The sequence below is a fragment of the Oryctolagus cuniculus genome, chromosome 1, assembly GCF_964237555.1.
Source record: "Oryctolagus cuniculus chromosome 1, mOryCun1.1, whole genome shotgun sequence".
Lineage (NCBI taxonomy): Eukaryota > Metazoa > Chordata > Mammalia > Lagomorpha > Leporidae > Oryctolagus > Oryctolagus cuniculus.
In genome coordinates, this window is record NC_091432.1 from 59,540,862 (window position 1) to 59,612,950 (window position 72,089).

The 72,089-nt window shown below is 38.4% G+C and overlaps 5 protein-coding genes across 5 annotated transcripts; 1 reads left to right on the forward strand and 4 right to left on the reverse strand.

Annotated features, from left to right (window-relative positions):
* Window positions 1–2,455: 2,455 nt before the first annotated feature.
* Window positions 2,456–3,397, reverse strand: LOC100342423 (olfactory receptor 2D2). Its single transcript, XM_070060209.1, has one exon. The coding sequence runs from the start codon at window positions 3,395–3,397 to the stop codon at window positions 2,456–2,458; it is 942 nt and encodes a 313-aa protein (XP_069916310.1).
* Window positions 3,398–12,997: 9,600 nt separating this feature from the next.
* Window positions 12,998–14,817, reverse strand: OR2D3 (olfactory receptor family 2 subfamily D member 3). Its single transcript, XM_070060222.1, is given in 6 exon segments — window positions 12,998–13,677; window positions 13,680–13,782; window positions 13,784–13,854; window positions 13,857–13,898; window positions 13,901–13,956; window positions 14,762–14,817. Coding segments are annotated over 6 exon segments (1,008 nt in total).
* Window positions 14,818–22,234: 7,417 nt separating this feature from the next.
* On the forward strand, window positions 22,235–23,171 carry LOC100341916 (olfactory receptor 2D2). The gene is given in 3 exon segments (XM_008268208.2): window positions 22,235–22,640; window positions 22,643–22,816; window positions 22,819–23,171. Coding segments are annotated over 3 exon segments (933 nt in total).
* Window positions 23,172–35,180: 12,009 nt separating this feature from the next.
* OR10A4 (olfactory receptor family 10 subfamily A member 4) lies at window positions 35,181–36,128 on the reverse strand. Its single transcript, XM_002708778.2, has one exon. The coding sequence runs from the start codon at window positions 36,126–36,128 to the stop codon at window positions 35,181–35,183; it is 948 nt and encodes a 315-aa protein (XP_002708824.2).
* A 7,008-nt stretch (window positions 36,129–43,136) lies between these two features.
* On the reverse strand, window positions 43,137–49,810 carry LOC100341663 (olfactory receptor 10A5-like). Its single transcript, XM_070062510.1, has 2 exons — window positions 48,914–49,810; window positions 43,137–43,630 (listed from the first exon to the last, which is right to left on the reverse strand). Exons 1-2 carry the CDS (start codon window positions 49,808–49,810, stop codon window positions 43,586–43,588), a joined length of 942 nt encoding a protein of 313 aa, XP_069918611.1. The 3' UTR covers window positions 43,137–43,585.
* Window positions 49,811–72,089: the final 22,279 nt, after the last annotated feature.

Genomic DNA, 72,089 nt, shown 5'->3' on the forward strand with positions numbered 1-72,089 from the left:
GTTCCCTTTGCTGAGCAGAAGCTTCTTAGCTTGTCCCAATCCCATTTGTCTATTTTTTGCTTTTATGGCCTGTACATCTGGGGTCTTATCCAAGAGGCCGTTGCATATGCAAATGTCATGCAGAGTTTCCCCTATATCTTCTTCTAGTAATTTGATGGTATCAGGTTGTAGATTTAGTTCCTTGATCCACTGTGAGTTGATTTTTCTATAGGATATAAAGTAGGAATCTTGTATCCCATTTTCTGAACACCGTTTGTTGAAGAGATTGTCCTTTCTCCAGGTAGTGATTTTAGCTTGTTTGTCAAAGATTAGTTGGTTGTAGATGTGTGGGTTAGTTTCTGGGGTTTCTGTTCCAGTGGTCTACATGTCTATTTTGTGCCAGTATCAGGTTTTTTTGATTATAACTGACCTGTAGTTTGTCTTGAAATCTGGTATTATGATGTCTCTGCCTTTATTTTTATTGTTTAATATTATTTTAGCTATTTGGGGTCTCTTGTGTTTCCACATGAATTTTAGCTTCATGTTTTCTAGATCTGAGAAGAATGTCCTTGGTGTTTAGATTGGTATCACATTGAATCTGTAAATTGCTTTTTGTAGTAGGTACATTTTCATAATATTAATTCTTCCAATTCACAGACATGGAATATTCATCCATTTTTTGTGTCTTTTCTATTTCTTTCCTCAATTTATGCAGTTTATATTGTAGAGAGTTTTCACATTCTTGGTTAAATTTATTCCCAGGTATTTAAGTTTTTTGTAACTATTTTAAGTGAGATTGATCATAAAATTCTTTCTTGTCCAAGGTATTATTTGTGTGTATGAATGCTATTGAGTTTCGTGTGTTAATTGTGTATCCTGCAACTTTTCCAAACTCTCTCATGAGTCCCAGTAGTCTGCTAGGAGTCTTTTTTTTTTTTTTGACAGGCAGAGGGGACAATGAGAGAGAGAGACAGAGAGAAAGGTCTTCCTTTTGCCGTTGGTTTACCCTCCAATGGCCGCCGCGGCCAGCACGCTGCGGCCAGCTCATCGCGCTGATCCAAAGGCAGGAGCCAGGTGCTTCTCCTGGTCTCCCATGGGGTGCAGGGCCCAAGCGCTTGGGCCATCCTCCACTGCACTCCCGGGCCATAGTAGAGAGCTGGCCTGGAAGAGGGTCAACCGGGACAGAATTCGGCGCCCTGACCAGGACTAGAACCCGGTGTGCTGGCACTGCAGGTGGAGGATTAGCCTATTGAGCCACGGCACCGGCCTAGTGGATTCTTTTGATTTCCCTATGTATAGGATCATATCATCTGCAAACAGGGATAATTTGACTTCCTCCTTTCCAATTTTTATCACTTTGATGTCTTTTTCTTGCCTAATGGCTCTGGCTAAAACTTCCAGAAGTATATTGAATAGGAAGCGTTAGAGTGCACATCCCTGTCTGCTTCAAGATCTTAGTGGAAATGCTTCTAGCTTTTCCATATTCAATATGATGCTAGCTGTGGGTTTGTCATATGTTACCTTGATTGCGTTGATGCATGTTACTTCTATACCCAATTTGTTTAAGGTCTTTATCAGGATCCTTTCTGATCTTGCTATATGCTTCATAATGTTTTCATCCTTTATTGTCGTACAAATAGACTCCCTTATTCTCAACTTTTAATTGAAATATAATAGCAGGGGATCAGATGGTGGGTGGAGAAAGAGCTTAAAATATTTCTTTTCATGACTTCCTCCATATAAATTAAGTTCCTCTATATAAATTAAGACCAATGCTGCACTCTGAGTCCTTTGAATATAGATATATTCTCCAGTTTCTGGTTTCATGCTATTGGTATTTTAGTCCTGGATGGATTAGAGACTCTTACTCTTATTTGCTCTAGGATAAACAAATATTTATTGTCTTTTTCCTGAAACTGTATTTACTTTTATGAAAGTGTATCATGATAGACACAGCCCACATATTTCTAAAAAGCATATGTAAACATCAGAGTTCATATATTCTACTTCATTTTACCCTTGCTCCTTACTACCCACCTCAAATACACATATAGGTACATAGCAGGCACAAACATTTTTGTTCTTATTTATTATTTTTAATAAATGTGAAATATTTATTTTGGATTATGTAAAGATATTCAGAAATATCAACAAAAAGAACTTGGAGAACGATTAAGATAGATGATAATACATAGCATGAGTAAAAGACTGTATAAGGTTTATGAAATGTTAGTGTTGCTCAGAGCATTTTCGAGCTCTTAGGTAACCAAGGTGACAAGAGGGAAGCAGATCCTTCTTCCTGTTTCCCCATGCATATTTGTTCTTTTTCACACAGGAAGAGCTGGATAAAGGAAAGAAGGTAGGTAAATGGATAAGGACGAACAATAGGAATCTTAAGATATTTTAGATCCATAAAGAAGAGGATTGCTCAGAGAGTCTTATAAAGAGGGAGCCAAGAAGGTCTTTGAGTTCATTTTCAGATTCCAAACCTGCAAGAGAAATTTCTTGAGGCTACTTTCCTCAGAGCTCCCTTCACATCCTTGTTCCTCAGGCTGTAGATGAGGGGATTAAGCATGGGAGTCACCATTGCATAGAACACAGAAACCAGCTTTTCTTGATCTTTGGAAGATTTGGGTGTCATATAGGTGACAATTGCTGATCCATAAAAAAGGATGACCACCACTAGGTGGGAACCACAGGTAGAAAATGCCTTGAGCCTTCCTGCAGCTGACCTCATCTTAACCACAGTCAGGAGGATGCGGCTGTAGGACACCAGAATCAGGGAAACAGGTATGAGGAGAATCAGCACCCCCATAAGGAAAATGGCCATCTCTGGAGTTCGAGTGTCTGTGGATGCCAGGACCAACAATGCAGGGGCCTCACAAAAGAAATGTGCGATGGTGTTGCTGCCTCGGTAGGGCAGCGTCAGTGTGAAAGTGGTGTCCACCACAGACACGACAATGCCACTGCTCCACGATCCCGTGGCCAGCTGTGCGCACACCCTCCAGGTCATGATGCTAGGGTAATGTAAAGGGCTGCAGATTGCCACATAGCGGTCGTAAGCCATCACGGCCAGAAGGGCACACTGTGTACACCCAAAAATGAGGAAGAGTAGCAGCTGAGCGGCACAGCGTGGGAATGACATGACCTTCTTCCTGGAAAGCAGATGAGCCAGGGCCTGAGGAACTATGTTGGTGGAGAAACAGAGGTCAGCCAGAGACAAGTTGCAGAGAAAGAAATACATGGGTGTGTGCAGCCGGGAGTCAACCTGAACGAGGGACATGAGAAGCAGATTTCCAAGCACAGTGACCAGATAGACTCCCAGGAACAAGATGAATAGCAGCTGCTGTGTGTGTGGATCCTCAGAGAGTCCCAGAAGGAGGAATTCTGTCACCTGTGTCTGATTTGTCTGCCTCATAGTTTGCCTCCCTTTGCAATAAGAAGTCGCTATCTACTAATCATAGGTATGCACAACATGTGAATTCTGTAATTCAGAATTGGAGGGTTGGCAGTTTCACCACTCACTACCACGGGTTTCAAAGTCCCACTTTGAAATATTTAGAACATTACATGTGTCTTCAGTTGGAATATTTTCATCTTAAGATAATATATGTGATCATATTGTGCATTAATCATTGGTGTCATCTGGCAAATATAGAGTAGAGCAAAAGAATCATCTTTGTTATTCTCAGTGTTGTATTTCGAAAATACAATAATGATATGGATTGGATTCATCTGTAGAGTTATGCCATTTAATTTCAGTTCCTTATCAATGTAATTCCTTGTATCTTCGGCTGCTTTGTCACATCTTACCCATTTCATAATAGTGTTGATTTTTAAAAGCTGATTTTGACATTTAACTGTTCCTGTTGTCTTTTCCTTGAAAGGACAGTCCCAAAGGAATAAGAGTTCAAAAAGAGGCAACGTACCCTGTGGAACTGACATATTTCTAACATCAAGTGTCTGTTGAAGGAGCCAGGAAAGTAAGGGATCATTTCTACCTGCAGCTTCACTGGAGTATCGTAATTAATTTCAACTGAGAAGGGGATTCCAAAATAGCAGACACACCACAACTTTGCCTAATATCCCATTCCATCCAAACAGCAGTATTCTCCTACCACTAGTCCACTGCCTCTCACTATATTATCCCCCCAAAGATGAAGAACTCTTTGGAAAATTGTCTACATCTTTTTCCTTTCTGTGTCTTTCTAAAGACTTAGTAAAGAACTTCATTAAATAAATTATAAATGACAGATAAGTAAAAAAAAAATAGTTTGCTCAGAGTTAAGCCTTGATGTTTATAAGGCCTGCCTAGAGAGATTTGAAAGAATTTGGGAGTATAATAAAATTTTATGGAGCTGATCTAAATAGAAGCAAAAGAAATTTACTTAAATGGTAATGTTTAAGGTCCTGGGCAAGGGTTATGGCTATAAATCCTTTATCTTTCTGGAGAATGTTCTCAAAATAAGGTCTTAAATACATTGGATAGTATCTAGCATTATCATGGAAACCAGTTATATCAAAATACATTTACTGATGTAGTTTTAGAAAAGAAATATGTAGACAGCAATCTATGGGCGTTATCCTCAATTGTTACAGTGTGATACAATTGTACTTCTGATTTATGTTGTTGACAAAGTCATAGATATTTCTAATACCGGTATGGATTGGTTACATCTATTCATATTAGAATGAAATGTTAAGTTTAAGTTAGAGGATAGTAAAAAAATAAGAAGTATTTCACATCAAAATTAAAGAACAATTAATTCTAGGTTAACAACTGTTGGGCTATAAGAATTCCCAGAAGTGTTCTAAAGGGGTAAAAAAGCAAAAATTATATCTCATGCAATCTATTAATGAAGTCTAAAATCTGGATGGGTTTGTGAGTCAAAGTGCTGAAATATTTCAGTTCATATCTGGTCTCAGGACTAAATTGGAAGGTGGCATTGAGAAGAAGGTCCCACTGTACTTTTATTTAACTCTTCAGTGCTTGTTCACTTTATAGTTGGAAGCGCTTAAGAGAATAGTATGCTCCAGACAATACTTCAGCTGTATAACAAAAGCTGATTAAGTATAGATGTATATTTAATGTATATAAATATCATTAATATAAATTCATTAATATAAATATAGCTATTGCTGATTAAATATAGATTCCCATTTCCTGCCCTCAATTCCTGGGATTTCTCCACAACATCCTTTTCCATTCCTAGTCTCATCCCCCACACACAGACACTAGCACACACAAGTGCGCATACTCACAAACACTTAGTCTGTCTTATAGAACAAGTATACAAGTGTGCTGCAGCATCAGGTACTTACCTCCCTCCTAGTGTGTAGCAAATCACATTGAAATGACTGGTCTATCTCTGGGACTGTAAGATATTCAAGGGCAGAAGCCACATCTGAATCATCTTTATTACAAATCATGACACATAATAAGTGTCTGAAACAAGTTCTTCAAGTGATTTATTTGAGACAAAGTAGCAGGAGATAGGGTGGTGAAGTGAGTCACATTTGAAACTGACTTGTGATTTGTCAGATGCAGGGCTCTCACCCACCCTGGGATTTCAGGGTCAGAAGACAACACTCTTCACCTCTTCCAGGTTGTCTTAAAAATGTGATTCACCCTTGAAAATGTGGAGGAGAAAATGTTCTCCCAGGCGACTGTGAATCTGCCCCCAGGGTCAAGCAGCTTCACTAAGAAAATCATGCTTCCTGTCACCCTTTCTGCCATTTTATTCAAGCTTTTCTCCAGATTTAACAGGGACTTTTGAGTTTGCTTATGTAAAAAATAAAATATGTCACTGGATGTGGGACAGGATGACAGGGTCGCAGAAACATTGTCTAAACTGACAGGTATTTTAGGGAGAGGAGACAGAAAACCCAGAGGGAAAAACACTAAACTCAGAGAAAAATACTAAATTTCTCCTCTGATTCCATGATACTCCATGCTTAAATTGAAGTATTTTGTATCCTACACACCCACTTCCCATTTTCCAGACCCAGCTTAACAGAGGCACAACAATCCCCAACCAAAGGACCCATACTGGCTCCATGGAATTTCTGCCTGTGTCTCCGTAAGGGGAGGACCAGGGTTGTTTTTGGTTGTTTATTTTGTTTTTCCACATATAATTTCACATTATGGTTGTGGTTTCACAAGGTAGATACACTGTAGGAAAAACCTTGGCAGGATCTATTACAGAAGATTTAGTCCTAAGAATCAGATTAATTGGACAAAATTAGTTGAATTTTAAAAATCAGACCTATAAAAGTACTGAAACCAATTCATTCCCAAAATAGACCAGGTTCTCCCCACCCCTACTTTGTTTAACTTGTACGTCATCTAATAATAATAATCTTACCCTTTTCTCATCTGATGAAGAAAAATAATCAGACTAGCATATCATCAGTAGTAAAGATACTGCACTCCTGAGGGAGAAAGCGCTACAGTTGGATTGCTTACAGCATGGGAGTGGAGATAGCAGCATTTGTCATAAAGGCAAAGAACTTTGAAATACGTCTTCAGTCAAGACCAAGGACAAGGCAGGAAGGGGACTCTCCACATCTCCTATGTCCCTGTGCTCCATCCAAAAGGTTTTATTATTGACTTCAGGGCATGTTGTGCAGTAATATTCCATTTAAATGAGGTATAAAGTAGGGGAGGGTTACAGGGAGTGGCTGAAGTCTGGAGTGGCTGAAGTGCTCAGGAGAATTCCAGATCATTAGTGTGGGTCCTATGTTGTGTTTTCTCACAGAAGGATCCCAAATGGTTATAAGGAGGAGAGAAAACAGCAGGTAGTTAGCACTGATACCTCCACGTATAGGCCCCATCACGTGTTGTTTCTGTGTCTTCTCTTTGGGGAAATGTTGTATTGTTGCAGTTAAGTAGTGTATTTGATTTCTGGAGGTACCATTCAGATCTGGTACATGCGCTCTGTATGTTTTCAAGAAGGTTCATCATTTATGGAATGTGACTATGATATACCTCAGATAATAATAATTCAATGGTGTGAATAATGTCTGTGCTGGTCAGAGCTCAATTAATAACACTTCTGATTATTAAGGTCAAGGCTAATGGATTGCAATATGCATTCATATCTGAGTTTTGGCAGGTATCACATGTCTGACGTGGTTCTGGAAATTTATTATACATTTGCAGAATCCTAAATGGCCAGTGCAAGAAGCTGAAAGACCAAACAAAAATTAGCTGTGAAGAGGCAAAGAAAACTAAGCAGAATCCTTGAATCTGGGTTGGGTGTGGATGAGGGGAGTTGAGATCAGGATCTGTAGAGAGCCCTCTGGGAAACACCCAACTCTCAGTTGCAGCCCCTGAATGATCTCCAGAGAAAGAGCCACATAAATTTGGACCAGCTGTCACAAGACCTGATTGAGTAGAATATTCTGTTAGGTCAATTCATTAATTGTATGTTTGTCAGCAAACAATTTCTCTTCCTTCCTTCCTTCCTTCCTTCCTTCCTTCCTTCCTTCCTTCCTTCCTTTCTTTCAGTGGCAGTGGATGCTACCATATCCAGTTTTCAGGCTCAGCCATCAGCAGTTCCAGTACGTTTGTCCTGTGTTGATGGTATTATCAGTGTAAATTGTACCATCTAGTGTCAAATGTCAGTCATGTCCTATTTGGGCCAGTTCTATGATAGGATTTTGATCTATATTTCTGGCTACAGGGCTTGAATTACTATTGTTTCAACATTTTTTACTTTTAGCTTCAGTCATATACTGTCAGTTTCTGTTATATACAACTAAATATCCTGATTGATATGTCATCTACGGTATGTCATGATTTCTGCATGGGTGTACTAAGCATTTTGCATTATAAGTTTTTTGAACCTTCATTCTCCTTCTCCCTCCATAGCACAAACATAGTGTTTACAAGCAGGCAGCTTTTCATTGGTAATATGAGGAAGTTCTGTTTGTACCTGTTTTGGTGGCATTAATGGTATTATTATTCATTAATACCATTATTAATAATGGCATTACTATTATCAGTATTTGTTGCTGCATGACAAGTCATTTCAAAACTTAGTACCTGATAACAAAAACCATTTTATTTTGGTCAGGATTCTGTGGGTCTGAAATCTGAAACAGACAGATGGTAGTTCTCAGCAGTGACTTATTTAAGACATGACCATGGGGGTGAATGACTCAGATCATTGGAGAAATGAGCAGCAAGAGAATCAGAGAACAGAGAATATTTGAGTGTTGCAGCTCAAATAACAGAACTCTACAGGAAGAGTTGTTGGAGACATTGGCAGTGAACCAATAGCTAAGTCCTCAAAGAAAAGGGAAGAATGACCCGGGAATCTAAAATAATTAAAAAAAAAACCCATAATCTAACTTTCCTGACCGTACTGTATTTATTTCTTTTACCTCACTGTGAAACTTCTCCATTGTAGAGTCTACCCTTTGCTTCCATTTTCTTACCTTTCCATTGCATTTATCCATTTTTCTTTACTACAACAGAATACCCCAAGCAGCCTAGCTTTCTGAAGAGGCTTGTTTAGTTTGTACTTTGAGGGTCAGGAAGTTCAAACATCATGGAGCAGGCTCTTGTGAGGACCCTCTTGGCTGCATCACATCATGGCAGTCCAGGCAGGCGTGTGTTTATGTGTCTATGACTGTCTGGTCTCTCTTCATGATCACACCAGGATTAAATTATGGGGCTACATGATGACTTATCTAAAATAATCAACTTCCCCAAGGCCACCCCTCTGATACTACCCACTTAGTATCTCACAATGGGTATTAAATTTCAACATGTGAAGCCTTAGCACCCTCCCTTCACTACAATAAATCTCATCTATGTCATAACTAGCAGCCAAACTCACCAAATTTAATGAATTTTCTGTGCTTTGTTAAATATTTATTATAATTTTTGAGAGAGAGAGAGAGAGAGAGAGAGAGAGGTCTTCCATCTGCTGGTTCACTCCTCAAATGGCCACAATGGCCAGAGCTGGGCCAGACTGAAGCCAGGAGTCAGGAGCGTCCTCTGAGTATCCCATGTAGGTTCAGGGGCCCAAGCACTTGAGCTGTCCTCTGCTGCGTTCCCAGGCATATTGGAAGGTAGCTGGATCAGAAGTGGAGCAGCCTGGACTCAACCTGAACCCATTTGGGATGCTGGTGCTGCAAGTGGTGGCTTAACTCACTATGCCACAAAGCCAGCCCTGAATATTCTGCTTTTATTTACATTACTTCATTTAGCAGACTAAATGAAGGTTTTTTTTGGTGAACATACCAAGATTAGAATTTGCCTATTGTGATAGTTATAGCAAATATTTTATTTTTCTTATTTTGCATCATAAGCAAGTTATCTTTTTTAAAAGATGAGTTATGGGGCTGGCGCTGTGGTATAGCTGGTAAAACCACTGCCTGCAGTATCAGCATCCCATATGGGTGCCGGTTAGAATCCCAGCTGCTCCACTTCCAATCTAGCTCTCTGCTATGGCCTGGGAAAACAGTAGAAGGTGGCCCAAGTCCTTGGGCCCCTGCACCAGTATGGGAGACCTGGAGGAAGCTCCTGGCTCCTGGCTTGGGATTGGCACAGCTCTGGCTGTTGTGGCCAATTGGGGGAATGAACCAGTGGATGGAAGACCTGTCTCTTTCTCTACTCTCTGCCTCTGCTTGTCTGTAACTCTGTCTTTCCAGCAAATAAATAAATCTTAAAAAAAGAGAAAGGCTGGCACCATGGCTCAATAGGCTAATCCTCCGCCTGCGGCGCAGGTACTCCGGGTTCTAGTCCCTGTCGGGGTGCCAGATTCTGTCCCAGTTGCCCCTGTTCCAGGCCAGCTCTCTGCTGTGGCCTGGGAGTGCAGTGGAGGATGGCCCAAGTGCTTGGGCCCTGCACCCGCATGGGAGACCAGGAGAAGCACCTGGCTCCTGGCTTCGGATCAGCACGGTGCACCGGCCGCAATGGCCATTGGAGGGTGAACCAACGGCAAAAGGAAGACCTTTCTCTCTGTCTCTCTCCCTCTCTCACTGTCCACTCTGCCAGTCAAAAAGAAAGAAAGAAAGAAAGAAAGAAAGAAAGAAAGAAAGAAAGAAAGAAAGAAAGAAAGAAAGAAAGAAAGAAAGAAAGAAAGAAAAAAAGATTGCGGCCTACGCTGTGGCACAGCAGGTTAAAGCCCTGGACTGAAGTGCCGGCATCCTACATGGGCATCAATTCTAGTCCTGGCTGCTCCTCTTTTGATCCAGTTCTCTGCTATGGCCTGGGAAAGCAGTAGAAGATGGCCCAAGTCCTTGGGCCCCTGCACCTGCATGAGAGACCCGGAAGAAGCTCCTGGCCCCTGGCTTCGGATTGGTGCATATCTGGCATTTGCAGCCAACTGGGGAGTGAACCAGCGGATGGAAGACCTCTCTTGTCTCTACCTCTCTCTGTAACTCTTCCAAATAAATAAAATAAATCTTTAAAAAATATTAGTTAATAACAATCAGGAAGAAGGGAAAGAGAGAGAGAGAAAGAGAGAGAGAGAGAGAGAGACTCTGTCCACTGGTTCACTCCCCAAATGCCAGTGCTGAGCAAAGCTGAAGCCAGAATCCAGGAATTCCATCAGAGTCTTCTACACAGATGGAAGGGACCCAAGCACTTGGGCCATCATTGGCTGCTTTCCCAGGTGCATTATCAGGAAGCTGGGTCAGTAGTGGAGCAGACTTGAACCAGCACTTTCTTATAGGATGCCAGTATCACAAGTGGTGGCTTAACCTGCAGTGATACCATGCTGGTCCTGATCATTTTTCTTTAAAGATTTATTTATTTATTTGAAAATCAGAGTTACACACAGAGAGAAGGAGAGGCAGAGAGAGAGAGACAGAGGGGGGGGAGAGAGAGAGAGAGAGAGGGAGAGAGAGAGAGAGACAGAGAGAGGTCTTCCATCCGCTGGTTCACTCCCCAATTGGCCGCAACTGTCGGAGTTGTGCCAATCTGAAGCCAGGAGCTAGGAGCTTCCTTCAGGTCTCCCACGCGGGTGCGGGAGCCCAAGGACTTGGGCCATCTTCCACTGCTGTCCCAGGCCATAGCAGAGAGCTGGATGGGAAGTAGATTAGCCAGGACTCAAACTGGCACCCATATGGGATGCCGGCACTGCAGGCGGCAGCTTTACCCACTACACCACAGTGCCAGCCCCAGCCTCAATCATTTTCTATTGTACAGATGAAAACAATACATTTTAAATCTTCTTTAAAATTAAAAAAGCTAAGACATAAAATTTGTACATATTTGCGGGCTACTATGTGATGGTTTGGTACATCTTTTAATGTGTAAGGTCCAATTTGGGTAAATATAATTATATTTTTGGCCAGCGCCATGGCTCAATAGGCTAATCCTCTGCCTGCGGCGCTGGCACACCAGGTTCAAGTCCTGGTCGGGGCGTCGATCCTGTACCGGTTGCTCCTCTTCCAGTCCAGCTCTCTGCTGTGGCCTGGGAAGGCAGTGGAGGATGGCCCAAGTGCTTGGGCCCTGCACCCCATGGGAGACCAGGAGAAGCACCTGGCTCCTGGCTTCGGATCAGCGTGGTGCGCCAGCCGCAGCGCGCTGGCCACAGCGGCCATTGGAGGGTGAACCAACGGTAAAAGGAAGACCTTTCTCTCTGTCTCTCTCTCTCACTGTCCACTCTGCCTGTCAAAAAAAAAAAAAAAAAAAAGAAGAAGTAAGTAAGTATAAAAACAACTATTTCACAGGAATAGAGACAGGCCTGAAAGTAATAATGAAATTCCAAGATGTCCATTTCATTCATATACTTATTTTTGTACTCTGCATATTACCTACCACAAATCATAGCAAATGTGTTTTCTGGTGTTTTCAAGAGGAAAAAATGAACTGGAAAGTATTATTTCTCCTGTTGTCTTTTTTTCTTTTCTTTCTTTTTTTAAATATCATCTATTTACATGAGATGTAGAGTTACAGACAGTGAGAAGGAAAGCCAGAGAGAAAGGTCTTCCATCCACTGGTTCAGTCCCAAAATGGCCACAACAGCTGGAGCAGGGCTGATACAAAGCCAGGAGCCAGGAGCTTCCTTCAGGTCTCCCACAAAGGTGCAGGGGCCCAAGGACTTGGGCCATCTTCTACTGCTTTGTTGGATCAGAAGAGGAGCAGCTGAGTCTTGAACTGGTGCCCATATGGGATGATGGCACTGCAGGCAGAGGATTAACCTACTGTGCCACAGCGCTGGCCCCATCCTCTGTTATCTTTCACAAATAGAAATCTCCTAGGCCTAAATGATTCCATAGTAAAGGCTCTTCCAGACATTTTGATTGTTTTAATTGGAGTCTTTCCACATTTTGTATGACCTGTACGTACACACTAAAACTATCCTTGATGTTTGAATCATGCATGCAATGCATTTTAGACGACATTTCAGGATAATATAGTCTGTATGTCCTAGTTTTCAATCTGATCATGCTGAAGCCATATTTATGGCAGCTGAATTCACTGTATGTTCCTCAAAACAGCATCTGACAGCTTTCATAACCAGGACATTACTGAACGTCTCATGTTTTTATTTCTTTCCTATGTTCTAGTTGAAAGTGTAATATTGTTGGCCGGCGCTGCGGCTCAATAGGCTAATCCTCCACCTGCGGCGCCAGCACACCGGGTTCTAGTCCCTGTCGGGGTTCCAGATTCTGTCCCAGTTGCCCCTGTTCCAGGCCAGCTCTCTGCTGTGGCCCGGGAGTGCAGTGGAGGATGGCCCGAGTACTTGGGCCCTGCACCCGCATGGGAGACCAGGAGAAGCACCTGGCTGCTGGCTTCAGATCAGTGGGATGCGCTGGCTGCAGCGTGCTGGCCATGGCGGCCATTGGTGAACCAACGGTAAACAACGGTAAAGGAAGACCTTTCTCTCTCTCTCTCTCTCTCTCTCTCTCACTGTCCCCTCTGCCTGTCAAAAAAAAAAAAAAAAAAAAAAAAGAAAGTGTAATATTGTCTTTTGTACATGGCCTTCACTCACATGTCTCTTCCTGAAGTTACCTAGTTCATAACTGCCAAACGTCTGCTCCTCCTTAAAGGATGTTACCGCAGTTCTAAAAGTGAGACCCCTAGCACACCGCCTCTGGGTGTGAAGCTTTCTTCCAATAGTTTCCTGAGAGCCCTCTCCACATCCTTGTTCCTTAGGCTATAAATTATGGGGTTCAACACTGGAGTCACCACTGTGCAGAACACAGATATCATCTTATCATGCTCCTTTGTGGTCTTGGAGTTTGGCTGCATGTAGGTCAATATTGCAGATCCATAGAAGAGATCAATAATGAGATGAGAGGTATAGGTGGAACAAGCCTTGAGCCTCTGCATCTGTGTGTGATGCCCAGACTGCATCTGGGGCACAGTGGAGATGATATTCCAGGAGGAGATTAGGATGAGAAAGACAGGAGCTAGGAGGATTACCACGCCCATTGTAAAGATGGCCATTTCCGTGCCATAGGTAACTGCGGAAGCCAGCTTCCGAGGAGCAGAAGGCTCACAGAAGTAGTGATTAACTATGTTCTGATCCTGATAGGGAAGACAGAAAGTAAAGGTGGTATCTACCAGAGACACTAGTGCCCTAATAGTGCAGGACCCAACAGCCAGCTGGGCACACACCCAATGTGTCATGATGGTGGAGTAGTGCAGGGGCTTGCAGACAGCCACATACCAGTCATAGGACATCACTGCCAGCAGTGCACACTCTGTACTCCCAAGTAGAAGGAAGACAAAATGGAGACTGTTTTCACTTTTACCAGGAGGTGAACAAACACTTGAGGGACATTGCTGGTAGAAATACAGATATCTGTGTAAGAGAGGTTTCTTAGAAAAAAGGTTTCTTAGAAAAAAGAGTTGAGAATCCATGGAGGTGAGAACAATGATGAATAGGTTTCCAAGCGGAGTCAACAATAAATGATGAGGAAGAGAATAAATAGTAGAATCTGGGTCTGCAATCTGATGAGAGGCCCAGGAAGATAAACTCTTGTACACAGGTTTGGTTTCTTTCTCCCCTAGAGATGTATGCCCATTTATCTGTTTGGCATAGAGAGTTTCCCCAGTATTGGATGGAGACTTGTACCCTGGTGGGATTGGCTTGTTTCAGCTTGTATCACTGCCAGCCGCACACTGGCCTGACACACACTGCAAGGTTGCACAGGGTGATGACTTGAGACCCAGATATGACCCACCTAGTGCCAGTCTGGGAGACTGAGGATCTCTGTCATCCTTCCTTCAACCTTGGAAGACAGCAAAGAACCAGAAGAATGTTTTGGGATTCAATGTCGTTCAGGAAAAACCAACACTGAGAAGATCCTAACAGATGCTTGTGCCCAAGTCAGTGATGCAGACAGAGGCATTGGATCTGTGTGCCAAATGGAATTCTGAGGCCCCATTTGAGCAGCTCTATATCCTAGCTAGAATCACCAATGGCTGGTAAGAGTGGCATCAGGTGGTAAGTCCAGCTCAGGAGCAGACAGGCCTTAGCAGGGCTGGCTTTGTTCCTACCCCGCAGGTTACACAGGTCTTGGAGGGCTATGAGTTTTATGTACTATGTATTTTATGTATTATGTATTATTGTGTCATAGGACTAAACACTTAGGCTTATCCAAGCCCCTGGAAGAGGTTTTAGGGATGAGTATTTTAGATAATTTTTAGATACTTCCATAGTTCATTCTGAAACACTCATTAATTTTGTGACAAATAAGTGCTTGTGGAACACAACTGGTGAAAACACACTGAGCAGACCTGATGCAAACATTGATTTAGGCCACCATCTAGTGGTGAAATAGCAGAAGTGTCCATAGGCTCAGAGATCACCTGCTTAGAATTTCTGGAAAGACAGCCACAAACAAAGCCAGAGTATCATAACCCATCTTTCAATGCACACATGATGTCAACATCAACAAACATCAGGAACTTCCAGGAAGCTCAAGTGTTTGGCATAGGGGTTAAGATGCCACTTGGTATGTTCACATCCCATATTAGAGTACAACTATCAAGACCAGAAAGGTCAAATGTCATCAATCTTGCTAACTACTACTGATCTCTTTATTCTATTGCTTCATGATTCAATCTTAGTAAAGTGCATCCAAGAATTTGTCCATTTCTTCTAAGTTACCAATTTTTTTGCCACATAATTGTTCGTAGTAATCACTAACAGTACTTTGCATCTCTATGGTATGAATCTTAATGTTTCCCTTTTCATCTCTAGTTTTATGTATTTCAATGCTTGGATGAAGACATCAAAATAACATTTTTTAAGGAAACTCAAGAAACTTCTAAAGTACACAGAGAAATGATTTAATGCTCTAACATAGAGTCTTGATAGAGAAATGGAAACTATTAAAGAAAATCAAACAGGAAACCTTCAACTGAAAATGACACTTAGCAAAATTAAAGATGCAATAGAAGGCATCAATAGTAGAATAGATGAATTGGAAGAAGGAATCAGTTCAAGCTTTTTGAAAATACCCAGTCAAGGAATGGTGAGAGTTTACAGGTAATTTGAGATGGAGGGAAAAGAGCAAACATTCAAATTATTAGGGGTCAGGAGGAACTCAAGAATGACAAAGGGGTTAAAAGCATATTCAAAGAGACAATAAAAGGAAACTTTCCAAAGTTTGACCAAAGAGATGAAAGTTCTCTACAATGAAGGCTGTAAATCATTGAAGAAAAAGAAATTGAAGAGGATACAAAGAAGTCAAAGATCTACCATGTTTAAGTATTGGAAGAATCAATATACTTAAAATTTTCAAACTAGCTAAAGTCATATACAGATTCAATGCGATCCCCTATCAAGATACCAAAGGTATTTTTCACATATATAGAAGACACTAGCAATATGTATATGTGAACACAAAAGAACATGAATAGCCAAAGCAATTTTGAGCAAAAAAGCACAAAGCAGAACGCATCACATCGCTGGACTTCAAAATGTATTGCTAAGCTACATAATTAAAACAGTGTTGTGTTGGCGTAAACACAGACACGTGGACCAACGGAGCAGAATAGAAACCCAAGAAGCTGACTGATCTTTGACAAAGGTGCTAAGAATATGCATCGGGAAAAGAACTGTTTTCAATAAATGTGGTGCTGGTAAAATTGGATATCCACATGCAGAAGAAGGAAACTAGACCTTTATCTTCAACCACGTGTGGAAATCAACTTAAAATGGATTAGAGGTATAAATGTGAGACTTTAAACTTCAAAATTACTAGAAGAAAACATAGGGAAATACTTTAGTACACTGAGATGGGCAAGGATTTTTTTGGATCAAAAATCCCGAAACAGAGGAAATAAGAGCAAAAATATACACATATACACAATTTCACCAAATAAAGAGCTTCTGGCACAGTAAAGGAAACAATAAAACATTGAAGAGATAGTCTAAATAAAATATCTGCAAGTTTTGTATCTGACAAGGAGTTAATAACCCAAATCTCTAAGGAACTCAACTCAATACCAATACTTCAGTTAAAAAATGTAAATTAGATAGATATATACAGACATTTCTCAAAGTGAAGGATACAACTGGCTGACAAGTACATGGAAAAATGCTCAATATCATTAATCATTAAGGAAATGCAAATAAAAAGTCAATGAAATATTACCTCACTCCAATTAGATTGGTTATTATCACAACAACAAAAGATAACAAATGTTAATGAGGATGTGGTGAAAAGGGAACCCTTGCACACTGTTGGTCGGAATGTAAATTAGTACCATTATTGTGGAAAATAGCATGGAATTATTTAAAAAATTAAAAATAGAACCACCATCTATGACCCACTTATTCTACTACCGGTTATATAGCCAAAGTAAATGAAATCAGTATCTCACAAAGACATCTTATATTTACTGCACTCTTAAATTTATTGCAGCACCACTCACAGTAGTCAAATAAATAACCTAATTGACAATCCACTTATGAATGGATAAAGAAGATGTGGTACATAGAAACTGTGGAATAGCACTCAGCCACAAAAGGATGAAATCTTGTCCTTTGTGACAACACAGGTGAAACTGGAGGTAATTATGTTAAGTGCAATAAACTAAGCACAGAAAGACAAGTGTCACAAGATTTTACTTTTATGTGAAGTCTCAAAGAAAGGGAGATCTCATAGAAGGTAAAAGTATCATGGTGGTTTCCAGAAATTCAGGAGGGAGGAAGGAGGATGAAAAATATGATTACTGGGTAATAAATCATATTTAGATATGAGTAAGACATTTTGAGTCTCTACTGCAGAGTAGAATAACTATGGATAATTTTAGTTTACTGTATACTTCTCTATTTTACAAAATACAAACTGAAAGATTGGATTTTTAATGTTTCTACTATAAAGAAATGTTAAATGCTTGAGGATAGAGATGTATTTACTCTGGACATTACACAATGCATACATGAATCAAAACATCACATGATACTCAGATATGTAAAGTTCATGTGTCTTGAAATAAAAACTTTAAAAAATATTAAAATAAAATAATGGAAGAAAATAAGTTAAATTATTGTGATATTTTGATAGGAATAGACTTTAAAAGCCTTTTAAGAAACTACAATGAATAACATATACTCAGTTATTGCATATACTCAAAGACTTCTGTGAGATAATATCATGAGCAATATTAGAAGATAACCATGAAATGGGAAAAATATCTGGGGGTGATGCCAGACAATAGTTAAATAGTTTTGTTACACTAAGAATCTGTATAATACACTATGAAAATTAGCTTCAAGAAATAATGGGTCAAGGACACAAACAGAATATTTATAGAGAAGTAACATAGATTACTACTAAGTACAAGAAAACTATTCAATGTTATTATAACTCTGCAATTACAATTACCACATTGAGATATACATTTTTCACCTAGATTAACAGCTAAGACTTTAACAAGAAAAATTGTAATAAAAATAAAACTAGAACTTGAGCATTTAGTACATAACAGACATTATTTTAAAGGTTTTATATGATTACAACCTCCTAATAACATTATGATACAGATATTATTATTGTTGTCTTGCAAATGGAGAAACTTAGACATAGAGAAGTTATATTACTTTCCAAAAATTACACAATATTTCAGAACACATTAGCTATACAATGAGAATGCAAAGAACAAGACACATTTGCAAATGCAAGTTGGTAGGAAAAATAGTACAATCTTTCTGGAAAATAATTTTGCTGAATTTACTAAAAGACTTAAGTAGACATATGCTGTGACCCAGTTCTCAACAGTATAGAGCAGACATAAATTTGCTATTGTTTTTTTCCCTACAAGGAGTATAATACTTACTTACAACCTTCAAGGATGTTAATTGGTCCATTTTTATTAATGGGTAGGGTCACTGTGCTTTAAAATATCATGCCTATTTTTATTTCCTTTCTTGGTGGGACTGGACAGACAAGCAGAATAAGGTTCCTTTTAAGCACCTTCCTTGCTTTATTCTCTCATTTTTGTACAAGATCTCAGTGTCATCTCTTTGTTCTTCCATATCATGTTGTCAGCTACAAAGTAATACGATGATAGAGTGAGGATTTTAGATGTAAAGATACTTGAATTTCTTGAAAAATTTAGGCCAGTTTAAGTGCTTAACCCAAACTGAGGAGAGCTCTGAGCTTCAGGATCATTTAGTTAGCATTAGCACAATTAATTAAAAATTATGCATTATTTTCATTCTTTTCTAGACCAAGACTAGAGTGGTAGGGGTTCCTGAGTCTGCAAGGCCTATTACAACACAATAGTCCCATACCAGTTATTCTGATTTTGAAATTCACTTAGAGTCCCTTCTAAAAGAATATTCTAAATTGCAAAAAAAATTAATGAGCAAGTATTTCATCACACTACATAATGAAATAATAGAAACAATTTAAACAAACAATAGAGGATTAGGCAAATTACACATTTGTATTATGTGAAACTAAGCTATGACTAAAACAATATTTGTGAAAGACTTACTTGATATTAAAATATTGTTTACATATTCCTAATTGAAGCATATAGAACTCAAAATTTACTGCCTAGTGTGATTTCAAGTGGACGTAACTGCAGCAGTGGAAGGAGGTAGCATATGGACATAATGTCAATCATATGTGAGCACAATGCAGAGATATTTCTCTTAACCTAGGTTAAGAACAATTCAGTGTCTTTATTGGTCTTGACATGCCAATTTGATCTTTTCTCTTCATCAGATGAGAAAATATTAGTAAGATTATTAGGGAGAGGGGAAGAAAAGTCACAAATTAAACAAAGAAGGGGATGACTGGGAATAGAATGAGAGTAAGCTAGTTTGAGTATTTTCATAGATTTATTCTTTAAAATTAAACTGTTTTGTTTAAATAGCTGGTTCTTAGGGTTAAATCTTTTGCAACTGATACTGTCAAAGTCTTACACACAGTGGATCTACCTTGTCAAACCATGATTACAACGAGAAGTTACCTTCAAAGAGGAAGAACCCCGGTTCTTCCCTTACAGAGACACAGGCAGAAGTTCCATGGAGTCAGTATTGGCCCTTTGGTTGGGGATTGTTATGCCTGTGTTGGGCTGGGTTTAGAAGACAGAAAGGGGGTGTGGAGGATACGGAATAATTCATTTTAAGCATGAAGGCTTTTTGGAATCAGTACAGAAATCTAATATTTTTCTCTCAGTTCCCTATGGGTTTATTCCATCTACTCTTCTAAAATACACATTCGATTAGACAATGTATGTTTCTGGTACCTGTCATCTTGTTCCATACCCAGTGACCTATTTTATTTTTAGAGCAATGAACTCTCAAGTTTATCTTAAATCCAGAGAAAAAGTTTAAAAAAGTGACATAAAAGCTGACAGTAAAACATGATTTTCTTTGAGAAGATTCTTGACCCTGAGGTCATATTCACAGTCACCTGGGAAGATTTCACCCTCCACATTTGCATGGAAGAATAATATTTTAATGACAAATCAGAGAGATTAGTGGGGCTTATCTTTTAATGCTGTAACCAAGGGTCAGCAAGAACTTCTTCCATATGACAAGCCATGTTCATCTGTGACTCTCATTCATCTTTCTGTCTCCAGCTACTTTGGCTTATGTAAAATCAATTCAGGCAATGTGTGTTTGACATTTATATGCCATGATTGGTATTATTTGGTGTAAATAGAAATGATTCAAATGCAGCTTCTGCTCTAGAATATCTTATAGTAACAGAGATATACAAATCATTACAATACAATTTGTTAAGACCTATAATAGAGGTAAGTGTGTGATGTACTGCACTTGTGTATCTAAGACTAGGTATGTGTGAGTATGTGCATTTGTGTATATCCATGTCTGTATGTGTTGGAGGAGGGATTGGGGAAAGGAGAAAACCCAAGAACTGAAGAATGAAGAGGGAGCCCACATGTAACCAGAAACAGATAAGGGTAGAAAAGTTATAAATTTGACTTTTGTCATGTAGGGGATACATAGTTGGAACAAGCTTTTATTTATTTATTTATTTATTTATTTATTTATTTATTTATTTTTTAAGAGTATCTACCTAAAAAGTGAACAAGTAGCAATGCTAAAAAGGTAAAGGTACCAAACAATTAACTAGAAGTGCAGTGGGACTTTCTTCCCACTGCCACATTCAACATTAGTGCTGATATCAATTAAGAGTTGAAAGCTGTCATCACTTTGACTCAAAGACCCATCCTGACCTTGAGGCCACAGGATTTAGGTTAGATTAGATGGTGTGTTTTATCCCCCTTTTAAAAGCACTCCTAGGAATTTCTGTAGCCCAACAGTTCTTAATCTGGGATTCAGAGTGTTCTTCAATTTGGACAGGAAATCCCATTTCCTTATTTTTACTTTCTTCTTAGATTTGACAGTTCCTTCTAATTTGGATACATTGATAGTAGAAGTACTTATGACTGTCAGAAATAGAAATACAATGTATTTTTTATACTACATTGCATTTGTTGAAGATACCTCCAAATATTTAGGCTCATATTATTTTGTAATGAATGTGGTTGTTAGATACATCACTATATTTATAACTTTCAGGTTTGAATAAAGATAATTTTATCTTTTTATTCTGTGTTAGTAAAGCCCATATATTGTTGTCTTTTTAGATCTCCAAAGCTTATTTAATTATTTTAAATTTACTTATTTATTTTAGAGGGAGGGACCGAAGAAGGGAAGGAAGAGGGAAGAGAGAAGGAGAGAGAGGGAGAGAGAGGAGGAGAGAGAAGTATCTTTTAGTTTACTCCTCAAAAGCCTGCAATGAAACCCATTACTCAAACTCAATTCAGGTTTCCTATGTGGGTGGCAGAGACCTATCTACCTGAATCATAACTTATTGCTTCCCAGGATGCAAGCTAACACATAAGTGGAATTGGTAGCCAAACAGGGACTGAAACACAGGCACTGAGACATGGGACGTGGTATCCTGAGATATTCCTTGGTTCCCTAGCTCCTTCAAGATAGGTAAATTTCTTTAAGAAACACAGAGTTCTACAGGGTATTTTGGCTCAATTTGAATTCATGTAATTTTGTGACTGTCCTTTCAGGGAAGAAGCAAAAGGATTAGCTGCATGTCCAAATAATTATTGAAAGCCTACAGGATCACCAGATGGAGGAGATGGAACGAAGCAGCACAAGACTCAGGGGACTGAGGTGATAATAAAATGAATTTAAATGGCACGACATACAGATAAATCCAATTTATTCATTACTGAATTATTGTGTGGTATTCAGAATAAGGACGATGATCCCATTGATCTGCTCTACACTTGCCAGATGACACCAAAAATGAAAGCACCATCTTATAAGTATGATTTTACAATAGTGATGATGTTCTACCTACAGCAGCACAAACATCTTCCAAAGATTTAATAAAAGGGATTTTGAAATTATGGGTAGTGATGGAGAAATTCCTAAGCCCTCCAACTCTGAAATACAGAATTAACAGGTTATGTTGATAAGGAACTGAAATTAAATGGCATAACTCTACAGGTGAATCCAATCCGTATCATTATTGCATTTTCGAAATACAACACTGAGAATAACAAAGATGATTCTTTTGCTCTACTCTATATTTGCCAGATGACACCAATGATTAATGCACAATATGATCACATATATTATCTTAAGATGAAAATATTCCAACTGAAGACACATGTAATGTTCTAAATATTTCAAAGTGGGACTTTGAAACCCTTGGTAGTGAGTGGTGAAACTGCCAACCCTCCAATTCTGAATTACAGAATTCACATGTTGTGCATACCTATGGTTAGTAGATAGCGACTTCTTATTGCAAAGGGAGGCAAACTATGAGGCAGACAAATCAGACACAGGTGACAGAATTCCTCCTTCTGGGACTCTCTGAGGATCCACACACACAGTAGCTGCTATTCATCTTGTTCCTGGGAGTCTATCTGGTCACTGTGCTTGGAAATCTGCTTCTCATGTCCCTCGTTCAGGTTGACTCCCGGCTGCACACACCCATGTATTTCTTTCTCTGCCACTTGTCTCTGGCTGACCTCTGTTTCTCCACCAACATAGTTCCTCAGGCCCTGGCTCATCCGCTTTCCAGGAAGAAGGTCATGTCATTCCCACGCTGTGCCGCTCAGCTGCTACTCTTCCTCATTTTTGGGTGTACACAGTGTGCCCTTCTGGCCGTGATGTCTTACGACCGCTATGTGGCAATCTGCAGCCCTTTACATTACCCTAGCATCATGTGTGTGCACAGCTGGCCACGGGATCATGGAGCAGTGGCATTGTCGTGTCTGTGGTGGACACCACTTTCACACTGACACTGCCCTACCGAGGCAGCAACACCATCGCACATTTCTTTTGTGAGGCCCCTGCATTGTTGGTCCTGGCATCCACGGACACTCGAACTCCAGAGATGGCCATTTCCTTATGGGGGTGCTGATTCTCCTCATACCCGTATCCCTGATTCTGGTGTCCTACAGCCGCATCCTCCTGACTGTGGTTAAGATGAGGTCAGCTGCAGGAAGGCTCAAGGCATTTTCTACCTGTGGTTCCCACCTAGTGGTGGTCATCCTTTTTCATGGATCAGCAATTGTCACCTATATGACACCCAAATCTTCCAAAGATCAAGAAAAGCTGGTTTCTGTGTTCTATGCAATGGTGACTCCCATGCTTAATCCCCTCATCTACAGCCTGAGGAATAAGGATGTGAAGGGAGCTCTGAGGAAAGTAGCCCCAAGAAATTTCTCATGCAGGTTTGGAATTTCCTTTTGACAGTGTTAATAAATATGGAGACCTTGGTGGACCCCTACCAGTATGAATTGCATGGTAATCCCATTACTTTAGAACGTAAAACGAGGAGATTCTCATCCTTGGAACTTTTTCTATGGACCAACCATTTATCATTTTCCACTTCTGTATTTATAAAAGGGAGAGAGGAAAAAATTTATAACAGGAAGCAGCATTTACTCCATTGTGTTTCAGTATTTGAATGTAAGAATTATAAAATTTGGGGCCGGCACTGTGGTGCAACAGGTTAACGCCCTGGCCTGAAATGCCGGCATCCCATATGGGCGCCAGGTCTAGTCCTGGCTGCTCCTTTTCCGATCTAGCTCTTTGCTATGGCCTGGAAAAGTAGTAGAAGATGGCCCAAGTCCTTGGGCCCCTTCACCCGTGTGGGAGACCAGGAAGAAGCTCATAGCTCCTGGCTTCAGATTGGTGCAGTTCCAGCCATTGCAGCCATCTGGGGAGTGAACCAGTGGATGGAAGACCTTTCTCTCTGTCTCTACCTCTCTCTGTAACTCTATCTTTCAAATAAATAAAATAAATATAAAAAAAAGAATTATAAAATCCTTTGAGAAACATTTGTATTTCCTAAAACTGGTAAAGTATACATTTTTCATCATTATCCTTATCATTTATATCAGATCCTTCTCTAAGTTCTTTACATTTTGGTGTTTCTGAATCTTTCTGTATGAATAAAGAATAAAAATGTAACAGACATTAATCACTTACAGTGACCTAGGTATTATGTGTTTGCTCATCCTCGTGTACCTCTGTGTGTGTTTAAGGTGTGAAATGAAGAGCATGGATACAATGAAGCAGAGTACAAGAGCTCTCACATTCTTCTCACATGCCTTTTAGAGACTGTGGATCATTGTATATTGGGATATACCTTCAAAAACCTTAATATGTAATTTTGAAAGCCAACAAGAAATAGTAGACTAACAAAATAAGAAGTTGTAATGCATCCTAGGCCTGAAGGACCAAGAAAGGGAGTAGAAAATGAGGTGGTAGCTGTATGTAAAGGCTCAGAGAAGAGCTGCGATTTAGGTTCCCTGCAGCCAGGATGCCATGCTTAAAAGTATCTCAAGCTCATTCTCCACCTGCCCTTCTAATCCTCTGCTATTTTATTCCAGTTGGAAGCCAAGAACAAGGGAACCTGTTGGTAGAATCTGTAAAGACAACAAGCATTCCTAAGTACACAGTGAGGTCACAAATGCTAGAGGGCACATATAAAAGGGTCAATGCATAGTGAAGAATATCTCTACCTGCAGCATCCACTTTTTCTTGATCCAGTTGTTAGTTCATGTTGCTAACACAGAATGTAAGATTCTGCTAAAAACTTTATCATTGCAATGTGGTCTCAAGCAAGTCACACTTCTACTTGTTGTTCAGGAGAATAGCTCTTACCAGTATTATTTCTATAAGATATGGGAGGAGAAAGGGCAAAATAAAGATCACGTAATTAGCAGAAAATAATTGCTCTAGGTCCTGATCCTGGTCACCAAATCTAAATTGTTGATTATTGCTTCCTATTTCACCACTCATTTGTGGATTTCTTCCTTTCTTAGCTTCAGCTTTCTGGCATTTTAAAATGTGTTCTGTGTGGGCGATCCTGTGCCTGGTTGGAGACTGCCTGCCCAGCCCCTGCGGGAGGTTAAGAGGGCGTGGCACACCATGCCTCTGGAGATGGCCTGACTGCTGGCAGGCAGCAAGAGCCCCAGGCACATTTCCCCCACCCTTGCTCCCTGTTGAAGGGCCTTGTAATTACCAATCAGGAAAATAGATCCGGGCATGGCCCAGGCCCATCAGGACCACCTGGGAGACTACCTAGGCTACGTGACCTTCAGGCTGATTGGAGAAGCATAGTTGTCGCTCCCCGTCTTCGTGGAGGAACGACACAGGACCCTGCGCTGTTCTTTCGTCCGCTCGGCCCTCCCCGGGTTCTCTGCTGGTTCTTCCCGGGTTGGCTACTATCCCCTCCACCTCCGTGGAAGGGCAGTTCCCCCTGGCCGCATTCCCCACTTCCGCAGGGGAGCGGCACACCGCCGGCCGGCTTTCTGGGGGCTGCACGGGTTCCCTTAGATGTTCCCCATAGATGTTCCTGGTACATGCCGTCTCTCTCCTCCTTTATAGTCCTCCTCCGCCAATCCCAACTCGGCTGCCCACACGCCGAGTACGCCGCTCTCCAATCAGGAGCAAGTCCTACAGTCTATTAGCTGAACTGGAGGCAGCTGTGCAGAAGCTGTTTACTTCTCTCCCAGCGCCATATTGTGGGAGAGCAGATGCATAGAATAAGTCTTAATTTCAGTAACTTAGTCCAGTCCGGATTGCTCCCCACACATAGTGGCATCAATATTGGCTTTATCCTATAGAATTAGTGTTGTCCTCTGCCTATCCTTTAAAAGTGTGCTTGATTGTTAATAAAGTGGACATATTCATGGAAAGTTGTCCCCAGTGCTTCTTGTTGAAGAACGCTGTCGCCCCACCATCCTGACAGTGCGCAGTCTCGCAGGACGAGTCCATGGTTATAGTGACCTAAAATTTCTTTCCCGTAGTGTTTGCATCCTGATGATGTCTTTTAAATTGAGTTTCTGCAGTTTCCCTTTCACATGGCTGTTGTTCAGGGGAGCGTGATCCAGCATAGTGGAGAGTCCTCTGGATTTCAAATCCAGTCTTCTTGACATTGGAAAGCAGAGGATTAGAAGGGCTTGGAAGTAGGATCAGTCACTCTAGTCTATATAGTGACTTCATTTGTCAGTCTACTTGTTCAAAAGCATATGGAACCTGGTGCCAACGAGCAGACTCTGCTTCTAATTCATTAAAACTGTGAGTGGTTCAGGACCATGGTGAAGACTTTTCTTCTTTGGGAACTAAGAACTGTAAGTCAGTCAAGCCAAAGAATGTAGCAATAGGTAGCAAAGACGCCTGAGTGGGTTGTTTGGCTTATTAACATGAGGAATCACTTCCGGTATATACTATGATTTGCCAACCTTTATATTCCAGCAATTGGAGAAACATCACAATATTAGTGACCACTATTTTCACATATACACTACATTTTACAAGTCATCATTTCAACCTCTTGGAAGGTTTTCTCCCAGCTGGTATTGTAATTGAGACTTCAGTAGGCCATGCTACAGTGCTATCAGATCAATTGCTTCTGCATGCTGGAATACATGAGGAGACAGACTCAGATTGAATCCACTACACTTTTTTTTTTTTTTAACCATAAACAACAGAGAAACAATGGGAGTCTGTTCTTGTGGGGATAAAATATTGACACCTTAATGTTGGAAGAGGTCCAGAATAATCGACGTAGAACCAGGAATCAACTGTCTCTTTTTTCAAAGTGTGTTATAGTGGGGTCAATGTTCAAAAATATAAACAATGTTGTAACCATGGAACACTGATAATAGAAAAGATTGTCATCATTATGAAAGGTCTGTGATGTCTCCTTTCAGCTGCTGTCTTCCTTCTCCTAGTCCCTGGCAATCATTGAGATGCTTTCTGTTACAAAAATTTGCCTTTTCTAAAATTTTCTATCAATGTAGTCAAACAGAATGGAGTGTTTTTTTGTGTTTTTTGTGGTTTTTTTTTTTTTTTTTTGGTCTAGCTTTGGTTTGACTTTTAAATAATAATGCTTCAAAGACTTCTTGGAAAAGATCCCAGAAGGACAGCCAATCAAAGCAAAAATAGACAACTGGAATGACCTCAACCTAAGATGCTTCTGCACTTGAAACACTTGACAAAGTCAAAAGGTGACTGACAGAATGGGAGGAAATATTTGCAAACTATGCAACTGTAAAAGGTTTAAAATCCAAAAATCTATAAAGAACTCAAAAAATTAAACAACAAAACAAACAATCCAGCTAAGGAATGGGCAAAACTTGAACAGTGTTTTTAAAAAGATGAAATTCAAATGGCCAACAGACTCATGAAAGAATGCTCAAGATCATTAGCCATAAGTAAAATGCAAATCAAAACCACAATGAGGTGTCATCTCATCCAAGTTAGAATGGCTCTCATACAGAAATCAACAAACAATAAAAGCTGGTGAAGGTGTGTGGAAAATGATTCCCTAATCAACGGTTGGTGGAAATGCAAGCTAGTGCAGCCATTGTGGAAGACAGTATGGAAATTCCTCAGAAAACTGAAAATAGATCTACGTATAAAACAGTAAATCCCTGGGAATTTACCCAAAGGAAATGAAATCAGCATACGGAAGAGTTATCTGTACCCACATGTTTATTGCAGCTCAATTCACAGTAGTCAAGATATGGAATCAACTGACAAGTGGATAAAGAAATTTTGTTATATATGAACTATGGAATATTACTCAGGCATAAAAAATGAAATCCTGTCTTTAGCAAAAAAATGGATGCAACTGGAAACCTTTATACTTAGTGAAAAGAGTCAGTACCCAAAAAACAAATGTCACAAGTTTTTCCTGATCTGTGGTAACTAATAGAATACAAAAAATGTAATGGATGATTATTTGCATTGTAATCTGCATAAGATTATTCCAGTGCATAAACTGTTGAGAAGAAAAGTCTAAACAGACTTAATTATTATCTTATAACCACACAGGAAGTATTTAGGTGTTATATTGTCATTGGTTATATTTCATTGAAAGAAATTATGAGTGAATAATTGACCAAAAAAACTATATGGGTGAAATGGTCATTTATACATTCAGTTATTGTTTATAGCTGCTATCTATAGTCCCACTAAGCTAGGGTTTTTTTGGCTTTTACTAATTAAACCTCTTATTTGGTAAAGTATTAAGCCTTTTACTATAATGTAAATTTAAAATACGTTATCTCAAAAACTAAAAAAAAGGACAGAAAAAAGGGTGGAAGGAAGGAAGATGGGAAGAAGCAAGGGAGGAGGGGAATATCCTTATGTTCTTAGACTTATATCTTCTAATCACATTGAATCTGTTACAATTAATTATAATTAAATAATGAAAAATTAAATAATGCCTTTAAATAATGCTTTTCATATTACTATATTGAGCAGTAGTCTCTTTTTACTGCCCAGTAGTATGTATATATATATCAATGTGTTTATCCATTCACCAGATAATGGAGATTTATGATGCTTTTAGTTTTTGGCTATAATGAATAAAGCTTCTATGAATGTTCAATGCATTTCCATATGTTTACTTTTATTCTGATATGAACATTCAATAGATTTTCATATACTTACTTGTTAGTTCTAGCTTTTCTGTTGATTCCAATTGATTTTCTACATGAATGATCAGATGTTGTTGAATTGAGCCAATTTTAATGATCTTTTTCAATTGGAATGCTCTTTGTTTGTTTTTTGACTTCTTGCAATGTTTACAGCCTCTCAGTATAAAACAAGAAGAGTGGGATTCCTTGTTTTCTCCCAGCTCTTACAGGAATTCAGTCTTTTACATCCAGCTATTATATGAGCTATAGATATTCTTTATCAGATTGAAGTAGTCTCCCTCTATTAATGGTTTGCTAAAAGTTTATTTTTTTGGCTTTTTTAAAGATTTATTTATTTATTTGAAAGTCAGAGTCACACAGAGAGAGGAGAAGCAGAGAGAGAGAGAGGTCTTCCATTCGATGGTTCACTCCCCAGATGGCCGCAACGGCCAGAGCTGTGCCGATCCAAAGCTAGGAGCCAGGAGCTTCTTCTGGGTCTCCCAAGCAGGTGCAGGGGCCCAATTTCTACTGTTTTCCCAGGCCATAGCAGAAAGCTAGATTAGAAGAGGAGCAGCTGGGACTAGAACCAGTGCCCATATGGGATGCCGTACTGCAGGTCAGGAAGTTAACCCACTACGCCTCAGCACTGGCCCCTAAGAATTTATTTTTTGAATATTTAATTTTGTTATTTTTCTTTGCAAAAATTGAGCATATTGTCTTTTTTTTTTCAATTGCTAACATGGTAATTATGTTGATTGCTTTTTGATCACTAAATCATATTCTTAGTATAAAATCCTTCTTCATATTTATTATTTATTTTAAATGTTATTGTATTTGGGATGCTTGTCTCCAATTTTAGTATCAGCATAATGCCTGTTGAGAAGTATTCTGCCTTCTTCAATAATTTGGAAGGGTTTATGAAACAATGGTATTATTTCTTTCTTCAGTGTTTGGTAGAATTCAAACATTAGGTGTTTAGATCATTCACTTTTAATGTGAAATTATCTGGGCCAGGATGTTCTTTGAGAGAAGGTTTATTTGACCTCAAATCTGATTTCCTTATTTGATATAACACTATATCAAATATTTCTTCTTAAATGAACTTTGAAAATTTGTGTGATTCAAGGAACTTTTCTATTTTAAGTAAATTGGTGGATATATTGAGAAACTTTTCACATTTTTTATTATAATTTTGCTGTGTATAATCTGCAGTAATGTGATCTGTGTCATTATTGATACTAGCAATTCCTACTTACCTAATTATTCTATCTAGAGGTTTATCAATTTTATGGATCTCAATGAACCAGCCTTCGGGGTTTGCTGATTTTTTACATTATTGTTCTATTTTCTATTTCACTTATTTCTGTTCTGATTTTCATTATTTGTTTTCTTTGCTTATTTTGATCTTAATTTGTTCTTTTATTGTTAAGGTGAATGTTATAGTCATTTACTTGAGACTTTTTTGTTATTAAGATATATGCATTATATATTATACATTTCTTTTAAGTAAATTTTAGCAGCATACCACAAATTCTGATATGCTATCTTTTCACTTTTATTCAGTTCAAAATACTTTCTAATTTCCCTTTTTAATTTTTTTTATTTTATGGGTTATTTAGAATTGTATTATCCATTTCTGAAATTGTATTATCTGTTTTTGTTATTTTTTTACTTTAATTCTACTTGGCCATATAACATACTTTATGTTATTTAAATCCTTTTAAGTTTGTGGAGACTAGTTTATGGCCTTGGATATTCTGTTTTGGTGTTTTGAGTGTACTTGAAATGAATACATATTTTGCTGCTTTTGGGCAGATTATCAACCAAGTCAAGCTTGATAGACACTATTGTGAAAATCTATTGTCTTGTAGAATTTCTTTTGTAAGCCATAGAGAAGGGTATATTGAATTGTCTCATGGAAATTTTACATTTATGTATTTTTCCTCGTAGTTTTATCAGGGTTTACTTCATGTACTTTGACGCTTTACTGTTAGGCACATAAGTATACATAATAATTATTTCCTCTTGTTTAAATGACTCCTTTATTATTATAAAATGACCTTCTTCACTGATAGAAATATTCTTTACCCTGAAATCTTCTTTTTCAAATATTAAATATTCTTTGATTTCCTTTAATATTAGCATAATAAAATTTTTCAACTGTTTAAATCTAATGTATTTGTGTCTCTAATTTCATAGACTTTCATTGTAGATAATATGTATCTAAAAGTCTCTTATTTTAATTGAAGTATTTAGACTATTTTCATTTAACATGGCTTTTGAAGTGGTTAGATTTGTGTCTGTAATCTTGCTATTTTCAATTTGTCTCATGCTTTTTCTTCACTTTTTCCTCTCATATTTTGTACTAGTTGAGCATTTTTATGGTTGTATTTTATCTTCTCCTTTGGATTTACAACTATAACTCCTTGTGTAATAGAACTCCAGAACTGTTTACTCCTAACTATAACTCAGTACTTTTTAATCCACCTTTCCCCAATCTTCCTTCCTCCTATATTGCCAGGCCTCTGATTACCACCATTCTAAACATAACTCCACAAGATCAACATTTTTATACGCTACATACTAGTGATGTCATACGGTACTTGTCTTTTTATGCTTGGCTTATTTAACTTATTGAACCTTCAGTTCATCCATGTTTTTGCAAATGAGAAGACCATCCTTTTTTTGGTGAATTGTATTCCACATTATATATACACCATATTTTCTTTATTCAGTCATCAGCTGATGGGCACTGGTTGTTTCCATTATTTTGCTATTATGGATAGTGCTGCAATAAATGCAGGAGTGCAGACTTCTCAACAGACTGTTTTACTTCTCTTCAGTGCATATCCAGTGATGGGATCGCTGGATCATATAGTTCTATTTGTAGCTTGAGGGACTGCCATACTGTCTTTCCTGTATTAATGTATATTTCCACCAACAGCATGCAAGTATTCCATATTCTCCACATCCTTTCCAATGTTTTCTATATTTTTCTTTCTGATAATAATCAGTCTGACTGGAGTGAAGTTATACACCATGAAGGTTATATATCATGAAGGTTATACATCATTTTCAGCTCCCTGGTGATCAAAGGTTTTCTCTTTATCATTGGTTTCGTGTGATTTGATGACTATGTATCTTAGTAATTACCTTATGTGTTTTATTCTTAGGATCTGCTGAAGGGTTTGGGTTTAGAATTTTAATTAAATTTGGTGAATTTTCAGTAATTGTTTCCTCAATGATTTTTTTCTGTCTTCCTTCTTTCAGTTACTTCATGTTAGATAGCCCAGTGTTGTTTTTTTTCACTTTTTCCTCTGTGTTTCTTTTTGGATAATTTCTATTGCTATTCCATGAAATTCACCAGTCTTTCTTCTGCAGTATCTAATCTGCTCTGAATCTCATTCAACATAATTTTCCTCTAAAATACTGTTGTTTTCACTTCTAGAAATTTAATCTGGGTCTTCATTATAGCTTTCTTGTCTTTTATTGACTTTTTGAAGGTAAAGAATAAAGTTATAACCGCTTGAACTTTGTTCTTTACTATTCTACTTTTTCTGTCATTTATGGGTTGATTGAAATTCGTTGATTAGGGGCTGGTGCTATGCAGTGGGTTAATGCCCTGGCCTGAAGCGCCGGCATCCCATATGGGCACTGTTTCAAGACCTGGCTGCTCCACTTCCCATCCAGCTCTCTGCTATGACCTGGGAAAGCAGTAGAAGACGGCCCAAGTCCTCGGGCCCCTGCACCTGTGTGGGAGACCTGGAGGAAGCTCCTGGCTCCTGGTTTCGGATAGGTGCAACTCTGGCCGTGGTGGCCAATTAGGGAGTGAACCATCGGATGAAAGACCTCTCTCTCTCTCTCTCTCTCTCTCTCTGCCTCACTTCTCTCTGTGTAACTCTGACTTTCAAGTAAAATAAATAAATCTTAAAAAGAAATTCATTGATTATTCTCCTAATTATACATTATACTATCCTGAATCCTTACATATCTCATAGTATGCATAGGATGCCACACTTTGTGAATTTAACTTTGTTTGGTGATGAGATTTTTTTGCATGCACCTAAATCTTTAACTTTGTTTTTAGGATGTAGTTAGGTTATTTGGAGACAATTTCATCTTGTGTTTTGCTGCATGATTTGTTAGGTGGATCTAGAATCATGCTCAGTATTCCCTCCTAGTATAACAGGACCATTTTCTTTGAATATTCTGTCCAATATTCCATGAACTGAGTTTTTCAGTCTGGCTAATGGGTACAGGGACTAATACAGACATTGTGAATGCCAGGAACTGTTTCCTCTAATCCTTTCTCATGGTCCTTTCCTCCCTCAGATAGTTTCTTCATATGGATATATGTGGTTCATTCTTTTGACTAGAGAGTGGGCCTTTGTACGGAAATCTTTGGGATTTTTCTCTTTGCAGAATTTTCTCCCTGTTATCCACTCATAGAGCTCACTTCATTTTTCTGCCTCTCAGTCACCACCGTCCTTTGTTGCCTAATATCCAGCATTTTGAAAGACCACGGTTTTATGTATTTTGCATTTATGTTATTGATTTAGATGAGAAGACAAATGTAGTCCTTGTTGCTCTATTTTGATTGGAAATAGAAATGCTTAACATTGTTGTGAATGATAGTTTTGCTAATTTGGATGTTTATACAGGCAATACTTTTTTAGTCAGTTTAAAAAATTATTACAGGGCCAGCGCCATGGCTCACTTGGTTAATCCTCCGCCTGCAGCACCAGCATCCCATATGGGCGCCAGGTTATAGTCCCGGTTGTTCCTCTTCTAGTCCAGCTCTCTGCTGTGGCCCTGGAGGGCAGTGGAGGATGGCCCAAGTGCTTGGGCCCCTGCACCCGCATGGGAGACAAGGAAGAAGCACCTGGATCCTGGCTTCGGATCAGTGCAGCGCCAGCCGTAGCGGCCATTTGAGGAGTGAACCAATGGAAGAAAGACCTTTCTCTCTGTCTCTCTCTTTCACAGTCTATAACCCTACCTGTCAAATAAAAAAATTATTCCAATGCTTTATGTTTTCCATTGAACATGTGTTTGCTTATAGTATATTCTGTGTGTCATTATTATTTTTCAGCATTTTGGTGTGATTTATCATTTATTTTTTTTAATTGTTTGTTTTACCTAAACAGTTGATATTAACAGAGCAAGTATTTTTCCAGACATTGTGTCTCTTTCACCCTATTGTTTATTCCTCTGGAAACCTGGTTATATATTATTTAGAACTTTAGCTTGATTATATATTTTTTAATATTTATTTATTTATAAGTCAGAGTTACACAGAGAAAGAAGGAGAGGCAGAGAGAGAGAGAGAGAGAGAGAGAGAGAGGTCTTCCTTCCGCTGGTTCATTCCCCAAATGGCAGCAATGGCTGGAGCTGTGCTGATCCAAAGCTAGGAGCTTCTTCCAGGTCTCTCAAGTGGGTGCAGGGGCCCAAGCACTTGGGCCATCCTCTACTGCTTTCCCAGGCCATAGCAGAGAGCTGGATGGGAAGTGAAGCAGCCGGGTCTTGAACCGGCACCCGTATATGAGATGCTGGCACTTCAGGCCAGGGCGTTAACCTGCTGTGCCACAGCACTAGACCCCTGATATATTTGTTTGAAAAGTAGGTTGTTTTAGAGTAAATGAGAAGGATGGGAGGAACATGGGACCAAGATCGTGATCTATTTTTCTTTTAAGAATCAGGGCATTTTTATAGCTTGAGAGTAAACTAATACAAGGATATATTGAAGTAATTGTTTTCCCCAAAGTTGTGGTGTCTATACATGAAGCTGCTGTTTACTAACAGTGCAGAGCTGAACTGTGTTCACTGAGAAAAGTCATAAATAGAGGATGCTGTGTTGATTGAATAATGTGCAAGATTGTAAAGGATAATTGATTTCATCTAATGACAATGAGATTGCAGAAGAAAATCTAAAATCTGGTAAATGAAGAATCTTTGGATTATTTACAGAACTGTCCCCAAATTTATTCATTTGTACTTGATAAATGAGGGATTTATACTTGAAATTGGGGGTTCTTTATACTTTCATGTCAAACAGATTTCATATTGCAGGTAGATAGTGTGAGATGTAGTGGTCAGTGTGGAGAAGTTTTTCTTAAGATGAGGTACAGGTGGACTATGTGGCAGAAGAAGAATGGCTCAATTGCTAGCCCCCTAAGCATCCATACTTTGTAAACCACTGGAGATCTTGAGTGTATTTTTTATTTTCTCTTCTTATCACCAGAATGTAAATTTTACAGGGCGAGAAGTTTATCTATTTGTTCACCACTATATTTTAGGATCTAAACAGGGCTTGGTAGTGCTTAGTGATGGATAAAAATCTATTGAAATTTTGGTTTCAGTTCAAAAGTTGTTGAAGAAGTGAAAGAATTAAACAGAATTATGTTGTTTATTATCACAATTATTTAAATTACCTTGTAAGCAAAGACATAGTAGAAATATGCAAGTAGTGGTTCTAGATACATAGGAAAAATGGAGCAGAGGATTATAAAATTAAACGGATGAAAAATTTCGAGAAATATATAATTTTGGATTGTATCAAAGTTATCAAACTTCAGAGTGCTATAATTTATGAAAACCAGCAGAATTGTCAGTGATAGCAGAACCACAGTCCCACAGAATACTGAACCTATCATAAGGCTTCCTTTCATCATTCATGTCTTTCATTCAGAAATGACTCCTGGGGGAAAATTCAAAGTCCCAGTCAACATGCTATATCTCCTGGAAAAAGTGGAGACCCATAGCCCACAAGAACTTACTTTCCTTTTCTTTGGTCTTACATTGTACCCCTTCAGGTTCCTTAAGTCGGTTACAGTTTCTGAAGTCCCAGGGTCCTGTGGATGATCCGCTTCAGTGCAGCCTTCACTTCACTATTCCTTAAGCTGTAGATGATAGGGTTCAACATGGGAGTCACTACTGTGTAAGAGAGTGACAGTAGCTTCTTGTTCTCAGGAGAGGTGTTAGAGCGTGGGCGGAAGTATGTGAGGATGGCAGTGCTGTAGAAGAGGGAGACGACCAGGAGGTGGGAGGAGCAGGTGGAGAAGGCTTTGCGTTTCCCTTCAGCAGAGGGCATTCTGAAGATGGTGGAGAGGATGCGAACATAGGACCCCAGGATCAGCAAGAAAGGGAAGAGGATGAATAAAATGGTGGCCGTGAGGGCCTCTAGTTCAAACAGAGAAGTGTCAGCACAGACCAGTGCAATGACAGGTGGGCTGTCACAGAAGAAGTGGTTTACCTTGTTGGGGCCACAAAAAGGGAAACTGAAAATCCATGTGGTTTGCACGGTGGCCACTGGAAACCCTGAGAACCAAGAGGCAGCTGCCAGCTGGGCACAGGACTTGCGGCCCATGATGACTGGGTAGCGCAAGGGGTCACAGATGGCTACGAAGCGGTCATATGCCATTGTGGCCAGGAGGCAGCACTCAGCAGCCCCAAAGAAGAAGAAGAAATACATCTGGGTGGCACAGCCAAGGAAGGAGATGGCTGTGTCTTGGATGATCAGGGTCCCCAGCATTTTGGGCACAATGACCAAGTTGAAACCTATCTCCAGAAAGGACAAGTTTCTGAGGAAGAAGTACATAGGACTTTGTAGGGCAGAGTCAACTGTAGTGACCAGGATGATGAGGACATTGCCCATCAGGGTGACCAGGTAAATGATCAAGAAGAGGAGAAACAGTAAAGCCTGTAGCTCAGTGGACAGGGCTGAGAAGCTCACTAGGACAAACTCACTGACAATTGTCCAGTTTCTCCACATCATTATTCTGCCTGGAATTTCTTTGAGCATTCAAACTCTAAGAAGGTAGAAGTCTCCATATTTACATCTCTATTACACTCTTTTTAAGGGAACTCCCTTTGGTCTCATTCTCTGCCTTTCTTGTGATAGTTATTGAAGATCAAACATGCGTCCTCTCTAAAATGGAAAAAAAAAGAAACTTTACTGTAGGATTTACAAGTTTCCTTTGGAATAATTTCATTTTGTTTTCATGCTGACCTGAGAGTCACTATATGTATTTATACATGTTCTGACTTTTCTGTACAGAAGATGCCCAAAGCCACAGCTTCAATTTTGTGTTCTTACCCTATGTCTCAATAGTCAGTGTTGCTACATCAGGCAGTCCAAATGTTTCTAAAGAGCGAGGTCTTGACACCTAATGAACGGTGTGATAAGGCAGGTATCAATCTGCAAAATGGAAGGGTGAGAAGGAGAAAATCAGGGAGAGTGAATCAACAACTTCCAAGTAAGTCCAGAAGAGGAGATTGAACATGTGTTAGGTCTCAAGAAGCACATACTTGGGAAGATTTCATTCTACATTCAGGAAATTTCAGTCTAAAGAGAAAGACACAATACAGAAACTGTGATTTATCTTTATCCCAAGGCTAAATGTTCTTCACGTGGCTGTATGTTATCAGACAAAAGGAAATAGTCTCAGGGTAGTGCCAGAACCATGGAGAGAATCCAGATGTTTTAAACGTAACCTGTCTCATCAGTTTCTCTTGGTTGACTTGTTTCTTGATTCCCAAGAAATATGAAGATCATATTTAACATGTTAATTAAGTTCAACTCAAAGACGTGGAAATTAGGATTAAGATAAAACTCCATGACAGAAGATATCATCATTACATCAAGAACTAAGCTTCAAAATTGGGACCCTGAAATTCTTTCTGGTGACTATGAACTGAAACGAAGAGAGATGGCTAAAGCCCTTGGCATGTTGTCTGGTACGTAAATGCTCAAGAAATCCTAACCGTTATAATTATTATGGTATAATATTACCTTCCAAAATTTTTTCTTATCTAGCTCATTACCAAGATATACTGTAACTCTAATTATTCAATCCCTAGTACAAAGGAATAATTGATTCAATAAATGTCTTGTGTGTCAGGCACTGTTCTAGATACTGAAGATGATACATCAGTAGATAAATAAAAATATTTTTCCTCAAAGAACTCATCCTCTCATGGGGAAGACAGCTTACAAGCAAATTATGTTCATAAAATACATAGTCCATTAGATAGTAATAAGAGCAAGGAGAAGAATAGAGTAGCAGAGAAGGAGATATGCATCTGGGATGGGGAAGTGTCAAGCAGAGCTTTACTGAGATGTTAATTGTTTCCAGTCCTGAGCAGCAGTGAGAGGTGAAGTTAGGAAGTTGAAGGAGGGAAAAAAATAGGGAAGTGTTTTACATTTTTTGCATACTAATTCCTTTTTTAAAACATGTTTATTTTTTAAAATTTATATAAAGGTAAAAATTTCGTGTATCTCATATACACAGTTTAAAGAACATAAAATATACTTCTACCCTACCCTCTCTTGCTTCCACGTGAGTTTAATCATCAGCTAACACATTCACTCAGTCTTGCAGAATGCGAGTGGGTCTAAGTCCACAGATGAAGACAAGCTGCAGTGTCTGGAATAGCATGGTGTTAAGAGAGAAAAGCAAGACAGTTTCCAAAGATGAGCAGAAAGTTTTTGTACATATAAGAAACTCCAAGAAGTGGAATGACACATTTGCAGTCATTATTTTGGAATAATTATTAATTTATGTTTTTGGCTCATACCATAGTTGGTGTGCTCCTCAAGAGTAGGAGCTGTGTTATTCAGATGTTTATCCAAATTCTAGAGAGGTGGATGCTCAGGAAATTGTTGCTGATTGGATTAATGGATGATAAAGAAAATATTAAGAATAACCAGGAAAACACCCATCTTGATAAAAGTTAGGTATGGTAGCCATCATTCATAAGCAATTTAGACACATACAGAAAAGAGTATCACCTAGCCTCAGACAACATGAACTTAAAGAGGAATAAGAGAAATAACCTGAACATGATATTTGTATCCATCTCATGTTAGTATTCCAGGAGCTGGAATATAATCATCCTTTAATCCACCCCCTCAGTGGGTTATGTGTGATCAGACTGATCCAAGCCACCTTCTCCATCTCTACCATCACTGCCTTTATTTTCTGGCTTTGGTTTTCTCTGGGTGGGGCAGGAGAACAGTTTAAACCCACTTCCAGTTCAATTTCTTTTCTCCTTGGATTTTATGTGATCTGACAGCAACCCTCATTCAGTCACGTAACAGGTTACCATCTTCTAATCCCTCCATACTGCCCTGGGATAAAGTACAAACCCTTTAATGGGGTCTTTTTCTCTGGTTATTGCTTATTTTTCTAATCCCCCATGTAGCTGATGTTGCAAACACATCAGAATCCTTTCTGATCCTAGTATACATCATGCTCTGTCACGGTTCCCTGCATTTGCGCACGTGGCCCTCTTCTCTTGGAAACCATCCTCCTCAACCATGCTTATCTTTCTGTTCATCTCAAAGTCTCTGCTCAAACATCACTTTCTTTGTGATGTTTCACTGCCCTCTCTTGGTGGAATCAAGGAATTTTTACTTCACTCTCAAAACACTGTGCAAACCTCTACCAGAAGATTTTAATAATTGTGTGTGGCCGGCGCCATGGCTCAGTAGGTTAATCCTCTACCTTGCGGCGCCGGCACACCGGGTTCTAGTCCCGGTCGGGGCACCGGATTCTTTCCCGGTTGCCCCTCTTCCAGGCCAGCTCTCTGCTGTGGCCAGGGAGTGCAGTGGAGGATGGCCCAAGTGCTTGGGCCCTGCACCCCAAGGGAGACCAGGAGAAGCACCTGGCTCCTGCCATCGGATCAGTGCGATGCGCTGGCCGCGGCGGCTATTGGAGGGTGAACCGACGGCAAAGGAAGACCTTTCTCTCTGTCTCTCTCTCACTGTCCACTCTGCCTGCCCAAAAAATAAATAAATAAATAAATAAATAAATAAAATAATTGTGTGTACGTGTATCTGTTATCTTAATTAATAATGCCACATGGCACATCTATTCATTCATCATTGTATCTTTTGCACCTAGTGCACTGGTTAACTCCAGTGCTCAGCATTTTATGTAGCCCAAGATTTACTTTTCCAGTTGTTTGATGATACAGTGGATCTCTAGTTGAACCTAGAGTCAAGTCAGATCTCTTTAAGTGTTTCTCTTTAACAGATTGTATATTGTTTTGTGCTACAAGGTGTATATGTATTTTGTTTAAAGTTTGGTGCATCCTGAGGAGATATTTTTTAAAGATTTAACCTACTCTAATAGTTTGCATCTTTCATATGCTGACTTCTTTTCATTTGAGTAGAGTGATCTATACCCCCATGTTTATTGCAGCTCAATTCACAATAGCTAAGACATGGAATCAACCCAGTCTTCATAAACTGAAGACAAGATAAAGAAATCATGGTAACTAAAAGAGTACTAAAAATGTACATATTAGTGTGAAATGGACATTTTGAGATTCAATGATTGTTTTCAGCCCTTGTCTCTTCTGTTGAGGTACAATGTTTCTTTTTTTCATACTATGTGTTGAACTCTTTTACAGTTAACCTTATGATCATTAAGTAAACTGAAAGTAGATCTCTGTAAAAATTAAGAGTGGGGATGTGAGAGGGAGGAGGAAAAAGGGTTAGAGTGTGGGTGAGAGGGAGGGAAGTATCACTATGTTCCTAAATCTGTGTGTATGAAATACATGAAACTTGTATAACTTAAGTAAAATTAAAAAATAATAATAAAAAAGAAACTGTGGTATATAGACAAAATGGAATACTACACAGTAGTAAAAACTAAATCCTGTCATTTGCAACAAAATGGTTGTAACCAGGAACCATTATACTTAGTGAGATAAGCCACTCCCCCAAACACAAATACCATATGTTCTCCCTCATCTGTGGTAACTAATAAAGTAGTGATCTACAGTAGTGAAATTGACACTTTGAGATGTGATGATTTTTAACAGCCCTGTCTCAACTGAAGGAATGTTTTTTTTTTCTTATAATTGTTTGTTGAACTCTTTACTAAGTGTAGGATTAATCTTATGAGTATAAAGTTTGCTGAAAATAGATCTTTGTAAAAAAAAAAATGGGAATAGGAGAGAGAAGAGGAAGAGGGTGGGAGCGTGGAAAGGAGGGCCAGTAGGGTGGAAAGTATCACTATATTCCTGAATCTGTATATGTGAAATACATGAAATTTGTATACCTTAAACAAGAATTTAAAAAAGGAACTATTGGGTGTTCGTGGTTGGGCAACACTGTGAATACATTACATGTCATGAATGGAACAGTTAAAATAATTAACTGAATGTTATGTGATATACACTTAGATAGAAAATCGTATAATGAAAAAAATAGTTCGCATTACTGCAATAGTTTGCATTTGCCATGGATGTCCACTCCTCTCAAAAGTTTAAACAAAATGTTCCAGGACAGAGCTAAGGCCCGGAAACACATCAATTAGGCTACAACCCCAAATGGGTTGATATCAATTTTTTAATCTATCCTTTTTATGGGGGGTAGGGAGGGGATAAAGCATATTTTTTTCCTATCAATAATATTAAATAATTCCAAATTTGGGCTGGGTATTATGGACTTAATGGAATGGTGACTATAGAGGCTTAAATTAGCTGGGATATAATCTGTTATGTGAAGATGCCTACAGTCACTTTCTCAGATCTGCACGACTTTTTAGCAAACTCTGGGACCCATACTATTGTATGTTAAGAGGGAATAAGCTTCTCATCTTAGAGCTACTATAGGAAAAATAATTATGCCATTGTCTGAACATTTCAAAACTCCATTGTTTGCTTCTCCCTGCATATTGATTACACCAGTGTATGGATCTGTAGTGTACTCCCCTAATTAATAATCAAGCCTGGAACTACAACCAGGTATCCTTTGATTTTTACTGTGATTTGAAAGCCCAACTTAAATCTATCTTAAATAAAGCTGACTCAATGTATGTACCCACCCTGAAAGAAAAAAAAAAGTCAGACCTAAACTTTAGCAAAAGCTTGCAAAGCAGTTACTTCAGACTGATTCCAGGCTTATATTTTCACTTTGCTTTCTGAGTAAGTTCTAACTTTGATTCCTCAATTAGGCTGTGATTATTTCAGTTGACAGAATCACAGTGTTATGTATGAGAGTACTTCAAAAGTTTCACGGAATCAAAGGATAAGTTTAAGACTGGTATTGTGTTACAACAGGTTAAGCTGCCACCTGTGACTCCAGCAACCTATATTAGAGTTCAAGCCCCACTTGTGGGCTTCTGATTCAGCTTCCTGCTAATGTACCTGGGAAGGCGGTGGAAGATGAACCAAATACTTGGGCCCTTGCCACACACATGTCAGACCAAGAAGGAGTTCCCAGCTGTTGGTTTTAGTCTGGCTCAGATCTGGCTTTTGTGGCCACTTGGGGAGTGAACCAGTGAATGGAAGATTGATCTCTCTCTCTCTCTCTCTCTCTCTCTGTGTTTCCCACCTTCTGTTATTTTGCCTTTCAAGTAATAACTTTTTAAAAAAGATTTTTTTTATTTTGGTGCAAAAATTTGAAATTCAGGTGTAGTTCTTTTCACAATACACACTTTTCATGAACTTTTTGAAGACCCTTTTGTACTGTCATCTGGGAACATATCATTAACAATGGTTTGACATTGTTACCACTTTTTTTTTTTTTGACAGGCAGAGTGGACAGTGAGAGAGAGAGACAGAGAGAAAGGTCTTCCTTTGCAGTTGGTTCACTCTCCAATGGCCACCGCGGCTGGCGTGCTGCAGCTGGCACACCGCGCTGATCCAAAGGCAGGAGCCAGGTGCTTCTCCTGGTCTCCCATGGGGTGCAGGGCCCAAGTACTTGGGCCATCCTCCACTGCATTCCCTGGTACAGCAGAGAGCTGGCCTGGAAGAGGGGCAACTGGGACAGAATCCGGCGCCCTGACGGGGACTAGAACCCGGTGTGCTGGCGCCGCAAGGCAGAGGATTAGCCTAGTTCGAGCTGCGGCACCGGCCTCATTGTTACCATTTTTACCAGTGTGTTCTCTCCTGTAGACCTAAGCAAGTTATACCCATCACTGCATACATATTACATTGCCTAGTGCCCATACATTAATAATAAATATTTATGAATAAATATTATTTAAATATATTTAAATATTTACTATTTAACATTTATTTATTTACTTATTTTTATCCTTCAAATCAGTTTTATTCTCTGAAGGGACAGGACACCAAAGATTAGTTTTTACAGATGGCCAATAGCCTACAGTGGGGAACAAATGCCCATCCCTATCATATCATTTGTAACAATGCATTACTCTTGTCATTTATCCACTATTAATATTTGCTGCTGGCGCCGCGGCTCACTAGGCTAATCCTCTACCTTGCGGCGCCAGCACACCGGGTTCTAGTCCCGGTCGGGGCGCCGGATTCTGTTCCGGTTGCCCCTCTTCCAGGCCAGCTCTCTGCTGTGGCCAGGGAGTGCAGTAGAGGATGGCCCAAGTGCTTGGGCCCTGCACCCCATGGGAGACCAGGAGAAGCACCTGGCTCCTGCCTTCGGATCAGCGTGGTGGACCGGCCGCAGCACGCCAGCCGCGGTGGCCATTGGAGGGTGAACCAACGGCAAAGGAAGACCTTTCTCTCTGTCTCTCTCTCTCACTGCCCACTCTGCCTGTCAAAAATAAGAAAATAAATAAATAAAAAAAATTTGCTGAGCCTGTCAGTGTTATGGTTGCAAGGATGGAAGATCTGCCTTTCACATTTGGATAAAGGACATGAACAAACAGAAGCAACTTCAGTGTGGCAACAATGACAGTTCAGGACCCTACAGATTCACAGTGAGAAATGAGGACACCCAGGGCTTTATTTTGTAATGCAGAGGCCACACCATGGCCCCAACCCCACTTCCCACACTGCACTTCTTAAATGTTTATCACTCTAGGAGACCCAGCAATCCCCTTCATGATCTTTTGAAGATCATTGAACTGGAAAATTATACCCTTATTTCTCTTAAACAGATCAATAGCATTATTTACAGAATTCATTTTACATAGCTAGCAAGAGTTATACTAAAATTTTCACTAAACTAACTTTATATTTTCCTTGCTTCAGTTTCATTGCTAAACATCGTCACAATGCGTTCTGGTTCTCATTTTCTTGGTGCTCACAATGTCCTTATCTTTCTCTGGATCTTCTGCCTGTCTCTTGATCCATTGTGTTACTCTCTGCTCAGATTTACGCTCCACAGAGTCTGCACCAGACTTGAGATTGGTCTTTCTGGATCTCAGACTCATTACCTCTGTATTTCCAGGTACTCCTTTCTGATTCTTCATGGAGACTTCTACACTTTTCCCCTTCACTTTCACTTCTGTTGTGTTATGTATGGGGGACGCATTCTCTCTTCCAGATCTCAAGCACATTCTATTTTTACTGACTTTGCCCCTGGATGTAAGTTTCTTGGCTTCATCATCTGGTTTTTGTAGCTCCTGGCTTTCAATGACAGTTAATTAGCCTAATATACTACTATTTATAATAAAAAGTCAATGAAATTATTTTTCATAAAATTGTCAGCAAATCCATGAAGGATTAAAGTTACCAGATGGAAACAAATGTGGAATTACAAAACAGTAGACAACTTTGAATTCTTGTCATTATTATTATTGATAAAATTATAATGTATAGTATTGTCAATAGTTATCACACACTTATTATCGCTTTTTAGCTGTGAAGCACTGAGCTCCTGAAGTACATTTTTATGGTTTTCTCAACTGCAAAATTGTAGTGGTAATAAAAGCCCTAACTACCTGACAGGGTGGTTATCAGTGAAATGAGATAATAAATCAACAAACACTGAGTCTTCTATGTGTACAGTACTCCCTATATGTATATATATAAATCATTATATTTATACATATATAAAATCATTGCTTTCTGTCCTTCCTCAGTTTCCTAATTTGACAAGTCCAGTAAAACTCCATATTCTTTACATGAGACACCTGATCTTTCTTCTTGTGCTTAAGAAGGGAAATGTCTCAAAGACACAGGTTAGTGAGCCATCATTCTCCTTACAAGAGATTTCACATCTGCGCTCCACCTGTCATCCTTTACTCACCTCCTACAATGACACTGTGTCTTTAAATTCCATAAAAGTCTTGGTCTGTATCAGCCACTCTGGAAAGTATTTCTAACGAGTCACTCCAAGGGAGTCCTAAATTATGGATTTTCCTGTGCAAGCCATTGCAGAGACTTCCCAAGCAGCATCCGTGTCAGTCATTCTCAAGACACTCTTGGCTGTGCTCATCTCAGTCCACATTGCTGGCCAACTGTGGATTGTGCCTCTGGCACATTCTCCATGAAGCTTTGTTCCAGATCTCACAGATAAAGCCTGGGCTGAGGCTGGGTCAGTCCCTGTAAAGAAGCTCTGAGCTGTATAGCCTTTGTCACCCCAGAGAAGCTCTGGGCTGGGCCTGTGTCAATCACTCTTGAGGATTCCAGCCTGGGTCTCAGGACTATTTCATTCCCTGATGTTTACTGCAGGGAAGAGATTCTCCCAATGCTTCCTTTTCTTCAGATAAAGTAATGGATTCCGAGAGGTATGAGGTTTGAGGAATTCCTAGGGGGACAAAGATTCATGAAGATTTTGAAGTCCTAAAATTGGAGGAAGGACTTGATGGCACCTGAAACTATTCTTAACATTTGTGAGGCTAACAAGAGCAAGGGGACAGAACACAGTGATATATCTATCCTCCAAAGTGCAGGCCCAGGAGATAATAAAGGAGAGTGCATTTTTTTTTTTTTTTAGGTTTGCCTTCATTGTGATTCTCATTGGGTTCATTCTCAGGAGTGATTCTAAACTGGACTCTGGAGAAGTTATCAGGCATGGGGAAGAGAATCTATTAATAATGATCTAAACCAAGTGAAGAATGTTAACAAAAACCCTGAGCCATTAGTTTGGTGGTTGTGGAGGTCATTAACCCGATGCTATGATGAGGAGATGAATGTCAAGCAGTCTGAAATCTTAAACCTTTCGGAATAGAAATTGATGTTGCATGAGTAAGAAGAAGCTAATGCTTTAGGATAAAATCTGCCCAAGATGATAAGAGATTCATAAAGATGAATCTTTATGCAAAGATTCTCATGGGCATCTGAACAATCCTCATGGTACTTTTGAAACAAATGTTTTATCGCATGCTTCTTTACCAAAAGCAATAACTGTATATGGCTTGTTATTGTTTGCTTGGTATCTGGTATGGTGCCTGTACGTAAATACCTGAATTTTCCCATGAGGTTTTTAACATATTAACCATATGTCTCAGTATTACCTACTAACTTGGTATTTTCTGTTTTGATTGATGAGGATGACACATTCATCTTGTACTTTGTTGTATAGAAACTTTACATGGATAACAGTATTTCTAAGACAGATGTGATTCTATGGATGAAAAAACAACAGCTATGTTGGGGACTACAACGTGGCTGGAATTCTGCCTGGCCAGATTGCAAAGGTGATGGGTGAAGTTATGTTGACAATGGCAAAAATCATTTGACATGTATGCTGAAGCAGCTAAGGAAATGCTGTGGTCTCCAGTTAATAGCAAATGGGACATTTGCCCCAGTTAATAATTAATATCCCTCAATTTTCCCCCATATTGTATTGTTTTCTTAATCCTAGCTTCTAAGCAAATGTGTCTTTCTTGTAAACACCAAAACTTCCCATTGTTTCCTGATTTTCTATGTTTAAACTCCTTCATCATGAAATCCTGTTTTCACCAAACTGCGCATGTTTTATGATTAATTGATCACATCACCATTGATTATGAATTCTTGGAGTAACCAGACATCTGGGCCTCTGCCTCTGCTTCCACCTTTGTCAGTGGACAGAGTATCCGCTGGTCTCCTCACTTTAAAATATCTAATCTGAGTCTGCTTCCTTAATCTAGGCAATGTCGTTCCTCTGTGATCCTCTGTCCAGTTAACCTGACACCTGGTCATGCTGAATGCAGTACAGCTACTATTCCCCATGGTGATTGTTTTCTTTGTCTAGTATTTACTTTAAATTCAAGGACCCTCCATGGCTCTTTTGAATTACAGTTAGAGGTAATGTGAGAATAAGTATGACTACTAGACTTCTCTCTGTCATGCTTCCTCTCCCTCTCTCAAATCCCACCCTTTACCATATGGAGGAAGAACACTTCTATCGGAAGCTCTAATGGACAATGAACTTTAAATATTTTCTTCCTTTAAATATTTTATCATTCAGTCAACAAATATTTATTGGCTGCCAAATCTATGCTAGACACTAGAGATTCTGTGGCAAATTTAATAGATGTTGCTCTTGGCCTCACGGAACACTTCCTCGTGGAACAGGAAGACAAAAATTAAAGAACCACATAAAAATGTGAAATTATAGCTGTGATGAACATGTAACTAGAAAAAATTATGTAGCTGGAAAAATACTGCCACCATGTCTTCTTTCCCTGGACATAAACTATGAACATGTGGTACTTGGATAATAATTTGATAAAGATGTTAATGGAAGCAACCCCAAGGTTTCAGCAATATTTTTGGATGGCTAGGATAGAAGATTTTAGAGGCAAATTAATAATCTATAGCTCCTTTCTCAGTTCTAGCAATCCCAAAGCAGATAATATCAAAGTGGATGGTGAAGAAAAAGAACTATCACTGCTCACTGTAATAGTGTATGGTTTTGAGTCCTTTGTGAAAAGTCAAGATGTCTTCAAAATGATGATTTAATAAGAAACTAGTTTTCTACTTATGTGTTAGTGATATTATTCTTGATAAGGTAATCTATATTTCTGGGAGATGAATTTGAATATTTGTGCTTAGTTGAGATTACATGTGGAATAATCTGGAAAAAATAGACATGTCAGCAACTTGTTCTGAGTTGATGTTGATCATAGAGAGGTCATCACACATGTTCTATTTTTAGAGATTTCCCTATGCTCATTTTTTAATTCTGAAAGGACTGTAGTGGCCACTGTTAACATTATTCTTCAATCCTTTTGGATAAACATAGTGTGCCATCTCTACAAAACAGAGTACTATGAAGTTATAGAAAGAATGAGAACTCATTTTGTGGTTAAGGAAACCCTATGTTGGAATCAACTGTGCTGATGCTATACCTTTCCTCAGCTTCTGCAAGCTCTACTTTTTCAATTTCATCAAAGTAATAAACATATCCATCACCTCCAAAAATGTGTGTGTGTGAGAGAGAGTGAGAGCGAGGGAGAGAGGGAATGAGAACGTGACAAGAATGCTCAGGACAACTTTCCATTATGAAAGCTTGTATCTGAGGTCTTGTGAAGTGTTTCCTGGGACCTCTATAGGAGACAGAGTGACCTGGCATTTCTTTTCTCCTCCCTTACCACCCCATACTTTCCAGTAATCAGCAGATGTCTGTGGCAGAAGTAAACAACCTTACTTCCTGTGACCTAACACAGAACAAACACACCGAGAATTATTTTATGCTCTGGGGTTCCCTGATGTGTCAGGCTGAGACTGGGATTTCACCTGAAATTGCACTTTTGCTTAGCTCTCTGTTCCTAATCTAGTTTCATTAATTAGTTAATGGGTTCTCCAGTAAGTCAATCTCATTTGAATCCTTGGCTCCACATTTGATTCCTGGAGAACCTGGCCTGGGATGAAAACCTGCAGTCCTGAGGAAAGATTAATTCCAGCATGTTGGCAGAAGATGTTTTTAGAAGGTGGAAGGGAATGCATAACAGAGATACTAATGTAAAAGCTTTAGGCTTGAACTTCTGTAGAAAAAAAATCATGTCTTTAACACTTCTTTTATGGATCTTTCACAGACTTTATTAGAACACCTGTGTTCTACCACAGGAATTGGTCTTGGTTCAGAATTAGTCCTCCTCTCTTGAGCAGTGCATTTTCCCACATGTAATGCACTATAAAATTCTATAAAATTTTCCTCCTAAAATTACTTAGAATTAATTTTGGCTTATACCTCTCTACTCGATGTCATCAATTCCCAGTTGCACTATGCATTTATCTATTAATCTTTCATATACTACTGAAAAATTGGAGAATTATTTCACTATATGTAATGTGAAAGTCCTTCTTGGGAAAGGCAAACCATGACAAAAAGTGATAACCATCAACATTTAGGTAAATGTCCCTAGGCTCAGCCATCAGGAAGCACTGTGAAAAATTTTAATAACAATATAAAAAGCATGCCTGTACCTAAGGCTCCTTCCTAAGATTTTGGTACCCCTATTTTGTGCAGCTTTTGAACCAAAGCATATAGCATTGAATCTCATGACCAACAAAAGTCTTCCCATCATCTTACAAACATGACATATTATATACAGTTCAAAATGTATGTGAAAAAGATGTAATATCTGGAAATACTTTATCATAGAGGTATTGATATATCAACTGAATTTACAACAAAAAGAATAAAAGTATAAAATGGACAACTGGAGGAGATGTTGTAAGTGGTAGTAACAGGTCTAAAATACTTTTGTGTCCTTTCTTTTCTACCGAGCTTTCAAAAAGCCATTTACCATTGGGTTTCATCCCAATGGAGATGTAAAAAGAGGTAAAGAGGAATTTCAAATATGAGACTGTTTATTCTCTATTCAATAAAGTATAGTCTTACCTCTTACTGCGTAGGGAGACATGGTGTCTGAAGGCTAGAACCTTATGGAAGGTCCTGCCGAGGGCATTCTTCACCTCATTATTTCTCAGGCTGTAGATGATAGGATTCAACATTGGAGTCACAACAGTGTAGGACAATGATAGAAGCTTCTTGCTCTCAGGAGAATTATTTGACTTAGGCCGGAAATAAGTAATGCTTAAAGACACATAGAAAAGGGAGACCACAAGGAGGTGGGAGGAACAGGTAGAGAAGGCTTTACGCTTGCCCCTAGCTGATGGAATCTTGAGGATGGCAGCAGTGATGCGAGTGTAGGAACACAAGATCAGCAAGCAGGGGATCATGACAACCAGAATGGTTCCCACGATGGCGTAGACCTCAAACAGTGCTGTGTCTGCACACACCAGCCTCAGCACAGGTGGGCTGTCACAGAAGAAGTGGTTCACCTTGTTGTCACAGAATGGAAAGCTGAAAAGCCATGTAGTCTGCACAGAAGCTACAGGAAAGCCTGGAAACCAGGAGGCAGCAGCCAGTTTGGCACGTGTCCTTTCGTTCATGATGACTGGGTAGTGCAAGGGACTGCAGATGGCTACATAGCGGTCATATGCCATGGTGGCCAGGAGGAAGCATTCAGCTACCCCAAAGAAGAAGGAGAAATACATTTGAGTGGCACAGCCAAGGAAAGAGATGGTTGTATCTTGGGCAAGTAGGGTCCCCAGCATTTTGGGCACAATGACTAGATTTAAGCCAATCTCTAAGAAGGACAAGTTCCTGAGAAAGAAGTACATGGGACTGTGCAGCATGGGATCTGCCAGTGTAACCAGAATGATGAGGCTGTTTCCCGTTAGGGTGACCAGGTAGATGATTAGAAGTGTTAAGAAGAGCAATGACTGAATTTCGGTGGGTAAGGAAGAGAAGCTCATGAGGATAAACTGACTTACTCTTGTCCAGTTTCCAGTAGCCATATATTAGGCATAAATCACCAATATGTTTTTAAAGAGAGGTCTTGATTGAAAGAATCAGATGCTGGTTTTCATACTTCTTCTTAGTGTCAAGAAAGGTAGCAAGGTCAGAATCTCACTTAGAAGAAGAAGGGCTTGAGCTGTCAATAAATAGACAGAAGAAAAACGCCTAGAGATTAAGCAATGAGATGGGAATGGGTCAGTGTTTTAAGGGTGGAAACTTTCCCATCTGCACATTTACTTATACAAGAGTACCTTCAAAAAGTCATGCAGTTGCAACTAGTGCTTACCCTAAATATTACAATGCCAATAATGAAGTCTGCTTCTCACAGTGGAGTATCTAGGTTCAATTCCTGACTCCTTTTTTTTTTTTTTTGACTCCAGCTTCCTGTTAATGCAGACCCTGGTAGGAAGTGCTGTTGGGTCAGCTAATTGGGTTGCATTTCCAGTTCCAGGCTTTGGCCCAGGCTGAGCCCTGGCACTTTGGGCATTTGGGGAATGAATTAGTGGATGAGAGTTATTTCTTCCTCTTTCTCTTATCTTTCTTCCTCACAAATAGTATCTTAAATTTTGTGGGAAACAGAACTAAAAGACAAGTTTCTTTGGTGACAAAAATGTTTGAATTCCATGTGTAGAAGAATCTTCAAAAATTTCATGGAAAGACATATGATAAAGATAAGTACAGGTGAATTTAAATTTTTTCCCAACAAAGTAAACTTAGCTTTTAATTCCAGTTTTCCAGGAACTTTTGAAGTTCCTTTCTACAGAAAGATGTTCAAAGTCAGAATCATGAGTCTTTCATGTGCTACCAAAGGAAACATTTCAGAAGGCAGTGATATTCCTGAAAATCATAGACCTTTAAGAAACAGGCTCAATGTTTGTAATCTCCTTACAGAAGACACAAATATGACTTCATATAAACTTTAGAAACATAGTTATTATGTAGAATGAGGTAACAGAAATTTCCCATTCTTTATGTATTTTTCTTTCCTGACTAGAACTTGGGAGGCAAGAGGTTAGGATGTATTAATGCAGTTTACATGTACAGGTTTGTATCCTCTTATACCTCTATTTTGTAGGTGAGGAAATTGATCTCAGGGAAGTTAAGGTACGACAAGTATAGCTGTTTGCAGTAATTCCTGATGATTCTTTTTATTTCTGTGGTATCCATTGTGACATCTCCTTTTTCATCTCAGATTTATTAATTTGGGTCTTCTCTATTTTTTGTTAGTTGGGCCACTGGTATATCAGTTTTGTTTATTTTTTTTCAAAAAACAAGCTCTTGATTTCACTGATCTTTTGTATTTTTTGTTTCATTTTGTTTATTTTTTCTCTAATTATTTCTTTTCTCCTAATTTTGGGTTCAGTTTTTCTATATCTTGGATGCATTGATAGCTTATTTATTTGATGCATTTCAAATTCATTGATGTAGACACCAATTGCTATAAATTTCCCTCTTAACACTGCTTTTGCTATATCCTGTAAGTTTTGATATATTGTACTGTCATTGTCATTCATTTCCAGAAATTTTTTGAATTCTCTTTTGATTTCTCCTATGGCTTAATGTTCATTCAGGAGCATGTTGTTCAGTCTCCATGTGTTTCCATATTTTTAAGAGATTCATGAGTTGTTAATTTCTGGTTACATTCCATTGTGGTCAGAAAAGATGCATAGTATGACTTCAATTTTTTGAGTTTGCTGAGACTTGCTTTATCGACTAGCATATGGTCTATGCTAGAGAAAGTTCCATGCACTGATGAAAATAATGTGTATTCTGCAACTGTGGGATGAAAGGTTCTGTAGATATCAGTTAGGACCACTTGGTCTACAGTGTATATTAACTTTGTTGCTTCTTCATTGATTTTCTATCTAGTTGATCTTTTCATTGGTGAAAGTGGGGTGTTGAAGTCCCCCACTACTATTGTATTGGAGTCTATGTTTCCCTTTAGATCCATTAATTATGTCTCTTCATTCTCTCCTAACCTGTAGGGTTTCTTTTTCTTTTCCTAAAGATTTATTTATAATTATTTGAAAGGCAGATTTACAGAAATGCAGAAGGGGGGGGAGGGGGAGAGAGAGAGACAGAGAGAGAGAGAGAGAGACAGAGAGAAAGAGAAAGAGGTCTTCCATCCATTGGTTCACTCCCCTAATGGCTGCACCTGCCGGAGCTGCACTGACCAAAGCCAAGAGCCAGGAGATTCTTCCAGATCTCTTATGCGGATGCAGGGACCCAAGGACATGGGCCATCTTCTACTGCTTTCCCAGGCCTTAATAGAGAGCTGGATTGGAAGTGTGCAGCCAGGACTTGAACTGTCACCCACATGAGATGCTGGAACTGCAGATGGTGGCTTTACTCCCTATTCCATAGTGCTGGTCCCCCCTGTAGGGTTTCTGAAGAGAAGTCAGCTGTGAGTCTAATTGGAGATCCTCTGAAAGTAATCTGATGTTTTTCTTGTACATATTTTCAAAACTTTTCTTTATGTTTTACTATTGAAAGTTTGACTACAATGTGTTGTGGTGAAGATCTTTTTTGGTCATGCCTATTAAGAGTTCTGTGTTCCTCGTCTACTTAGACATCCCTTTCTTTATACAAATTAGGGAAGTTTTCTATAATTATTTGACTGAATAGGCCTTCTAATCCATTCTCTCTTTCTATACCTTTAGAAACTTCTAAGTCCTAAGGGAATTTCTAAGACCCATATGTTGGGTAGTTTGATTCATTTCATAAATGGCAACTTTAAAAATTTTTTTTTCTAATTTCTAATTCTTCCTTTTGGTTTTACTGAGATATTTCCAAAGTTCTGTATTCTTGCTCACATATTCTTTCTTTGCCTCACCAAGTCTGTTTTTGAGGTTTTCGCTATTTTTTTATTTGACACACTAAATTCTGCATTTCTAATATTTCAGACTGATTTATTTTCTAAACCCCAGATTTCATAGAATATTTTCTTCCATGTCATGTGTTGATCTCTTCAACTTGTAAATTTGCTTCTCATCAGTTCTGAGTAATCCTATGATCAATCTTTTGAATTCTTTTTCAGGCATTTCATCAGTTTTTTCATGCTCACATTCTAATATTGAAGTGTTGATGTGTTCTTTTAGGAGAGTTACATTTTCTTCCTTATTCTTGCTTCTTGAGTTTCTGCATTTATTTTTAAGCATTTTTGGGCATACTTGTTGTTTTTCTCCTTTGATGGCTTTTATCTTTGAACTATGCCTCTGTGGCTTAGTGGAGTGCTTGTTCTTTCATTGAATACACAGAAGTATGGGCTGGGTGTGGCTAGGGAGCTCTGGTCAGTGCTCCAGAGAGAGAGGGATATCCAGTGTGACACGCAAGTTGAGCATGGTAGATGTCCACTATATCCAGAAGGGTGGAGGATACAATCACCTCTATGGGCATAATCACACCCTCACCTCCTCTCTTCATAGGTGATCAACGCACAGGGTTAGCCCACAGTGGGTGCAACACCTACCCACACTGCTGCATGAATCACAGGAAGGATCTTTGCAGCACTTAGTGTGAGCACAGATGGTGATGAAATGACCCACCCCAGGCAATCAGGGAGCTTTGAGCCTTTGGTGACAGACTCAATGATTGCTCAGCTATACCCTGCAACCTATCACAAAGTCATAGATTTCACGCATTTTCAGCACAAAAGTTCCTATTGTTATGGGCTGTAGAGGATCCACTCTGCCCTGCTAGCTTGTCTTGTCCATAGAGAGAACAATGATGTTCCCAGGCCACTGACTATGGATTTTCCACCTTAAAAATCTAGCAGAAAGGGTTAGGTTCCTGGACACATACAATCTAGCAAAATTGTATCATGAAGACACAGAAAACCTAAACAGACCAATAACCAAGAAAGAAATTGAATCAGTAATAAAGAACTTCCCCAAAAAAGAAAAGCCCAGTACTGTATGGCTTCACTGCTGAATTGTATCAGATTTTTAAAGAAGAACTAATTACAATTCTTCTCATGCTTTTTGAAACAACTGAAAGGGAGGGAATTCTCTGAAAAATCTTCTATGAGGACAATATCACCTTAATTCTTAAACTGGAAAAAGATACAACAAAGAAAGAGAACTGTAGATGAACACCTATGAACATAGATGCAAAAATTCTCAACAAAATACTAGCTAACTGAATCCAACAACATATCAGAAAAATCATTCATCCAGACTAGGTGGAATTTATCTGTGGTGTGCAGGGATGGTACAATATACACACATCAACAGATGTAGTACATTACATAAATAAACTGAGGACAAAAAATAATATGATCATGTCAGTTGGTGAAGAAAAAAACATTTGATAAAATACAAGATCCTTTCATGATTAAAAACCTTAAGCAAACCAGCGCCACAGCTCACTTGGCTAATCCTCCTTCTGCAGGTTCTAGTCCTGGTTGGGGCACCGGATTCTATCACAGTTGCTCCTCTTCCAGTCCAGCTCTCTGTTGTGGCCTGAGAAGGCAGTGGAGGATGGCCCAAGTGCTTGGGCCCTGCACCCACATGGGTGACCAGGAGGAAGTGCCTGGCTCCTGGCTTCGGATCAGTGCAGCGTGCTGGCCCTAGCAGCCATTTGTAGTGTGAACCAATGGAAGGAAGACTTTTCTCTCTGTCTCTCTCTCTCTCACTATCTAACTCTGCTTGTCAAACAACAATAACAACAACAACAAACCTTAAGCAAAATGGGTATAGAAGAAATATTCCTCAACACAACCAAGGCAATTTATGACAAACCTGTGGCCAGCATCTTATTGAATGGTGAAAAGTTGGAAGCATTCCCACTAAGATCCATAACCAGACAAGGATGCCCACTTTCACCATTGTTATTCAATATAGTCCTGGAAGATTTAGCCAGAGCCATTAGACAAGGAAAAAGAATCTAAGAGATACAAATTGGAAAGGAGGAAGCCAAACTATCCTTATTTGCAGATGACTTCACTAAGAGACTATTGAAACTCATAAAAGAGTTTGGTAAAGTGGCAGAATATAAAGTTAACACAGAAAAATCAGTAACCTTTGTACACACAGACAATGCCATTGAGGAGAAAGAACTTCTAAGATCAGTCCCATTCACAATATCTACAAAAATAATAAGTACTTTGGAATACTTTTATCCAAAGTAGGGAAAGATCTCTATGATAAAAGATTACAAATATTAAAGAACGAAATAGAAGAAGACAAACAAAAAGTGGAAAAATCTTCCATGTTCATGGATTGGAAGAATTAATATCACTGAATCATCCAATTAACATCCAACATGAAAGCAATTTATAGATTCAATGCAATCCCAATCAAAATACCCAGGACATTCTTCTCAGATCTAGAAAAAATGATGCTAAAATTTATGCAGAAACACAAGAGAATCCAAATACCTTAAGAAATCTTATACAAGAAAAACAAAGCCAGAAGCATCAGAATACTAGATTGCAAGACATACTACAAGGGCAGTTATAATCAAAGCATCCCTGTTAGTAGCACAAAAATAAATATTAGACCAATGGAATAGATTAGAATCACTAGAAATCAATCCACACATCTACAACCAGCTATTTTTTGTCAAAGGAGATAAAAATCAGTTCCTGGAGAAAGGACGGTCTGTTCAACAAACTGTGCTGGAAAATTTGGATCTTTGCCTGCAGAAGTATAAAACGAAACCCCCATTTTATACCTTGTACAAAAATCAACTCAATGGATCAAGGATCTAAATCTATGACATGATAGCATCAAATTACTAAAGGAGAACATTGAGGAAACTCTTTAAGACATTGGTATAGACAAATACTTCTAGAAAAGACCCCAGAAGCACTGCCAATCAAAGCCAAAATAGAGAAATGGGATTACATTAAGCTGAGAAGCTTCTGCACTGCAAAGGAAACACTTAAAAAAGTGAAGACACAACTGACAGAATGGGAGAAAATATTTGCAAAATGTCCAACTGATAAAAGATTAATATCCAGAATCTATAAAGAGCTCAAAAACTCAACCACAATGATACAAACATTCCAGGTATTTTTCAAACAGGAAATTTAAATGGCTGGCAGACACATTGAAAAATGCTCAGCATCACGAGCCATCAGGGAAATGCAAAACAAAATCATAGTGAGGTTTTACTTCACTCCAGTTGACATGACTGATATACAGAAATCAACATACAATAAATGCTGATGAGTATTGGTGGAAAACATACCTTAATCTAATTCAGCCATTATTGAAGACAGTATGAAGATAGCTCAGAAAGCTGAAAATAGATCTACCATATGACCCAGCCATCACATTCCTGGGAATTTACCCAAGGGAAATGAAATCAGCATATGAAAGAGTTATCTGTACCTCCATGTTTATTGCAGTTCAATTCGCAATAGCTAAGACAGAGAATCAACCCATATGTCCATCAACTGATGACTGGATAAAGAAATTTTAATGTTAGATATATATATATATATATTTATAGATGTTTATATATATATAAAATATGGAATATTACTCAGCCAAAAAAAAGAATGAAATCCTGTCTTTTGAAACAAAATGGATGCCACTAGAAACCATTATACTTAAATAAACCAGTCCCCAAAAGACAAATACCATATGCCTTCTGTGATAATGAATACAGTACCAAACATGCAATGCATAGGAGTGAAATTGACATTTTGAGCTTTGTTTGCAGTCCTTGTGTCTATTGCTGAGGAACAGTGTTTTTTTCTTGCTACTTGTTGAACTCTTTACTTAATGTAGGGTTAATCTTATGAAGTAAACAGAAAGTAGAAAATTGTAAAAACTAAGAGAGGGAATAAGAGAGGGAGAAGGAGGAAGTGTGGGAGTGTGGGTGGGAGGGAGGGTGGGGTGGGAAGCATCACTAGTTTCCTAAATCTGTATATATGAAATATATGAAATTTGTTTACCTTAAATAAAAAGGTAATTAAGTGGTAGATCTTGATTCCAAATAACATCTGTTGGATTTCAAAGCCCTTCTGATCTCTACTAAATCATGCTTCACTTGCCTGTTCTGTCTTGATCTGAGTACTCACTCATTGACACCAAAGAGAATTAAAGTGGAGAGATCTGCAAAATCAGAGTGAAGATAGGGAAAAGGTAATCAAGAAAGCTAACATCATTAACATGAAGATGTTCAAGAGATTCCCTAAACTCAACTGGATCTCAAATTTGTATTAGTTTTTTCTAATTTTTATCTAATTATCAAGAGGCTCTTTTTTTTTTTTTTACTGTTTTGGCAATGTAGAATATTGAATTCTAATGGGCAAATTATGGGTCGAAGTTGGCAAATGAAATTGACTGAAAGGCTGGGAAAAATTAAAAAGGAACTTGATGTGTATATGGAACTATTATAAGAAAAATAAAAATTTCAGAATCAAAATAAAAGTATTACCAGAATTAACACAAAGTCAAACAAACAAACAAACAAGGATTTGGTTATAGTTTTGGATTTTAAATCAATTTTGTTATGATCCATGTTCTATGGAATTGGTACTCTATTTATGGATAATGAGATTTATGTGAATATTTGAAGCAATGAAATGAGATTCTCATATATGCCATGTAGAGAGATTATGCTGTGACCTGTCTTGAGGATTAGTGATGGGGTGGAAGTAGGGGAAGGATCAAAAGTTGTATTTCTAGGATTAATGGCGGCCAAGTTGAATGTTCATTGTTATATTGTTAGTCTCAGTGTCCTTGCACAATCCTTTTTCAAGTAGCAGAAAAACTTATTGAGGAGAGACTAAATATTTGTATGTCCTGGTGAATATTTCATTTTTCAAGGATATATTTAAAATTCTAAAGCATTTATGTAAGAAATAAAAATCACACTTTCAAAGATAAGTTCTAATATATGCTTTGAATTCCCTGTGATCTTTTGCTGTGAGGTTTCCTTCCTTTATCTTCTTTCATACTGATGACCGTGTTTCTTTGTTTCTGTGTGTAACACATCTTTAAGCATCTGTTGCAGGGCTGGACGAGTGGCGACAAATTCTTTCAATTTCTGTTTGTTATGAAACGTCTTTATTTCACCTTCATTCACAAATGATAGCTTTGCAGGATATAATATTCTGGGCTGGCAGTTTTTCTCTCTTAGTACCTGGGCTATATCTCGCCATTCCCTTCTAGCTTGTAGAGTTTCTGATGAGAAGTCAGCAGTGAGTCTGATTGGCGATCCTCTGAAAGTAATCTGACGTTTCTCTCTTGCACATTTTAGGATCTTTTCTTTCTGTTTCACTGTGGAGAGTTTAATTACAACGTGTCGTGGTGAGGATCTCTTTTGGTCGTGTTTATTAGGGGTTCTGTGAGCTTCCTGTACTAGGATTTCTCTGTCCTTCTCCAAACCTGGGAAATTTTCTGCTAATATCTCACTAAAAAGGCCTTCTAATCCTTTCTCCCTCTCCATGCCTTCAGGAACTCCTAGAACCCGAATGTTGGTTTTTTTAATAGTATCCTGAAGATTATATTATATTATATCCTGAAGCATATATTAGAACTTATCTTTGGCAAATGGCAGGGCAAAGTTATTTTCTCTATTTCTTACAATGATTCATTTCTGTTGTTCTACTTTCAAGTGCGCAATTCATTCTTCTGTCAATTCTCCTACTGAGTGTGTCTATTGAGATTTTGTATTTCAATTCTTCCCAAAGACCTTTTCCATTTCTAAAATACTCACTTGGTTCTTTTTTTCTCTTTTTATGTTTTGATACTCTCCATTTTTCAATTGTTTTTAGAACTTGTATAACTGTCACTTGCAGTATTTTTATTATGGTTATTTAAAAACCATTGTCAGATCATCTCAACATCTCTGTTATCTCTGGGAACAACTCTAGATAGTCCTCTTTAACTCAAGCTGAAATTTGTATTCCCTCATGTGCATGGAATCAAAATGTTGCATCAAAATGTTTATCTTTTTTTTAAAAAAAGGTTTATTTATTTATATGTTTGAAAGGCAGAATTACAAAGAGAGGGGGAAACAGAGAGATCGTCTACCTGCTCGATCACTACCCAAATGGCCACAACAGCCAGGATTGGTCCAGGCCAAAACCAGAAGCAAGGAGCTTTGTCTGGGTCTCCCACATGGGTGCAGGGCCCATCTTCTGCTGCTTTCCAAGGTGCATTAGCAGGAAGCTGGACAAAAGCATGGTAGACAGGACTTGAACAAGCATCCATATGGGGTTCCAGCATCACAGGCGGCTCAACCCACTGTACCACAAAGCCGGCTCCCTAAACTTATCTCTTAATTTCATTTTCTGTGAACTTTTTGAAGTCCTCTCATATTTACTTTTCTTTATTTTCAGTATTTGGAGAATTTCTTGTTTCTCTTTTTCTTATTTTTGTTTTCCTGTTTCTTTATTTTCTGATCTCAGTTGTAAATTAAAAAATTCATCCAACATTTCTATTTGTGGCAGAAAGCTTTCTAGGTTATATGCTTGCAATTTTTCCAAAGCTAAAAGTATTAGTGGGTTTAGGGTATTTTAATATAGATATTTTTTATTTGTATAAATAACCAAATCTGTATTTTTCCTAGGAGAATACTTATTTTTTTTGAAAATCAATTTTCATCATGAGGCCAAATGACCAAGTATAAATTGTCACACATATTTTATAATGGGAACTTTATGTGCATTTATTTAATCAATGGTGAGAAGTGAATCTTTTATTGTAAAATGATTTCCAAAAGTAAGCTAAGTGTCACAGTATCATTTATTATTAATAATAATTTATTATTTTTTCTACTAATTTTAAATAATTCAAATACTGAAGTATTACAATAAGACTTGTATAAATGATTTTAAATTATTAGTAGAATTTAATTATTATAAATACAGAATATTAAACACCACTTTACTTGTAAAAAATCAATTAGAATATTTTTAGGTTAAAATCATGCCTTCTCCATCTTATGTTTCAAAGTATAACAAGTGACCTTTAATGGGTTCTGGGCATTGATTTGAATATGTTGATGAAATCATTTGGCCTGCAAGATATTTGATAGAAAAATGAAACCTTAAGCTACGAACTGTGTTTGAACAGATGATGTTTTTCTGCCTAGTGCATTATAGTCATTAAACAGAAATATGTGCTGAAAGTTCAGATATGAATAAAAATGAAATGGATTTTCTGAGTGCTTACATGTTAATCTCCATTTGGTCATCATTTCTCAATACCGTTATGATTTGTTCTTTGTTCTTCAATATAAAAGAAGCAATTAAAATATTACAGAACCCCCCCCAAAAAAAAAAAATCACACTTTCAAAGGAATTTTAATCAAACTCATCTAAGGTTTCTCCATGCCACACAATATCTGCAGATTTAAATCAATTTCAGGAAAACCATATGCAATTTTTAAAAAGTATAAACAGGTCAATGATACAACATATACTCTCAACTAGAAACTCTCTTTGGCACTGACCTTCTGTCTTTCAGTAGGTCTTAGGTATATGAAGACACAGAAGTTTAATGAGATGAATCCAAAGCTTCAGAGCAGTTGTTTTTCTTCTCACAGGAGTCTGAAGGAAAGCTGGAGAGACACTGAATTATCCCCATAACTTCTCAATGAAGCCCTGGAAAATATTGAATGTTGAGTAGGCAGTCATGAAAGTGAAAGCCTTAGATCAGAAAAGACCACCTGGAGAAAAACTGTAACTATCAAATTAGAAGGCTGTGGAACTGAATTCATCAGAATACAAACTTGAGAAATTCTACCTAAATTCTGGGAAAACTTATGTAGAGAAAAAGATTATGAGAATAATAATTTTAAAAATTATTAATATAAAAACAGATTTCATGTATTTCTAATTGAATTCTAAGAAGATAACCATACTTCCCTCCCACTCTCTCTAAACAAAATACAGGAAATAAAAATCTACTTAACATACATTTCAGAATGACAAAGGAGGGGAAAGAAAAAGGGAATAAACATTTTTGAGCCAAAGGAAAATATTTTTGAAATTAGATAATCCCTAAGTACAAAATAAAATAAATTTTAAAATATTCATACAAACATGTATCTTTATCTTAATGAATGTTTTTAAAAATATTTGAAAACAGAGGAAAATATGCTAAGCAATCAGACTATTTAGATGATTAAAATGTTGTAAAAATACCCATTAAACAAAAAAATGAAAAAAGTCTACTCCCATTCACCATATTAATATAAATTAATAGTATATTGCTACATACATATTAGAACAGTTTAAAAAAAGCCAACACCAAGGAGTGCTGCAAGGACTGAAATAATAGGATCATTCATAAATTTCTAGTGGAAGTATAAATGGTGCTGCCACTCTGAAAAACACTTCCATAATTCTTTAAAAAACTAAACTTTGCAGCTACGATATGATACAACAATTGCAGTTCTTGGAACTTATACTAGAGTGCATGTGCACAACAGGCTATTAAAATATTTAATACTGGTTCATGACATTTTATCATACTATCTCTTTTAATAAAATATTTTATGTGTATTTGTGTGTGTTTTGGGGAAGTAATTGACAGAAACTGAAGCTCAGGAGCAATGCTGACGTAAGAATTCAGTAAGCAGACTAAGAAAGCTGGAGGTGAAATTAAATGTTACATGATCATCTTAAAAAATACAACAACATAGACTCAACATGAATAATGATTTAAATGTAAAAAAATTAAATAGAATTTGAAGAAAATTTAATGCATTTAAGCGTTTCATATTACTTCAATAAATATTAACTTTAGCATTCTGATATTTTTCTTAGGAGTCTAAATGAGATCCCATAAAAGAAACGATTTATTGGTTTACCACATAAAAATTAGTTTGAGTGTTAAAAACTTATTATAGAAATTGGCCGGCGCCGCGGCTCACTAGGCTAATCCTCCGCCTAGCGGCGCCGGCACATCAGGTTCTAGTCCCGGTTGGGGTGCTGGATTCTGTCCTGGTTGCCCCTCTTCCAGGCCAGCTCTCTGCTGTGGCCAGGGAGTGCAGTGGAGGATGGCCCAGGTGCTTGGGCCCTGCACCCCATGGGAGACCAGGAAAAGCACCTGGCTGCTGGCTCCTGCCATCGGATCAGCGCGGTGTGCCGGCCGCGGCGGCCATTGGAGGGTGAACCAACAGCAAAGGAAGACCTTTCTCTCTGTCTCTCTCTCTCACTGTCCACTCTGCCTGTCAAAAAAAAAAAAAAAACTTATTATAGAAATTAAAATATAAATTACAAATCAAGACAACATCTATAAATTAATGTCCAGAGATTCCTACAAATTACCCAAGAGAAAATTAGGAAAAGATACAATATTCATTTCATATGAAATCGTTTCAAATCATCACAGAGCAAATATAATTTTTATAAGGGAGATTACTTTTTTCTTCAAAGAATTTAAATATTACAATACTTAGTTTCAGTAAAAGTGAAATAACCTAAACTGTGGCTTCAATGAGTAAGTGAATTTGACAATATTTATTAGGATCCTTGAAGTAGCAATTTCACATTTAAAAGTTTAGTTATTTGCAAATTTTAGCTACCAGAACACCCTTGTCAACTTTATTTATAATACAGAAATTTAAATGAAAAAACAACAATGGACATTCCTAAATACAAAAATGGCAAGTTAGTTAAATTAATTTTGTTCTATATGTATTATGTTCTATATGTATTGTTCTATATGTATTATTACACTATGTAGTAATTTAGAATTATCTTATAGAAGAACATTAAATGGCATGAAAAAATATAAAAGATGTTACCTTAAAAACTAAAAAAGAAAGGGAGAGGGAAAGAGGGAGGGAGGAAGTGAAGGGGAGGGAGTAAAGAAAGAAAGAGGGGGGAATATCATTATATTCTTAGAAATGCATCTATAAACTGTATTGAGTCTGTTAAAAACTAAAAATTAAAAACTTAAAAATTAAATTAATCAATTAAAATAAAAACAAAAAAGAGTACTTCAAAATCTAGAAAACTGGAAAAAGATGTTTGTTTTGGTGCAAAGATTTTTGAAATCCATGCAGTTTTTTACAACATGCATTTTCCATTAAATTTCTAAAAACTTCTCATATGTTTTGCTTAATTGATAAAGGAGGCTACAAAACAGTATTTTCCTCATTTACTATTCACTGTAAAATGAAAATTTATAATATATGTACATATGTATAAACATATATATATATATATAAGTGTACTGGTACCTACAGACACAGGTATTTAATCACATGCACACTTAGCCTTCAGTTCTATCCCTTTATTAATATTTAGTGGTGCAGTTACAAGTGTTTTTAATTACTTTTTTTTGTATTTTATATTTTTTACATTATCCACAGTGAAAATATACTAGTTCTTATTTTGCAGAACAAATATTTGGATATTATTGAGAATAAAATACTGATAACACAAAATAACCCATAAACAATTGGAAAGTATTTGGTATAATAACAACACATAAACATATTTTTCTGTTTTCACATAGCATGTTACTTAAATAAATCTTAAAAAAAGACACAATTTGCCCTAAAGAAACATTTTCAAAGGATATATATAATTTACCAAGAAATGCCAATGGCCAGTAAGTATATCAAAATTATTGCCTTTGCTAATAATAAAAATCAAAATTAAATCAACACAGAGATTCAATTTCTTTACCACATTTGAAGTATTTATAAATATAAATTCAGTGCTAGTAAGGGGTAGAATAGTAGGCACTATCTTCATTTGTTTAAGGATTTGTATCACTTCTAGGAAAGCCAATTTGACATTTCTAGGAAAATCAATCTGACCTGATTACATAAAAATCCTTTAATGTATGCACTTTTCATGGAAGGACCTCTTCTGACAAGACACGTGCTGCAAAATATGTGCCCCTGTATAGACAACCAGGAGGCAGCGTTTTCATTTGTATGGTTCTTTAGTGCTGATGAGTATAGTGATAAAGTGAACTGATCACTATTAGAGATGACTGGTTCATTTATGAGACCATGTATTTAAGGAAATATTTTGTAATAATTAATTTTTGTAGGAGATTTAGTACTTTTGTGTTATAATCACCAAATAATATTAAGTGAATAAAAAGAATATAACATTGCTTACTAATGATAAATTTCTGATTTTAAATATGTATACTGTATAAAATGCTAAAAGCTCATGGGCAAAATTTAAAAGTGATCTACTTTAAGTGGTAAAAGCAGATTTCCTTTTATTGTTCTAGATTTCCAAATTTTCTTTTTTTTTTTTTTTTTTTTTTGACAGGCAGAGTGGACAGGGAGAGAGAGAGAGACAGAGAGAAAGGTCTTCCTTTTGCCATTGGTTCACCCTCCAATGGCCGCCACGGCCGGCGCACCGCGCTGATCCGATGGCAGGAGCCAGGTACTTATCCTGGTCTCCCATGGGGTGCAGGGCCCAAGCACTTGGGCCATCCTCCACTGCACTCCCGGGCCACAGCAGAGAGCTGGCCTGGAAGAGGGGCAACCAGGACAGAATCCGGCACCCCGACTGGGACTAGAACCTGGTGTGCTGACACCTCAAGGCGGAGGATTAGCCTAGTGAGCCACGGCACCGGCTCAATTTCCAAATTTTCGACAATGAACTATATTTTTTTTATATTAGTTATAAAGTCATTAAAAAAGAAAATGATGACAATATAGGTAATATATTCTGAGTTTATAATAGATTTGTTCTTACATTTTCTTCTCACTACTATGGTTTAGTTACCATGATTATACTCCTCATACTAGATATGAATAAATTGAAATTTGGAGCTTTATGTAATTTTGCAGTTAAGAGACTTTGTAATTATATGGATAGTAAATGGCAGGGCCTGCACTTAATAAAGTAATTATAATGAAAATTTGGGCTTTCAACAAGGCATATGAAATTTAAAATAGCTGCAACTTAAGTACATGTCTCTTTCCACAGTGTTCACTTTTTACTACTTATTGCATGTAGGACTTTAACAGTCTATTGCACAAATCAATTCTTTTCATGTCTCTATGCTTTTGTATGTGACATCACTTCTGCCTGATCCCTCTCCTGTTCCACTTGTCTGATCTCTGATTCTCAAAACTCAGCTCTGCATGATGCTTCCAGATAAGACTAGTCATCTTCCCTATTTTTATACATCCTTTAAAAATAGCTTAATTGGACATTTTCATTACCAATATGTACCCCAATCTGTAAAGTCTGTCAGTATTAAGTGTCTTAGTTATCTTTATAGAGAGGAGCTTGTGTTTGTCTAGAATAATCTTTGTATATGTGTGTTGGCACAATTGATTGGATTAATAAATGACAGAATTCATTCTTTGTGGTGTTTCCACTCACCACTAGAGACTTGTTGTTTTCCATGACTGTTCTTATTTAGTCAGAACTCCCTTTACATTAGGAACTGCACTTAGTGACTCATGTGAGGCATGTGGTGCTGGTGTTGAGGTCTGAGAAGGCAATGGAAGTAGAGAGGAAAAGGCTGTCTCAGTTTCCACTAGGCTTCTGGGAATTACAGAAGGAGTGCTGGCTCCCTGTCTCTGTTGTGGGTGACACTGCAGAAACTAGGGGCCATGGTTGGCCCATGGGTTCCTTGCCAGTCCCTCCAGAACTTTCCTAGAGAGATCCCTTTTGCTGGTCATTTGACTGACTGTTCCAGGAATAGGACTCTACTCCTTTAAGACCTCAATAGCCACATAATCGTCCTAAAGCAGTAGTGTGCCTGGATGTCCTATGCCTCATGAATGTTCCACCAGGGCAAGTCTTCCTTGAGTTAATCAGAGGCAAGTCAAGGCTGAGAGGTGGGTGCATGACCTGCTGAAGCTGCAGGGCCTGGAACTTTCTGACCCAGGAAACCTCGGAGGACAGGACTGGAATAATATGAGTAATACCAATCTTCTCCAGCTTCAGATCTCGTTTACGGTGCACAGTGGACAAGCTGAGGTCTAGGGAAGAAAGGACATGATGAGATCTTCCTAGTGTGCACCCTGTAATAGAATTAGGTGTATATAAAACCTGCCAAAATCTCATCTAGCTGAGCCACTGAACTTGAAAAAGGGCCCTGGGTGATTTGGTGCTTGCTAAGGAGCCTTACCTGTGTCTAATGGGGCATCTGCTGGTCAGCTCTGTCGACTTCCATGCTTCATGCATGGTCTTGAGTATGTGAGGAACTCTGTCTCTGTTTCAGAAGAGCCAGAGGAGAAACAAAGTAAGTCTTCTTCTCTGTCCTGGATGAGCCATTAACATCTGGAGCTTCCACCAGTCCCCTGCTGTCTTCTCTGCCAGCCTTGAGTGGATATACTATGTGAGTGGGACATGCTCCCAGCTCTGACGTTGAGAGTTATTCCCAGCTGTGTCTCATTTTCCTTGGGGCTGGTAGAAAGACTGGAGTTGGAATTTTCCCCATGGTATTATTGGGTTCGCTTAAACTCTTCTTTCCTTTCCTAAGGGAGCCTGACCTCTCTTAGGTTGATTGTCCTTTGAGACCATGATGAATTTCAGATGTCAAAATTCAAGAATGGGGGAGGAGGGTGACATAGTGGGTAAAGCTGCCACCTGCAGTGCTGGCATCCTATATGGGTGCCGGTTCAAGTCCTGGCTGCTCTACTTTCGATCCAGCTCTCCATTTTGGCCTGGGAAAACAGTAGGAGATGTCTCAAGTCCTTGGGCCCCTGCACCTGTGTGGGAGTCCTGGAGGAGGCTCCTGGCTCCTGGCTTTGGAATGGCACAGCTCCAGCAGTTGTGGCCATCTGGGAAGGGAACCAGCAGATGAAAGACCTCTCTCTTTTTCTCTATCTCTGCCTCTGCCTCTGCCTCTCTCTAACTCTGCCTTTCAAATACATAAAAATAAACTTAAAAATTCAAAAAAGGAAAACCAAACTTAAGGGAAGAGGCAATAGCACTTTGTTGAAATAAAGCACCAAAACTTAAAAGTCAGAGGGACCTAAGGTTAATCTCAATTCTGGTACTGTCTCATTCATGATATTTAGAAATTTTGTCAAACTCTCTGGAATTCAATCTTAGGTTGCTTATTTCATAGGACTGATGTTCCAATGACATGAAATGACAAAATAATTGAACCTATTACAGAGATAATAATAAATATTCATTTAAATATTCATTAAGTATGTACTAAAATGTCAGGTGTTCTAAGCATTAGGTTACAGAAGTAAAACAAACAAACAAACAAAAAAACACCAAGAAACAGATATGATTCCTCTGCTCATAAAGCTTGCATTTCATTGGGAATCCGGGTAACTACAAGTGAACAAATAATAAACAAAGAAGAACATAAAGCTAAATGGTAGTTATTAAATACATGATAAAGGAAATTGGAACTATGGTAGAAGAGAAAGAACTCAAATGTATGGATTTTAATTAAGAGATTTTGATTATTATATGGTCATATGCTGGTCACCATTATACAGGAGACAGATCCCTGGAACCTAGGTTGTTCAAGTGAATTGAGATTAATAAATTTTTAAATAGCTAATGAACAATACAAAACAAAAGCAAAATGTATCAAATAGGTTGATTTGGGCTTTTTAAAGTCATTTTGCCTCAGAGAAAAGAAAGATTATGATTTTTTATGTAGCACCATTTTAATGGCAAAACATTGTGGAAAATCCTTTAGTTACATGAATAGGGAATTGATTAAAAGTTGTGTATTTTTCCATGGAATTTAAAGGAATAATCTGTCAATATATACTAATATTTATATTAACAATCAAGATGAACACCTAGTCCCCCCCCCCAGTTTTTTCTAATGTGCTTTCTCAGGCACATTAGCAGGCACATGAGCACATTAGCCAGACTGGAAGTGGAGCATTGGCACTCAAACTGGCACCCAAATGGGATGCCAGCACTGCAGGCAGAGCTTAACCTTCTATGACACAGTAATGGCCCCATAAAATTTGTTATTAGGAAATTTCTGTATGGATATATAAGAAATTTATAATAGTTGTTGGATATATGTGAGTGCATGGGGAAACATAGATCAGGATTGGGAGATATGTATTTTTTTAAAGATTTTATTTACTTGAGAGGTAGAGTTACAGACAGAGGGAGAGACAGAGAGAAAGGTCTTCCATCCACTGGTTCACTTCCCAGTTGGCTGCAATGGCTGGAGCTGGGCTGATCTGAAGCCAGGAGCCACGAACTTCCTTTGGGTCTCCCACGTGGTTGCAGGAACCAAAGGACTTGGGTCACCTTCTACTACTTTCCCAGGCCACGGCAGAGAGTGGGATCAGAAGAGTAGCAGCTGGGATACGAACTGGCACCCACATGGAATGCCGGCGCCTCAGGTGGATGCTTAGCCTATTATACCACAGCACTAGCCCTGAGATTTGTGTCTTTGATTGCTTATTATTTTATACTGATTAGACTTTTGACTTAAACTACTTGATTTGTAAGTAATTTTATTTTATTGCAAGTAATTTTAAATTTACAGAAGAATCAAAAAGTAATTTGGAGAGTTCCTACATACACTTCACTCAGTTTTACCTAATTTGCTCATCTGACATGACCATGGTTCATTTCTTATCACTGCAATATTAGCGTTGATACAATACTATTAAATGAAGTACAGGCTTTATTTGAATTTGATCATTTTTCCAACAATTGTCTTTCTTTAACTCTAGGGTTCAAACCAAGATTACATTTAGTTATTATATATTTTTATTTTTTCTCTAATCTGGGACATTTTCTTAGCATTCCCATATTTTTCCTAACTACTTAGTATTGCTTGGGTATTTTGTGGAATGTCCCTCAGTGAGGGTTTGTCTGTTGTTTTTTCATGACTAGACTTTTTATAAATTTTTTTTGAGGTGGGGGCATGTGAAACAACACATACGTGAGGTGCCCTTCTCATAACAAAATATTCCCATGTGTGCAATATTGGCATAACTTAGTACTATGCTATTAACCTGACTCGCTGGTTAAGGTGAGGTCTGCTGGTTTCTCCATTGTAGAGTTACTCCTTTTTCCTTTTTGTTCTTTATTTCTTAGAAGTGAGGTACTAGGTCTAACTCACATGCACGGGAGAGTAATTAATTCCAACCTCCAGGAAGGAGTCTGACTGAATTCTTATTATGTACACATCTCTCTTATGATTAAAAAAAAAAGCACTATTTGAAACAAAGCCAAACTTACATTTTATCTCTTCTTCAGTGATTCCTAATCTCGTAAAAAACTCGTAATAAACTTGTTCCATGTCTCAGTTTTTTTTTTCTGTATAAAATACTAAGTATTTGTGAGAATTAAAGTAAATTTATTTTGGCACAAAAGATATTGAAATCCATGCATGTGAAAGGACATCAAAATTTTGTGGAAAATGCCTATTATGAAGAAATTTGCATGGATTTCAAAAATTTTTTGCACCCCAATAAACATATTTTCTTAAAACATTGATTTATTTGAAAGGCAGAACGATAGGGAAAAATGGAGGGAGAGAGTAAGAGAGGATGGTGGGGTGGTAGAGAGAGATTGATCTTCCATCTGCTGGTTTACTTCCAAATGGCTGCAACAGCTAGGGCCAGGCTGAAACATGGAACAAAAAACTCCATCTGGATGTCCCATGTGGGTGTCGGTGGTCTAAGTACTTGAACCACAATCTATTGCTTCCCTATATATCTTAGCAGGAAGCTACATTGAAAGTGGAGCAGCTGGAACTTGAACTGGCACTCCAATATGGGATACCAGCGTCAAAAGTGATTTAACACACTGCACCACAATGCTGACCTCTAAACTTATCTTTTTCTTTCTTCTTTTATTTTTAAAGATTCATTTATTTATTTGAAAGGCAGAATTACAGAGAGGCAGAGGCAGAGAGAGATAGAGGTCTTTCATCCACTGACTCACTCCCCAGATAGCCTTGATGGCCAGGGTTGCACCGATCTGAAGCCAGGAGCCAGAAGCTTCTTCTGGGTCTCCAATGCAGGTGCAGGGGCTCAAGAACTTGGGCCATCTTCTATTGCTTTCCCAGGCCAAAGCAGAGAACTGGATAGGAAATGGAACAGCCAGGACTTGAACCAGCGCCCATATGGGATGTGCCACTGCAGGTGGCAGCTTCACCCGGTATGCCACAGTGCTGGCCCCCTAAACTTATCTTTTAATTTCTCTTTCCATGAACTTTTTGAAGCACTCTTATAGGATGCTTTTTGACTGGGGATTTGAGCTCTGCCATCAGGAAGGGAAATGGGCTTTCCAGTTGATACCATGCTGATCACTACCCTTGCTATTGTTGCCTGTCATACCATTTCTGCTATTACTGAAGATTTAGGATACTTGTATATACTAATTCTTCTGCTTCAAATATTGTTCCTCCAAATTTTTACGTTAATTCCCATACAATTATCTAATGCCACTCCACATGTCTTTTTTTTTTTCAATGAGGTATTCTCCAATACTGGATGTAAATCAGGTCTCCCTCTTTTCTTTCTACTCAGAGAACTGTGTCCTTTTCCTTCATAGCAATGGTAACAATTTGTGAATCTGCATTTATTTGTGCAGTGCTTTGTTTAAATGTCTTTCCCCTCTTTGGTCTGTAGTCTCCTAAGGACAGAGCCTCAGTTTTGCCTATCACTGTAAATCTAGTACTTAGCACTATTGGTAGGGGATGGGAAGTGAAAATGAGAGCCATGAGGACAGTGAGCAGGCTTTTCAGCAATATTTTAGAAATAAGGACTTAGGTGAATGGCAGTGGCAGTGAAAATGGAAATTGAACCACGGCTGAGTAAGAAGAATTTTGTCAAGGAAGAATTAACAATGTTAGAAGACTGGTTGAACTCTTCTACTTGTAGCACTTATCTGCATAGAATTATAACAAAGTACTTTGTACAACATCCATTTGAAAGTATTTATTTATTCTATTCTAAAGGCAGAGAGACAGAGAAACAGAGAAAGACAGAAAGAAATCTCCTACTCATTGGCTAACTATTCAAATGCCCACAATGGCATCCTGGGTTGGGGCTGGGCCAGTCTGAGCTAGAAGCACAGAAGTCAGTCTGCCTCCCAGATGGATATCAGGGACTTGGGCCATCACTGGTATGCATAGCAGGAAGCTGGATTCAGGAGAGGATCTAGAACTACAGTTCAGGCACTCTTGGGGTGTAGCATATCAAGAGTTATGCCAAATGCCTTATTTATTTATTTATTTATTTATTTATTCATTCATTCATTCATTTCTTTGTTTGTTTGTTTAATTTTAAAGGCAGAGGATAGATAGAGAAGGGAGAGGGAGAAAGAAACAGCCAGCGTGAGCGAGCTTTCTGTTCTATATCTTTTTTTATTTGTCTTCCCCACTCAAGCAGGCAGGAGCACCTAGAGAGCTGCTCTTGAGCAGCTGTACTCCTAGGATTCAGTATAGAAATTTTCACTGATTAAATTGAAGAATACAGCAATAACAGATAGAGTCAGAAAAAGGAATAAATAGCAAGCAAACATGTTTTTCAATATCCTGAGATTTGGAGATGAAGTCTGTCTGGGAGCTTCTTGTTGCTTAATGTATGGCACTAAACAGAAATGTCCTAGAGACAACTGGAAATATGGAACTCATATCTCAGTGATGGGTCAGGGTTTTACAGAAATAATTTAGCGATTTTGCATGCATTCAATCATTTTTTAATACCTTCTGTATGCTGGGCACTGGATCGGGTCTAAGAAATAGAAACACAAATGATAAACTGTCCTTACTGTGTCCTCAATGCATATAGATATACAATTGTATTTAATGCTTAACAGTTATAGGCATGACATACCATATCTGTACAAAGGAGAATGAGGCCAGTGCTGGGGCTCAATAGGCTAATCCTCCACCTAGCGGCACCAGCACACCGGGTTCTAGTCCTGGTCGGAGTACCGCATTCTGTCCTGGTTGCTCCTCTTCCAGGTCAGCTCTCTGCTGTGGCCTGGGAGTGCAGTGGAGGATGGCCCAAGTGCTTGGGCCCTGCATCCGCATGGGAGACCAGGAGAAGCACCTGGCTCCTGGCTTTGGATCAGCGTGGTGTGCCGGCCACAGTGCACCGGCCCTAGTGGCCATTGGGGGGTGAACCAATGGGAAAGGAATACCTTTCTGTCTGTCTCTCACTGTCCACTCTGCCTGTCAAAAAAAAAAAAAAAAAAAAAAAAAAAAAGAGAGACTGAACCCAATATTAGAGTTGAATCTTTTTTTTTTTTAACTTTTATTTAATGAATCTAAATTTCCAAAGTACAGCTTATGGATTACAATGGCTCCCCCCCCCATAACTTCCCTCCCACCCGCAACCCTCCCCTTTCCCTCTCTCTGCCCCCTTCCATTCACATCAAGATTCATTTTCAATTCTCTTTATATACAGAAGATCAGTTTA

Bases quoted from the DNA above. Each gene is read 5' to 3' on its own strand.
- LOC100342423 (XM_070060209.1), bottom strand. From the start codon at position 3,397: ATGAGGCAGACAAATCAGACACAGGTGACAGAATTCCTCCTTCTGGGA.
- OR10A4 (XM_002708778.2), bottom strand. From the start codon at position 36,128: ATGATGTGGAGAAACTGGACAATTGTCAGTGAGTTTGTCCTAGTGAGC.
- LOC100341663 (XM_070062510.1), bottom strand. From the start codon at position 49,810: ATGGCTACTGGAAACTGGACAAGAGTAAGTCAGTTTATCCTCATGAGC. The intron at 43,631-48,913 runs GCCCTCGGCAGG...CAGTAAAAATAG, and splicing joins GAAATAATGAGGTGAAGAAT to AATGTGCTTGAGATCTGGAA.